Source organism: Oncorhynchus gorbuscha, linkage group LG14 (genome assembly GCF_021184085.1).
Source record: "Oncorhynchus gorbuscha isolate QuinsamMale2020 ecotype Even-year linkage group LG14, OgorEven_v1.0, whole genome shotgun sequence".
Lineage (NCBI taxonomy): Eukaryota > Metazoa > Chordata > Actinopteri > Salmoniformes > Salmonidae > Oncorhynchus > Oncorhynchus gorbuscha.
Window position 1 is genome coordinate 67,004,985 of NC_060186.1, and position 60,948 is coordinate 67,065,932.

The window sequence follows — 60,948 nt, forward strand, 5'->3', positions numbered from 1 at the left end:
ATAAAGGCACATGGTAACAATACACTTGACCAACAATAAATGGTAATCAATTACGCACGGGTGAAAACAGCACCTGTCGAAAACCAGCCATAACGTACCGAATGCACATAGAAACAATCACGCACAAAAACATGGGGGAAACAGAGGGTTAAATACATGAACCTGTAATTGGGGAATGAAACCAAGTGTGTAGAAAACAAAGACAAAACAAATGGAAAATGAAAAGTGGATCAGCGATGGCTAGATGACCGGTGACGTCGACCGCCCAAATGCCTCCTGAACAAGGAGAGTTAGCGACTTCGGCAGAAGTCATGACACCAAGCTTTAACTTCCTGACTGATGTCTTGAGATGTTGCTTCAATATATCCACATAATTTTCCTGCCTCATGATGGAATTTACCAAGCTGTTTGAAGGCATAGTCAACTTAGTGTATGTACACTTCTGACCCACTGGAATTGTGATATAGTGAATTATAAGTGAAATAATCTGTCTGTAAACAATTGTTGGAAAAATTACTTGTGTCATGCACAAAGTAGATGTCCTGACTGATTTGCCAAAACTATAGTTTGTTAACAAGAAATTTGTGGAGAGGTTGAAAAATGAGTTTTAATGACTTTAATGACATCCTAAGTGTATGTAAACTTCTGACTTCAACTGTAAGTGTGTCCACATTTTTGACTGGTACTGTACATTACAGAAGACTGAAATATAACACAATTGTTTGATGTAGAAACACCAGATTTTCTGTGTAAATTCTTTTTGTTGATTTATTATGACATTTTGGGAAATATAAATAACATTCCACCCATGAGGCCGCTAGAGGGGAATTTGGTCATTTGACTGCAGGAAAGGGATGATAACAGATTGAGAGGCTACACAGTATTGATCTTACATACAAAATGTAAAAAATGTAGGCCTGTTTGCACCCAGGAAAGCATGGCAATTTTGAAGAGAAGCCCGTGAAGACTGGCGGCCCAAAATACGCTCATTTAAACAGCACACACTGTATCCATTTATTCAGGACAGAAGGCTACAGCCAGTCAGCGCAATAAAAGGATTATGTTAGATGCACTCTCAATTTTAGCTTCACCTCAGAGCACAACCAATAGGCTAAGTTGGTCATTGTTCCTATACCCCTCAAATAACTCAAAGCGGTATATCTATCAATAACAATTAGACCTGCAAAAGCAAGGTATGACATTAAGAATCACAGATAAATCAAAAAACTGCATTGACCTAAAAAGCAAATTAATGAAGAAATAATATTGCACTGTATCCAATGAGTTTCCAAAACAAGGTACTGAAGACAGTTCCTAATGACATTGCACGGCTAGGTACCCAATCAGAATGCATTAAAAAAAGAAATTATTACATCCCCACCTGTCCTCAGATATAGTCCCTGTCCCAGTCTGCACAACTGGCAAAATTCATATACCGTTTGTTATATATATGGTGAAGCAAAACTGGGCCACAAATTCTATTTGGGGGTCCATACCCGGCTTTGCCAGCCCCTAAAGCCGGCCCCGGTGCTCATTCAGAGTCAAGAAGCATTTCTGTTTGTGTTTGGATTGGCCTGACCCTCGAGCGTCTGCATCCATCTTTTCTAATCAGGCTCCTGTGTTTTCCTCCAAAAGTGGCATTCTGTGGCAGAAAAATAGCATTCTGATCATTAGGTGTTAGATGGCCTTGACTCCAGGCTGGCTGACAATAGAGGCCCCATAATTCCTATGGAAGTGAGGGTCAGCACAGAGGAACTGGAGCACAGTGGCTTTCTAAGCATCTACTGTGTACATTCTCCACATACAAAACCCAGATAGGACATTCCAGCGAGTTAGTGAAACCAGAGGGCTGTCCAGTACAGAGCTATTGTGTGTGGAATAATAGAGCACAGCATGTCCAGTGCCATGACCTCCTTTCCCTTTGGTTTGGCGCATCCATCTCCTTAAAAAGAGTCTCAGTGATGGCAGGCGAGGACAGCAGCCCACCTGCCAGGGTTCATGTGACCTCACTTCGCCTCTTTCAAATAGAGACATCAAGCATCAAGTTATATTACACATGTGACTTCCCTTGCACTTGGGACACTACAATTCATTTAGAGTTGAGGTTCAAACTCTACATCTCTTTGTGCATTGTTACTATCTACAGGGGGTACCAGGACCTCTGGGGGTACTTGGCCTATCTACAGGGGGTACTAGGACCTCTGGGGGTACTTGGCCTATCTACAGGGGGTACTAGGACCTCTGGGGGTACTTGGCCTATCTACAGGGGGTATTTTATAAAACCCATGAGAACATAGGCCTACTAGTAAAATGTACATGAGGGGTACTTCAGGCAGAGTCAAATTCAGTTGGTGGTATAGTAACCGAAAAAGGTTGGGAACCACTGCAGTAGAGTACAGTATATGTCTAACCCCATACTGGTAAAAATAGATAAATAACAACTTTGGCAGATGTCCTAGCTACGCAGCTCTCTCTATGACACCCTAGCTACACAATACTCTCTATGACACCCTAGCTACACAGTACTCTTTATGACACCCTAGCTCCATGTAAAACGCTATGCAGTTTGAGCGTAGACAGACGATTCACTCTGAAGGCTCTCCGCTTACTACTAAAAATGTTCATCATGCCAGGCAGGAAATTAGATGTCATTCAGATATTTATGTCTTGCAGATATAACCGCTGTCCAGAGGTTTGAATTACAACCTTCATTCTACAAACCTATAAACATTCCTTTATAACCTCTACAAGTATATCCACTATTTTTGAAAAGAGAAAAATTCAGGCTCTTGGGGGACACTGTACTGTACTTGAAATGATCAGTACGGTGTCCTCTATCTCCATCTGAGCATCATGTCCTCTCTGCTGTTGGAACACACTGCCACTGTGACATTTTGTTTACAAGGACCTACTTTATAAACTTCCATTTTATCTAACTTTGCTGTTGAAGTATAAACACCTGAGTTGCCTGACCCGTTCACAGGATTGGTTAACTCGTTTCCATTTAACCCTTATTTTACCAGGTAAGTAGACTGAGAACACATTCCCATTTACAGCAACAACCCGGGGAATGGTTACAAGGGAAAGGAGGAGGTATAAATGAGACAATTGGAAGCTGGAAATGATTAGGTGGCCATGATGGCATGAGAGCCAGATTGGGAATTTAGCCAGGACACCAGGGTTAGCAACCCTACTTTTATTTTGTAATGCCTTTTTCGTGAAATCCAATTGGTACTTACAGTCTTGTCTTGTCCCATCACTGCAACTCCCCTTCGGACACAGGAGAGGCAAAGGTTGAGAGCCATGAGTCCTCCGAAACACGACCCTGCCAAGACACACTGCTTTTTGACACTCTTCTCGCTTAACCCAGAAGCCAGCAGTACCAATGTGTCGGAGGAAACACCTTCCAGCTGGCGACCGAAGTCAGCTTGCAGGCACCCGACCCGCCTAACCCAAACAACGCTGAGCCAATTGTGCGCCGCCTCATGGGACACAGCCTGGTGTCGAACAGCCTGAGGTAGCCTAGTGGTTAGAGTGTTGGGCCAGTAACCGAAAGGTTGCTAGATCAAATCCCCGAGTTGACGAGGTAAAAATCTGTCGTCCTACCCATGAACAATGCGGTTAACTCACTGTTCCTAGACTGTCATTGTAAATAAGAATTTGTTCTTAACTGACTTGCCTAGTTAAATAAATAAAAGCATTTAATTGAGCTTGCCTGGTGCAATGGAACCAATAAAATGGTGGCAAACCTGAAAACCTTGCCCATCTGACATTCCAGGCAGGCTAAAGGAAACACTCAAAGTATTTTAACAATTTCAAATTGTATTTGAACCCAGGTCTGCGGCAGAGAGGTGCACACCAAGCACAGTTCTCCACCCGGAACATACAGCCTCTAATGACAGAGGTTTGTTGTACGACTTGGAGGGGATCAAACAATGGGTCCCTTTCTATCATTATTAAATATTGCGGGGGAATTATTTTAGGAGGGCACACAAGCACAATGACGACAAAGCGGTAATGTTGTTTACGGTGTCTGTCTTGTGAAAGGGCTTTGACCAGCCAGTAGAAATGGGCACAAGGAAACAACTGGGGTAATACAGGACTGCAAAAATGTTGTTTTGGGATTTTCTTTGTAATGGTTTAATCAGCCATGATATTTCCGGTTGAAAATAGATGACCCTCCTAAACAATGATATAAGCAAAGGATTCCAAATGTGGCCATATAATCTACAGTGAAGAATAGTACATTTGAAATATATACTTTTATTCTGTAGCTCAGTTGGTAGAGCATGGCGCTTGTAACGCCAGGGTAGTGGGTTCGATTCCCGGGACCACCCATACATAGAATGTATGCACACATGACTGTAAGTCGCTTTGGATAAAAGCGTCTGCTAAATGGCATATTATTATTATTATTATTTATTATTTAGCATGTCCTTCAGAATCTCCTTCATGGTCTCCTTAAAATATGCCATGACGCGACTTCAGGTTGTGGCAGACGACTGAACTTGAAAATGCCTGAACCCCTGGTCAGAGAAGGCCCTCTCAACATTCTGCTGAGAACCTTTCTGTGCCATCGCATTGACATTATAAAAGGGAACATCTTGACACAAAGTGGCTTAGATGTGCAGTTCTAAATCTACAGTATGAAGGCTACCTTTCTCAATGACAAAATAGCATTTACTAACTAATATCAATTGTCAATGAAAAATGTTGTGTGTGTCAGTGTATGTCAGTGTGCATGAATGCATTCATTCATGCGTATGTGTTTAATTTGACACCACCCAAAACAATTCAAAGCTCCTTACTTCCCCCAAGGCTGCGCCCATGTCTTCCAAAAAGTTGTACTTTTGACTCATCTGTACATGGAACATTTTTCCAATAGTCTTGATGATAATCCAGGTGCTTCCAGGAGCTTTTTGGCAAACTTCAGTCAACTTTTTGTTTGAGATGGTTCCCATTATGTCTGGTGAAAACCTAACACTGCATTCCACAGTAAGAACCTCATGCCAACGGTCAAGCATGGTGGTGGTAATGAGAGGGTTTGGGGATGTTCTGCTGCCTCAGGACCTGGATGACTTGCCTTAAATAGAAGGAACCATGAATTCTGCTCTGTATCAGAGAATTCTACAGGAGAATGTCAGGCCATCCGTCTGTGAGCTGAAGCTGAAGTGCAGCTGGGTCATGCAGCAAGACAAAGATCCAAAACACACAATCAAGTCTACCTCGGGAGGCTGAAAAAATTGGACTTGTCACCTAAAACCCTCACTAACGTTTACAGGTGCACAATTGAGAGCATCGTGTTGGGCTGTATCACCGCCTGATACAGCAACTGCACTACCCACAACCGCAGGGCTCTCCAGAGGGTGGTGCGGTCTGCACAATGCATCACCGGGGGCAAACTACCTGCCCTCCAGGACAACTACAACACCTGATGTCACTGGAAGGCAAAAAAGATCATCAAGGACAATAATCACGCGAGTCACTACCTTTTCACCCTGCTTCCATCCAGAAAGCGAGACCAGTACAGGTGTATCAGAGCTGGGACAGAGAGATTGAAAAACAGCTTCTATCTCAAGGCCATCAGATTGTTAAACAGCCACCACTAGCAGAGAGGCGGCTGCCTACTTACAGACTTGATATCATTGGCCACTTTCATAAATGGAACACTAGTCACTTTAATAATGCCACTTTAAGAATGTTTACATATCTCAAATTACTCATCTCATGCAGTATGTATATATTGTATACTGTATCCTTCACTATCTATTCTTTACTATCTATACTACAAGACCATGGTGCTTGCCTACGGAGCTGTGAGGGGAACGGCACCTCAGTACCTCCAGGCTCTGATCAGGCCCTACACCCAAACAAGGGCACTGCGTTCATCCACCTCTGGCCTGCTCGCCTCCCTACCACTGAGGAAGTACAGTTCCCGCTCAGCCCAGTCAAAACTGTTCGCTGCTCTGGCCCCCCAATGGTGGAACAAACTCCCTCACGACGCCAGGACAGCGGAGTCAATCACCACCTTCCGGAGACACCTGAAACCCCACCTCTTTAAGGAATACCTAGGATAGGATAAAGTAATCCTTCTCACCCCCCCCTTTAAGATTTAGATGCACTATTGTAAAGTGACTGTTCCACTGGATGTCATAAGGTGAATGCACCAATTTGTAAGTCGCTCTGGATAAGAGCGTCTGCTAAATGACTTAAATGTAAATGTAATCTATTGCATCTTAGCCGCTCTGTCACTGCTCTTCCATATATTTTATACTTATATATTCTCATTCCATTCCTTTACTAGATTGTGTGTATTCGGTTTTGTTGTGGAATTTGTAAGATATTAGCTTTTGTTGTTGAATTGTTAGATATTACCTGTTAGATACTGCTGCACTGTTCGATTTAGAATCATAAGCATTTCGCTAAACTCGCAATAACATCTGCTAACCATGTGTATGTGATTTGATTTGACATGAAAATGGTTAAAAAGCAACAAATTTGATGTTTTGGAATGGCCTAGTCAAAGTCCAGACCTATTTCCAATTCTTTTTCACGGCACTGTATGCATGAACACAGGCACGCACACACACACACACACACACACACACGTGCACACACACACACACACACACACGCATTTCGTGAACTAATATAATTAATATGACTAATTTGACTTTTATATGAACTCTCTGGAATGTGCCTAAGTCTATCCAATCTGAGTAGTCTGGCGATGGGGAGACACATGAGAAAAACACGCAGAACTATACATGTTCGTGCACATTTCCCATTGACATCATTGTATAATTGTTATAGGAGAAATGGTAATGCTGTAATAAAATCTAACATGTTCTTGAACACACAGAACCATTGTGTGTGTGTGTGTGTGTGTGTGTGTGTGTGTGTGTGTGTGTGTGTGTGTGTGTGTGTGTGTGTGTGTGTGTGTGTGTGTGTGTGTGTGTGTGTGTGTGTGTGTGTGTGTGTGTGTGTGTGTGTGTGTGTGTGTGTGTGTGTGTGTGTGTGTGTGTGTGTGTGTGTGTGTGTGTGTGTGTGAGAGAGCCCCTGTGTGCGTCCGTGTATGTGTGTGCGTCCGTGTATGTGTGTGCGTCCGTGTATGTGTGTGCGTCCGTGTATGTGTGTGTGTTGATAGGTAAGTTTTAGTCTGTACCAGGCATACAGAGCCCTGGGCTCAATGGGTAAGGTTGATGCCGTGGTCCAAAAGGACACAAAGGTTCTCTGTCAACAAGCGCAGGGTCCTCAGTCCTGTAGTCCAGAACCGAGCAGGGCAGAGAACAACTTATTTTCCTCCAGGCATCCATATTTGACCAACATATGAAAAATATTTTGTAAGGTGAATCAGAATGGCTCTGTATACAGTATCCTATCCTTCTGCCTGGACTTTAAACGGCAACTGTAGTTAGTGTTTATCCTTGTTTGATTTTTGCTTATACAGTTAATTTATGATAGGATGGTGAGATGAAGATTGAATATAAATTTTTAACAAGACTTGTATTCTGTTTTGAAATGAAAAAGTGCACAGTGAAACATTTTCAATGAAGCTAGTGTGTGGGTGGGCACCGTTATTTGGCATCTTATAAAAGAACGAGAACATAATTCAGTGTAATAACAAATATTGAGATTGGTGGTGATATGCCTGGATACAAAGTTTAAGTTCTAGGCACACGATCCATAAGCCACAGCTTTGAAGGAAACAGCTCACTTACAGTGGGTGGCGTGGAAATAACATTTGTGTCCTAAACCAGCTTGTGCACTCAGTGTATAATGTCAAAGAGACTTGAGGTCTGTGGCTGAGGATAATTTGAGGAAGATACAAAACTAATTGATTGCCTTTTGTTGTTTTTCATTGTGTTATGCTGTGTTGTCCCCTCTTCAGGTACGTGTACCTACTTTGTTCACTTTGTTTCCCACATCTCCAAGTCTGTGTCCCAAAAGGTAACCTATTCCCTATGTACAGTAGTGGACTTCTTTTCACTAGAGCTTTTGTCAAAAGTGGTGCACTATATAGGGAATAGGGTGCGATTTGAGATGTCGACCAAATCCTCCTCTGTTTGAAGACTCTAAATAGCATTTTCAGCCACAACGAAGTTGAATACCAAATAATCTAATCCTGCCATCTGAAAGGTTAAACCAATTATTGGCAACCTCACTTCATATTTACTGTGCTCTGGATTGTCCAGGGATGTCTTGTGATCTCACAAAACACTGATCACAGATCAGTAGGATCAGTAGGATCTTCATTTGGTCACCCTGTTGCAGCAGATCTTTCCTGCAATGAAGGACATTGAACATGTGTAGTATGTTTGAGGTATGAAAAGGTTTATAAGTTGCACTTTTTAGTTTCAGACTTGATTTTCCCTTACGAAAAATGTATCAACCCCCCAAAAAATGTCCAATGATTATCATCCACATAATAATTCACATTTCCTGTTGCTGCTGTATAATTTTCCTTCTGTAGCAAACTGGCTCAAATTAGGATCTTACATCTGTATGGATTCCCCTGGTGATCTTTACATCTCTGTGGCCCAGTCTAAATTTATAATTTATATAGTGCCAAAAGTATTCACCCTTTGGTGTTTTTCCTATTTTGTTGCATTACAACCTGTAATTTAAATGAAGTTTTATTTGGATTTCATGTAATGGATAAACACAAAATAGTCAAAATTGGTGAAGTGAAATGATTTCTTTTTATTTTTATAAAAACTGGAAAAGTGGTGCGTGCATATGTATTCCCCCCCTTTGCTTTGAAGCCTCTAAATGAGATCTGGTGCGACCAATTACCTTCAGAAGTCACATAATTAGTTAAAGTCCACCTGTGTGCAATCTAAGTGTCACATGATCTGTCACATGATCTCAGTATATATATACCTGTTCTGAAAGGCTCCAGAGTCTGCAACACCACTAAGCAAGGGACACCACCAAGAAAGAGACACCACCAAGAAAGAGACACCACCAAGAAAGAGACACCACCAAGAAAGAGACACCATGAAGACCACGGAGCTCTCCAAACAGGTCAGGGACAAAGTTGTGGTGAAGTACAGATCAGGGTTGGGTTATAAAAAATATCTGAAACTTTGAACATCCCATGGAGCACAATGTAAATACATGATTAAAAAAATGAATAGAATATGGCACCACAACAAACCTGCCAAAAGAGGGCTGCCCACCAAAACTCACAGACCAGGCAAGGAGGGAATTAATCAGAGGCAACGAAGAGACCAAAGATAACCCTGAAGGAGCTGCAAAGCTCCACAGCGGAGACTGGAGTATATGTCCATAGGACCACTTTAAGCTGTACACTCCACAGAGCTCGGCTTTACGGAAGAGTGTCCAGAGAAAAGCCATTGCTTAAAGAAAAAAATAAGCAAACATGTTTGGGGTCGCCAATAGGCATGTGGGAGACTCCCCAAACATATTAAAGAAGGTACTCTGGTCAGATGAGACTAAAATTGAGCTTTTTGGCCATCAAGGAAAACTCTATGTCTGGTGCAAATCCAACATCTCATCACCCTGAGAATACCATCCCCCCAGTGAAGCATGGTGGTGGCAGCATCATGCTGTGGGAATGGTTTTCATCTGCAGGGACTGGGAAACTGGTCAGAATTGAAGGAATGATGGATGGCGCTAAATACATGGATATTCTTGAGGGAAGCCTGTTTCAGTTTTCCAGAGATTTGAGACTGGGACGGAGGTTCACCTTCGTGCAGGACAATGACCCTAAGCATAGTGCTAAAGCAACAACGAGTGGTTTAAGGGGACACATTTAAATGTCTTGGAATGGCCTAGTCAAAGCCCAGACCTCAATCCAATTGAGAATCTGTGGTATGACTTAAAGATTGCTGTACACCAGCAGGAATCCATCCAACTTGAAGGAGCTGGAGGAGTTTATTCTTGAAGAATGGGAAAAAATCCCAGCAGCTAGATGTGCCAAGCTTATAGTGACATATATCAAGAGACTTGCAGCTGTAATTGCTGCAAAAGGTGGCTCTACAAAGTATTGGCTTGGGGGGGGGGTGAATAGTTATGCACGCTCAAGTTTTCAGTTTTTTTGTCTTGTTTCTTATTTGTTTCACAATAAAACACATTTTGCATCTTCAAAGTGGTAGGCTTGTTGTGTAAATCAAATGATACAAACCCCCCCAAAATCAATTTTAATTCCAGGTTGTAAGGCAACAAAATAGGAAAAATGCCAAGGGAGGTGAATATTTTTGCAAGCCACTGCACCAAACAGAGAATATTGGGAAAAAAATGTTGTAACGCCAACGCTTGATGACTTGATTTTTCTTTTTATTAGGTCACATGACATGTATCGCCAGGGAGATAAGGAATTTGCGTGAGTTGACATTTTCCTCTTATGATTTGTTCTAGGCTAAAGATAACTGGGATAGGGAGAGATTGAATATGTCCGTAACCACTCCAGCAAGCTGGTCTGCGCCGGCAGCCTTGCGAGGCTTTACACATATAAATGTCTTACTCACGTCGGCCACGGAGAACGAGAGCCCACAGTCCTTGGGAGCGGGCCGCATCGATGGCATCCTCAAAGAGGGCGAAGAAGGTGTTTAGCTTGTCCGGGTGCAAGTTGTTGGTGTCTGCGATGTGGTTGGTTTTCCCTTTGTAATCATGATTGTCTGTAGACCCTGCCACCCACGTCTTATGTCTGCGGCATTGAATTGTGACTGAACTGACATTTTTCCTGTTTGATTGCCTTACGGAGGGAATAACTACACTGTTTGTATTCAACCATATTCCCAGTCACCTTGACATAGTTAAGTCACCTGCCATCTATCCATGGTTTCTAATTTTGCTAGGTTTTAATAGTCACGGTGGGAATAACATCCTGTCACGCCCTGGCCATAGAGAGGCTTTTATTCTCTATTTTGGTTAGGCCTGGGTGTGACTAGGTTGGGCATTCTATGTTCATTTTCTATGTTTTGGATTTCTTTGTTGTTTGGCCGGGTGTGGTTCTCAATCAAAGGCAGCTGTCTATCATTGTCTCTGATTGAGAACCATACTTAGGTAGCCTTTTCCCACCTGGGTTTTATGGGTAGTTGTTTTCTGTTTTTGTGTCTGCACCAAACAGAACTGTTTCGATTTCGTTCATTCTCTTTGTTTTTTTGTTATTCAGTGTTCAGTTCAAATAAAAAAGGATGAACACGTATCACGCTGCACCTTGGTCCTCACCTTCTTCCACCAATAGCCGTTACACATCCGCTATACACATCCAGTCACTGTGTCAGTGTATATGTCGATGTTATTCTCAGAGGCTACCCGGAACATATCCTAGTCAGCGTGATCAAAATAATCTTGAAGGTTTGATTCCGATTGGTCAGACCAGAGTTGAATAGACCATAGAACGGGTACTTCCTGTTTGAGTTTCTGCCTGTAGGAAGGAATGAGCAAAATAGAGTCATGATCTGATTTGCCTATGGAAGGGCAGGGGAGGGCCATCCCGGAAGTTGGAGTAGCAGTGGTTGAGTGTTCTAGCAGCGTGAGTACTACAGTCAATGAGTTGATATAACTTCAGTAGTGTTTTCCTCCAATTTAAAATTAAAATCCCCAGCTACAATGCATGTGGCAGGATACAGTGCCTTGCGAAAGTATTCGGCCCCCTTGAACTTTGCGACCTTTTGCCACATTTCAGGCTTCAAACATAAAGATATAAAACTGTATTTTTTTGTGAAGAATCAACAACAAGTGGGACACAATCATGAAGTGGAACGACATTTATTGGATATTTCAAACTTTTTTAACAAATCAAAAACTGAAAAATTGGGCATGCAAAATTATTCAGCCCCCTTAAGTTAATACTTTGTAGTGCCACCGTTTGCTGCGATTACAGCTGTAAGTCACTTGGGGTATGTCTCTATCAGTTTTGCACATCGAGAGACTGAATTTATTTCCCATTCCTCCTTGCAAAACAGCTCGAGCTCAGTGAGGTTGGATGGAGAGCATTTGTGAACAGCAGTTTTAAGTTCTTTCCACAGATTCTCGATTGGATTCAGGTCTGGACTTTGACTTGGCCATTCTAACACCTGCATATGTTTATTTTTGAACCATTCCATTGTAGATTTTGCTTCATGTTTTCGATCATTGTCTTGTTGGAAGACAAATCTCCGTCCCAGTCTCAGGTCTTTTGCAGACTCCATCAGGTTTTCTTCAAGAATGGTCCTGTATTTGGCTCATCCATCTTCCCATCAATTTTAACCATCTTCCCTGTCCCTGCTGAAGAAAAGCAGGCCCAAGCCATGATGCTGCCACCACCATGTTTGACAGTGGGGATGGTGTGTTCAGGGTGATGAGCTGTGTTGCTTTTACGCCAAACATAACATTTTGCATTGTTGCCAAAAAGTTCAATTTTGGTTTCATCTGACCAGAGCACCTTCTTCCACATGTTTGGTGTGTCTCCCAGGTGGCTTGTGGCAAACTTTAAACAACACTTTTTATAGATATCTTTAAGAAATAGCTTTCTTCTTGCCACTCTTCCATAAAGGCCAGATTTGTGCAATATACGACTGATTGTTGTCCTATGGACAGAGAGTCCCACCTCAGCTGTAGATCTCTGCAGTTCATCCAGAGTGATCATGGGCCTCTTGGCTGCATCTCTGATCAGTCTTGTCCTTGTATGAGCTGAAAGTTTAGAGGGACGGCCAGGTCTTGGTAGATTTGCAGTGGTCTGATACGCCTTCCAATTCAATATTATCGCTTGCACAGTGCTCCTTGGGATGTTTAAAGCTTGGGAAATCTTTTTGTATCCAAATCCTTCACAACAGTATCTCGGACCTGCCTGGTGTGTTCCTTGTTCTTCATGATGCTCTCTGCGCTTCTAACGGACCTCTGAGACTATCACAGTGCAGGTGCATTTATACAGAGACTTGATTACACACAGGTGGATTGTATTTATCATCATTAGTCATTTAGGTCAACATTGGATCATTCAGAGATCCTCACTGAACTTCTGGAGAGAGTTTGCTGCACTGAAAGTAAATAGGCTGAATAATTTTACACGCCCAATTTTTCCGTTTTTGATTTGTTAAAAAAGTTTGAAATATCCAATAAATGTCGTTCCACTTCATGATTGTGTCCCACTTGTTGTGGATTCTTCACAGAAAAATACAGTTTTATATCTTTATGTTTGAAGCCTGAAATGTGGCAAAAGGTCGCAAAGTTCAAGGGGGGCGAATACTTTCGCAAGGCACTGTACATCAGGAAATCAGATTTGAATGTGTCCATTTAAATCTTTCGTAAATCTACTCCACAACTATTTAGGCTCATCAAAGAGATTACCATGATGAACCATTTTAAGTTTGGAAAAGATATCTTAAAAAATAAGGAAACTATATTAAAATTTTACTTTTTGGAGTATGTAACGCTAATGCTTAAAATAATCCGAAAATATCTTCTTCTTCTTCTTCTTCTGATGGACTAAAAGTCACACACAATAAATTCAGTATTTAGACTCATCACAATAGTCCCTAAAGAGTTTGAGGTAATACATTTGATGCATTCAAAGATGGTCAAAAATACCAAAAGATGCATATTAGAATATACACTAATGTGCAAAAATATGCTACAAATACCTCTAAAATCTTCTTCTCATGAACAATAGGAACAAATTACACCAGTTTGGAATGTAGGTCCATGGTACATGTCTTAACTTAGTTTGAGAAAAACTCAAACTAAGGGATTGGTCAAAAGATGGCTGAGTTATTGACAAATCAAATCTGATTTTACGTGTACAATTAAACCATTATAAATCCACTCTACAGTAGCTTGAAACTTGCCATTGCTATCATATAAGTCCCTAAGATATACCACACTAAATCTGGTTTTGATATCTCAAAAAACAAGGAAGCTATTAACAACTAATTATTTACATACGTAACGCTAATGCTCAAAATCATCTGCAATCATCTTTTCCCCCTGAACCATACTTGAAATTCACTCCAGATTTGTTATTTAGACTCATTACATCAGTCTTTAATGGTTTAGAGAATAAATAGTTGTTGCGTTAAAACATGACCACACTGTACCCATAGATGCACTGCACCTATAGATGCACAAATCTTCTACTCATGGACCAAAAGTCAGATTGACTCCAGATTTGGTATATTGACTCAATGAATTAGCCTTTAATGAATTTGAGGATAATGAGTTGCCTTATTCAAAGTCGGCCACGCTAAGCCACTAGACGCCACCCTGTGACACCAGGGCTCTAAGAAATGAACCGATGGACAACCTCACGTGTAATACATTAGAAACGGTGTAAATATAAAGTCACCGCAACCTTAGATGGCTGCACCAGACCAGTTGGTGGCACTTTAGATGTCATTGGCACCAGTGGCACCATAGGATACTATGGTGCAATATCTATTGATCCTGTGGACTTTGTTTCATGCAAATTATTATTATGCAGATGAACAATGTCAAATATCATATATACTGTATGATAGAGTGCTTGCTTTGTTATCCTACTTATCTTGTGTCCTTTTTATCATCTTGTGCACCCTGTTCATTGCTGCTCAGGTGCTATATTTATTCATATTATTATTACTACTACCTGGCGATACAGAAGTACTGGCTATGCTTTCCACACAGGACACAGGGCAGGCCACCTCACATGTCCTGTATGCTGTATCTGACTGGAACAGTTGGAATAGTTTCCTAATGTGGGCTAGTCCTCAAACTGCCAATGGTTTATCCTATGGGAGGCTGTATGTGCACAGCCCAATGTTTGTTTTAAACTTTATAGAAGACCTGCTGCATCGTGATTTTGTTTTTCCAAACAAATTCCCAAATAAAACGTTCAACACATGTCTCAAACACTGTCCTCATGTCAATAACATATACTGTGTACAAGTAGACAGGGGGCACACACACACACACACACGCACGCACGCACGCACGCGCGCACGCACGCACACACACACACACACACACACACACACACACACACACACACACACACACACACACACACACACACACACACACACACACACACGCACACACACATACGTGCACACACACACACACACGATGGTTCTGTTTCAAGTTCAAGTCCGTGATTAAGTTCAAGAACATGTTCGATTTTATTACAGCATCATCACCATTTCTCCTACAACAATTATGTAATGATGTCAATGGGAAATGTGCACGAGAATGTATAGTTCTGCGTGTTTTTCTCATTAGAGCCCTCAGAACTTTTGTGCAAATGCTTTGGAGGAGAGAGGCCACAGACCCTTTTTTCCTCTGTAAAATTTGACCTTATAAGCCAATTTGTTTCAACAGTGACATGTTTTACAGTCAGCTTTTACAATTTGCAATTGTCTCCCAGAGGCTTATGGAGGTGGATAAAAGAAACTGCATCGTCGGGGGAGGAACAAAGTTATCCTTCAAAAGATTTGACCAACAGAAAATAAGACACTATCATGTCTTCTGAAGCACGAGTAGATCTTTCATTGCTCTCTGAAGATGTGTACACTTTTTTCCCCCCAGAGCACATCGATGAGTGACAGTGCATCATGTTTAAAGCCATGAACTCTAACCCTATAACATTCAACCCTATAAGACCTTTGAGAAAAAAAATGTAACGTTATGTTCCAATGTTACAATTTGCTCCAAATCCTGTGGTAATATGGACATGAAATTGTGCAAGGTGGAGCAGGGACAGTTGTTTCTCTTTAGTGCCTGTTAGAGTGTTGAGCCCAGGCAGCAGCCCAGGCAGCAGTTTGAGCCCAGGCAGCAGTTTGAGCCCAGGCAGCAGCCCAGGCAGCAGTTTGAGCCCAGGCAGCAGTTGAGCCCAGGCAGCAGCCCAGGCAGCAGTTGAGCCCAGGCAGCAGCCCAGGCAGCAGTTTGAGCCCAGGCAGCAGTTTGAGCCCAGGCAGCAGCCCAGGCAGCAGTTTGAGCCCAGGCAGCAGTTTGAGCCCAGGCAGCAGCCCAGGCAGCAGTTTGAGCCCAGGCAGCAGTTGAGCCCAGGCAGCAGCCCAGGCAGCAGTTTGAGCCCAGGCAGCAGTTGAGCCCAGGCAGCAGTTTGAGCCCAGGCAGAGTTTGAGAGGAAGTTGAGCCCAGGCAGCAGCCCAGGGCAGTTTTTGAGCCCAGGCAGCAGTTTGGAAAGATACAAAAAATTAACATAACGGAAATGACTTTTTTAGTAGCAGATTTGGAGAACTTAAGAGGCATTTTAGGAGAATTAACATAACATGTTATGATAATTAGGTTAAGGTTAGTTAGGAAAAGGTTTAGGGTTAGCGAAAATGCTCCCCTAACCTGCTATGGAAAAGTCACTTCCAGTCATAGATGTTTCTAAGTGCTGTGTTTTTAGGACGTCCCATTTGGAAAGACAATTTTTCCTGGTCAGGTCACATGGAAACAGGTTATTTTCCCGCTGGGTTCACCCATACGGAAATGTATGCACGTATGTATGCACGTATGTATGCACGTACTACTGAAAGTCACTTTGGATAAAAACATCTGCTAAATGGGATAATCATGATTCATTTATAATTTTAACTGTACCATTGAGGAAGTTTGATACAGAGCAGAGATGCTGTACTGCAGGCATGTGTATGCAGGTTCATATGGGTCCAGAAGTGGTGGTTAATATACCCTTGACGTCCTCTCCTCTCCCAAGTGCTGTCCTCGTTTGTCCCCTGCGTTGGAACAGTTGGAACAGCACCACGTGGAGTAGAGGGCAGAGCGGGTAGCGAGCTGTAACTTTGGGAAGGGAACATGTACACACAAACCCAACCTCAACCTTGACCTTTCACAGAGGGGGGAGTGGGTTACTTACCAGTTTTTTTTCTCCTCTCAGGCAATGCAAGGTGAACAACCTCTGCTACTTAAACACATGCACCACACACACACACCATCTCTGCCTCACAGATCTTGTATTTATTTACCTTCTTGTGAATGATTGACAGGTGTCATCCTCACATCATCAAAGCTGCTGGAGGTCAGGGAGTCACTACATGTCATACTAATGTAGAAATGTATAGAGAAGCAATGGTTTACAGGACAACCCCCCCCCCCCCATCCTGCTGTATGGTGAGTCAGTCATCATGTCCTCTTAATGATATAGCTGATTATCCAATATGGCGGTGGCCAAGAAATGTGCAACCCAGCTACGACAGCCTCCTAGAGTCTACTGTGGGAGACGAAACAGGGACAGAATGTGATGAACAACACAGAGATATCTAGAATAACAGAGGAAAGTATTGAACACATAAGAAAATATATGTTTAAAGGGTGCAGGGTTAAGCAACTTTTGGCTTGGCTCAATAGGGTGTGTATAAATCTATTTAACATATGGTTTATATATATTACACTTCCTCTACCCCTCCCCTCCTGTATGTGTGCAGATCCAGATTCATGCTATTCTGTGAGTACCTCTCCCCTCCTGTACATACACTGCTCAAAAAATAAAGGGAACACTTAAACAACACAATGTAACTCCAAGTCAATCACACTTCTGTGAAATCAAACTGTCCACTGAGGAAGCAACACTGATTGACAATACATTTCACATGCTGTTGTGCAAATGGAATAGACAACAGGTGGAAATTATAGGCAATTAGCAAGACACCACTAATAAAGGAGTGGTTCTGCAGATGATAACCACAGACCACTTCTCAGTTCCTATGCTTCCTGGCTGATGTTTTGGTCACTTTTGAATGCTGGCGGTGCTTTCACTCTAGTGGTAGCATGAGACGGAGTCTACAACCCACACAAGTGGCCCAGGTAGTGCAGCTCATCCAGGATGGCACATCAATGTGAGCTGTGGCAAGAAGGTTTGCTGTGTCTGTCAGCGTAGTGTCCAGAGCATGGAGGCGCAACCAGGAGACAGGCCAGTACATCAGGAGACGTGGAGGAGGCCGTAGGAGGGCAACAACCCAGCAGCAGGACCGCTACCTCCGCCTTTGTGCAAGGAGGAGTACTGCCAGAGCCCTGCAAAATGACCTCCAGCAGGCCACAAATGTGCATGTGTCAAAATGAGGCTCAGTAGTGTGTGTGGCCTCCCAAAGAAGGGGCTGTGCGGCCCCCCAAAGAAATGCCACACCACACCATGACCCACCGCCAAACCGGTCATGCTGGAGGATGTTTCAGGCAGCAGAACGTTCTCCACGGCGTCTCCAGACTGTCACGTCTGTCACATGTGCTCAGTGTGAACCTGCTTTCATCTGTGAAGAGCACAGGGCGCCAGTGGCGAATTTTCCAATCTTGGTGTTCTCTGGCAAATGCCAAACGTCCTGCACGGTGTTGGGCGTGCAGTGGACGTCGGGCCCTCATACCACCCTCATGGAGTCTGTTTCTGACCGTTTGAGCAGACACATTCACATTTGTGGCCTGCTATAGGTAATTTTGCAGGGCTCTGGCAGTGCTCCTCCTGCTCCTCCTTGCACAAAGGTGGAGGTAGCGGTCCTGCTGCTGGGTTGTTGCCCTCCTACGGCCTCCTCCACGTCTCCTGATGTACTGGCCTGTCTCCTGGTAGAACCTCCATGCTCTGGACACTACACTGACAGACACAGCAAACCTTCTTGCCACAGCTCGCATTGATGTGCCATCCTGGATGAGCTGCACTACCTGAGCCACTTGTGTGGGTTGTAGACTCCGTCTCATGCTACCACTAGAGTGAAAGCACCGCCAGCATTCAAAAGTGACCAAAACATCAGCCAAGAAGCATAGGAACTGGGAAGTGGTCTGTGGTTAATCACCTGCAGAACCACTCCTTTATTGGGGGTGTCTTGCTAATTGCCTATAATTTCCACCTGTTGTCTATTCCATTTGCACAACAGCATGTGAAATGTATTGTCAATCAGTGTTGCTTCCTAAGTGGACAGTTTGATTTCACAGAAGTGTGATTGACTTGGAGTTACATTGTGTTGTTTAAGTGTTCCCTTTATTTTTTTGAGCAGTGTATATATGTATGTGTGCAGATCCAGATTCATGCTCTCTGATCTGTGAGTAGCTGACCTAAGCTGAACCCTCGACCATAGTGCATCTCTCTCTCTCTCTCTCTCTCTCTCTCTCTCTCACTCGACCATAGTGCATCTCTCACCCACTCACTCTCTCTCGAGTGGGAAGGACTAACATCATCATGTCTGCCGAGGCATGAGACCCACTTGGCTCATGATCCACTCTGTCTTTGCTCAGCTCCCTCTCTTTTTTCCACTATTCTCTTTCTCTGAAACTCTTCAAACAGACACCAGATACATGATATGAAGCCCTACTGATTTACCTGCCTTGATATGGGTCTGATATGGTTGTCTGTACATCTAGCTCTCTTTTTATTGGCCCCATACGCTCAGCCCAGACTAGCATCTGTTAAACATTTATCATGTCTGTCGTGTGGAACCCTGCTAGCTGAGTGAACATACAGCTATATAAACTATGGGAAACTAAAAACACATCTTGTCCTCAGCAGAGCCATGGTCTCCCAATCAAGCAGACAACTGTTTCTTCTCCTCCCCATCCCTCTCTCCTGACTGTCATTCTCTCAGTGCCATCTGAGGTAACAGGCCCGGACCGTCGGAGCTGCAGATTTACTCAGCAGCACACGTCACCATCGGGGAAGCGCAGAATGCCCAAAATAGCCCAAATAGCACTGGGTGAATAGGGACCTAAGTGCTGCTTACCAAGGACTGATTCTGACAACAAAACTGAGCTTTTCAAACCGGATGTGAACAAGTGTCTGTCTCTCCACCCAGCCCCCTCAAATGATCTCATATATTCTATGGTGATGTTAGACAGCCTGCTACTGCACTGCAGAGGGAGGAGATGAGAGCTGGTGTTTGGAAGCAACTCTGAGCATATTTATTTCTCAGTTTACAGAAATGGCACACGTTGATTAAGAATGTTGGCAAAGTCATGCCAGTTGGGGTTGATATAAAGCCTCACTCTGGGGGGGGGGGGGGGGGGAGTATACAATATTGGCTTAGTGAAAGAGATCTCAACCTAGGGCCAGTATGCTGACTAGGCTGAGCTGCTTCATGTGATCAGCTTGTCCGTCAAAGATCTCAGTGGCATTTTCTTATCTCTTCTTTTGGCCTAACGTGATCTGAGAGGAGGCATTCATAATGACCTATCTTACTATCTAAATGACATTCACGGATCTTGGATGAGTTTGTGTATCTGTATATAAGCAAAGTGAGCTGACAGTCTTGTGGCACACAGGCGACCAGTGTTCAAAGCCATCCTGTTCAAGCAGCCACACAACACATAGACAGGCTGTGGCTGGAATGTTGTGGAGGGCATAATATTGAGCATGGTTACATGCACATAATAATGTGATTATTGTGGATAGTCAAGTTAATATTATTGTTTGTTTAAAATGTTTACATGCTTTGCAAGAAGAATTGATTTCCCTAATAATCCTGTTTACATGGACACATCTGAAATCAAGCTACTGATGGGACTTTTTATAAATGCAGAAAATCACCAATCAAAATAAACCTTCTACAAGTGACTGCTTTTTTTGAGTATTGACATAAAAGTGTGTATGTGAAAATTATTTGCAAGGTGCATACTTTCAGTTTTTCTGAACTCACTTCTCTCATGGATAAGAGGGAAGCTACCCGGTGCTGGTACATGTGCAGATCAAATACACCACTGGAACGCTGATTAAGCTGTTTACACGTCATAATATTTAGAAACATTGTTCAGAAAACCAGGTGTTTTAATCACCGTATGCTTACTTCAAGTAAGGCCTAAAGCCGATTAAGATAAACAGAGTAAGGGGTTTACATGACTAATGCCAATACTCAGCCTACTGCCATTATCAGTTTAATATTGAATCATTTTAGTGTGCATGTAAACGTACTCACTGACTGTCCACATGCAGACCAGACATGTAATCTCCAACATTCATTTTTCAACCCTCTTCAATCAGTCCAATCCACAATGAGCAGGTGACGTAGTGGTAAGAAAGGTCTGTATAGCTGCACCACAATGGCCTCTGATTAGGCCACTCTTCTATTCTGATGTGGCTTCATGCCTTTGGCCTTAGCAACAGGGAATGCAAGTGGAGACTTGAACATGAACACATTTTCAATAGGTTACAAATGAATAAATCTATCCCTGTCCAGAAGTAGTGTGGTGCGTTGTTAGCCAGCTTGTAACTTAGCTCAGTGAGATCTGTAGAAGCCTGCGTAATTGCACGCCGTTTTCGTTGCATAAGGGGAAAAGACATGCAGGGTTTAATTATGAGCAGAGAACAAAGGAAACATTGAGGGGTTTTCGTGTTTCACAACACACAGTCTGTAATACCTAGAATTTCATCAACTATGTCTTTGTTAGAGAGCCCAGTTTCCAGGAGAAGCCCTTATACCCAAATGTGCACAGATCTTTATGGTGATTGGCGTCTAGTTGGTTGTTAGTACAAATTAGCGACGCCCCCCCTGTGGTTTAATGTATAGCCCATTACACTGGCGGTACAGGCCTCTCTGGGGCTGTCCTCAGATGTCCTCCATTCACCTATTCTGTTTGTTTATTCATCCCATCATCCTTCCATCCCTCTTCTTTCATATTCCTGACAGTTCAGGCCAGGACTGGATAGAGGCTTCTCACGCTTTGACCCAAAGCCACATTACTACGATTATTCTAGGACTGTCCTTCAAGTTCAAAGCGCTCAGTGATGTGTGAGTTGTGTGTGTTTGCACGCATGCATACATGTCTTTGTGTGTGCATGTGCATGCCTTTGTGTGTGCATGTGATCATGTTTACTCAGCATGTTTGTGGGAAATAAGCAAGTCGAGAACCTTGATTTCAAAGGTTATCCCTCTCCACATCAGTTCTGGATAATGTGATTTTATTTGATTATTTTACTCAACAATAGATCTATCATCTCCCTGAAAGTTGCTAGAATTAAATGCTGCAGGATTTGAGGCATTGTTTGTGAATATTAAACAACAGTGTTGGTGGTTGGTGTTTGGCTCAATTCCATATGTGGCCAGTAGAGAGAGGTAGTGCACCACAGCAGAATATGCCCAGGAATCTGAGGTACTCAGTAGCAATCACCAACTGAGACTGTTCTATTGTAATCTAACGTTAGCCAACCTAAATATCAGCCTCATGCCCCAAGCTTCGACACTCTCCTATAGACCTCAGACAAACATGTGTTCAACCCTGGTTCATCTTTGCCACCTGGTTAAATGTCTTGTTGGATTTCACAAAGTCAAATGGCCCTTGGAAATATTTGGTTCACGCCTGATATGGGACTAATCACTCATGGTGGGGTAGTGTGAGGAGGGTGATGTTGTGTGTGTGTGTGTGTGTGTGTGTGTGTGTGTGTGTGTGTGTGTGTGTGTGTGTGTGTGTGTGTGTGTGTGTGTGTGTGTGTGTGTGTGTGTGTGTGTGTGTGTGTGTGTGTGTGTGTGTGTGTGTGTGTGTGTGTGTGTGTGTGTGTGAGAGAGAGAGAGAGAGTGACGCGTGTGCTATGGTAAAGGACCAGATCAGTCAAATCTAATGGGAAGACGTCTGTTCTGCATCAGCTCAGAACTGCCCCAGTTGAGTGATGAACCTCAGAACTGCCCCACTGGAGTGATGAACCTCAGAACTGCCCCACTGGAGTGATGAACCTCAGAACTGCCCCACTGGAGTGATGAACCTCAGAACTGCCCCACTGGAGTGATGAACCTCAGAACTGCCCCACTGGAGTGATGAACCTCAGAACTGCCCCACTGGAGTGATGAACCTCAGAACTGCCCCACTGGAGTGATGAACCTCAGAACTGCCCCACTGGAGTGATGAACCTCAGAACTGCCCCACTGGAGTGATGAACCTCAGAACTGCCCCACTGGAGTGATGAACCTCAGAACTGCCCCACTGGAGTGATGAACCTCAGAACTGCCCCACTGGAGTGATGAACCTCAGAACTGCCCCACTGGAGTGATGAACCTCAGAACTGCCCCACTGGAGTGATGAACCTCAGAACTGCCCCACTGGAGTGATGAACCTCAGAACTGCCCCAGTTGAGTGATGAACCTCAGAACTGCCCCAGTTGAGTGATGAACCTCAGAACTGCCCCAGTTGAGGGATGAACCTCAGAACTGCCCCACTGGAGTGATGAACCTCAGAACTGCCCCAGTTGAGGGATGAAACTCAGAACTGCCCCAGTGGAGTGACGAACCTCAGAACTGCCCCACTGGAGTGATGAACCTCAGAACTGCCCCAGTGGAGTGACGAACCTCAGAACTCCCCCAGTTGAGGGATGAACCTCAGAACTGCCCCAGTCGACTGATGAACCTCAGAACTGCCCCAGTCGAAAGTTAGCCTCGAGGTTAGAGCGTTGGGCCAGTAACTGAGAATCCTGGAGCAGATAAAGATAATGTCGCTGTGCAAGTAGACCTGGCCATGACCTCACTTCCCTGCGGGGGAGTTGGGATATGTAAAAAAGCCTTTCCATTACACACTTGTGTAACAGGACAAACATAGAGGGTCTGGCTGACAACTTCACGAAAACAATGTGAGATTCTGGATGGCCAGATTGCTAGCAAGAATAACAAGAAACACGGTTGTTTCTGTTGCTAAACAACCAACCTGTCTATAAGCAACCCCCCAAATTATTTATTATTAACTTTTGATGTCTCTTCTTTCCACTAGATGTCCATAGAGTTCTATTCTGAAACCATGGCTGGGTTAAACTGCAGTTGAAACCTTCAGGATACATAACACTGTTATAACAGTTATGACAGCTGATGTCCCGCATGTCATCAATGCGCTGCAAAGCACACAATGCTTTGCAGACATTTGATTAAATGCTAAATAAAACAAATACAATTGATTCAAAAAGGACACCTGTTCAGCTTGCTAGTATGCTGTGCTGTGTTCAATTCTGCAATTAACAGAGTAAGTGAGCACATCCACTCTTCAGTGGCTACTTTCACCAGACCATTTATTTGGTGCATTTCATACACATTCTGCCCAATGTCAAAAGTACAACTTTAAGTTTCAGAATAAATTACTTAAATAAATAACACACACATGTGACCAACACCCCCTTGAATGGCTTTAGAAGATAGAAGCTATTGCAATGCCTCAAAGTCAACCATATTTTTAGATCAGCAGCCATCACTCACCTCATAGCAGTATCCCACTAAAGAGGCATCATTGTAACAATATTCCATGAAGAGGGAGTACATTATTTATGTCACACACACAGAGAGACAGAGAGACAGATCTATGGTTACAGCATGGTCCATGAACATAAACTATTCATCACAGGATACCTGAGTAATACACAGAATACAACCCTCAAAATCAACAAAGAGATGAGTCATACTACTGACAGTACTATCATATTGCTCCTAGGAAGTGGCATGAGTTCTTTGTTTGTTATAAAATTGTAGGCGAGGCTTACTGTCAGCATGCAAAGTAGGCTGAACCTCGGCAGCAAGAGACAAAGGACACAGAGGCCAAGATTTTGCCACTGTTATTAGGTCATGAGCTGTAAGTAGTATGAACGTTCACATTTTGGCAGGCACAAAATACTATAACTGCCCTTATATTTTTTCAAAAACAATTTCTACTTTTCACACACTCTCTGTCCAGTCCCCGTAGTCATATCACTCTCTCACTAGTCCATGTAGCCATACCACTCACTCTCTTCAGTCCCTATTGTCATACCACTCTCTCACTAGTCCCTGTAGTCATACCACTCTCTCACTAGTCCCTGTAGTCATACCACTCTCTCAGTCCCTATTGTAGTCCCTTCAGTCCCTATTGTCATACCACTCTCTAGTCACTAGTCCCTGTAGTCATACCACTCTCTCACTAGTCTCTGTAGTCATACCACTCTCTCACTAGTAGTCCCTGTAGTCATACCACTCTCTCACTAGTCCCTGTAGTCATATCACTCTCCACTCTCTCTTCAGTCCCTATTGTCATACCACTCTCTCACTAGTCCCTGTAGTCATACCACTCTCTCACTAGTCCCTGTAGTCATATCACTCTCTCACTAGTCCATGTAGCCATACCACTCTCTCTCTTCAGTCCCTATTGTCATACCACTCTCTCACTAGTCCCTGTAGTCATACCACTCTCTCACTAGTCCCTGTAGTCATACCACTCTCTCACTAGTCCCTGTAGTCATACCACTCTCTCACTAGTCCCTGTAGTCATACCACTCTCTCACTAGTCTCTGTAGTCATACCACTCTCTCACTAGTCCCTGTAGTCATACCACTCTCTCACTAGTCCCTGTAGTCATACCACTCTCTCTCCAGTCCCTGTAGTCATACCACTCTCTCACTAGTCTCTGTAGTCATACCACTCTCTCACTAGTCATACCATCATTACTGCTTCTGCAGTCATTTTAGCCTCAATCAACAATCCCTTTAAAAATTGTGCACTTTGCAGCACATTGATAAAATGCTCAATTATCGCAAATAAAATTGATTCAAGTAGAGAAGTGCCTACAAAACAGACACGTACAGTTCAGCTTGCCTAATCGTATCTTTCTCTGCTTTGATGAAAAACATTTACATTTACGTCATTTCGCAGACGCTCTTATCCAGAGTGACATACATTTTCCATACTGGTCCCCCTTGGGAATCCAACACACAACCCTGGCGTTGCAAGATCCATGCTCTACCAACTAAGCTACAAGGGAGGAGAGGCAGGAGTTGCGAAGACCAGTGGTGGAAAAACTGCTGTCCTTCAGAGTCACAGCCAAGCTATTTGTCGTCTCTTCCTGGTACTCTCCCTGATATTGATAATTTCTCAGTACTTATTAACCATTATAAACTGGGTGGTTCGAGCCCTGAATGCTGATTGGCTGACAGCCGTGGTATATCAGACTGTATTCCACAGTTAAGACAAAACATTTATTTGAACTGCTCTAATTAAGTTGGTAACCGGTTTATAATAGCAATAAGGCACCTTGGGGTCTTGTGATTTATGACCAATATACCACGGCTAAGGGCTGTGTCCAGACACTCTGCGTTGTGTCTTGCTTAAGAGCAACCCTTAGCCGTAGTATATTGGCCATATACCACACCTCCTCAGGCCTTATTGCTTAAGTGTCCAACACACCTGGCTTCCCAGATTAAGGGGCAAGAATGAAAGTCAGTAGACAATGAGGCCTGAGGGGTACACTCTTTGAGTCCTTAGCCCAGAAAAGCAAGCCCAGAAAAGCATGTGCATATCATCTAACCAAGTGTTCACTAACCTTTTCTGGGTCAAGATCACTTCCGGAGTCGCTCAGATTTTTTTTTTGACATGACTGAAATAAACGTAATCCTATGCAACATTAAGATATTGAAAACAGTACTGTAGCAATGAGGTTTGTGCAGAAGGCTATAGGTCCAACACATTATCACTGCATATTGGCTTTACTTGAATTGCCCTGCCAAAGCATTTTTGTTTGGACCATTAAAATATATTTCATATTTCAAAATTTGAGGTAGGCTATGTCATCACATCGGTTATAGATCAATTGTTGTATTACTTGTGAGCATACATTTACAGCTGAGTGAGCATACATTAAAATATTTTTTTATTTTAATTTAGTTTACTGGGCTGATGGTGCCTGCATCTGATGGTCAGTCTCAGTGGAGGTAGAGAGAGAGCAGCAGACTGACGATCTGCCTTTCAACGTCACTCCGCTCTCCTTTTTCTCTGCTGACACTGACCAAAAAGGGACACCGTCTTCCAGCTGATGGCGAAACTGGAGTCACACTGCATTATTTAAATGTAAAGATGGCGCCGAAGAACATGGCAGACATTTTACATTCTCCCAACTAATTGTGCAATTTTGTAAGTTTTCTTGCTTAACTTATTTTGTAACTTGTTGTGTACATAATGTTGCTGCTACCATCTCTTATGACAAAAAATAACTTCTGGACATCAGAAAAGCGATAACTCACCGCGGACTGGAAGAAACTTTTTCCTTTAACGAGTCCGACGAGAAGGATATCCTGTTTTCACTGGAACAGGCCCAGATCCACGCCTTTTGCGTGAAGAAAAGACGCCGGAAAAGGGGAACCAGATTGGGGATCCTTCTGAGAAGCCGGAGGCGAATGAGTAAACTCCCAATGCCTTCCATTCTCCTTGCTAATGTGCAATCATTAGAAAATAAAATTGATGACCTACTATTAAGATTATCCTACCAACGGGACATTAAAAAAAATGTAACATTTTATGTTACACCGAGACGTGGCTGAACAAAGAAACGGACAATATAGAGCTGGCGGGATTTTTCATGCAGAACTGAGGCGCTACCTCTGGTGAGACGAGAGGTGGATCTGTGTGTCTTTTTTGACAATAACAGCTGGTGCGCGATGCATAATATTAAAGAAGTCTCAAGGTATTGCTCGCCTGAGGTAGAATACCTTATGATAAGCTGTAGACCACACTATCTGCCAAGAGAGGTCTCATCTATATTATTCGTAGCCGTCTATTTACCACCACAAAGTGAAGCTGCCACTAAGAAAGCTCTCAACCAACTCTATAAGGCCATAAAAAAAAAGAAAATGCTCACCCAGAAGCAGTGCTCCTAGTGGCCGGGGACTTTAATGCAGTCAAAATTAAATCAGTTTTACCATTTGTTTTACCAGCATCCAGAGGAAAAGAAATCCTAGACCACCTTTACTCCACACACAGAAATGCATACAAAGCTCTCCACTTGGAGAATCTGACCACAATTCTATCCTCCTGATTCCTGCTTACAAGCAAAAACTAAAGCAGGAAGTACCAGTGACTCACTCAATATGGAAGTGGTCAGATGGCGCAGATGCTATACTACAGGACAGTTTTGCTAGCACAGACTGGAATATGTTCCAGGATTCATCCAATGGCATTGAGGAATACACCACCTCAGTCATCGGCTTCATCAATAAGTGCATCGATGACGTCGTGCCCACAGTGACCTTACATACATCCCAACCAGAAGCCATGGATTACAGGCAACATCCACATCGAGCTAAAGGCAAGAGCTGTCACTTTCAAGGAGCGGGAAACTAATCCGGATGCTTATAAGAAATCCCGCTACACCCTCAGACAAACCATCAAACAAGCAAAGCGTCAATACAGTGTAAAAAAAATAATCACTCGTCAGATGTGGCAGGTCTTGAAAACTATTACGGACTACAAAGGGAAACCCAGATGTGAGCTGCCCAGTGACGTGAGCCTACCAGATGAGCTAAATGCCTTTTATGCTAGCTTCGAGGCAAGCAACACTGAAGCATGCATGAGAGCACCAGCTGATCTGGACCACTGTGTGATAACGCTCTCGGTAGCCGATGTGGACAAAACCTTTAAACCGGCTAGACGGATTACCAGGACATGTACTCAAAGCATGCGCGGACCAACTGTAAAGGGTTCACTGACATTTCCAACCTCTCCTGACTGAGTCTGTAATACCTACACATTTCAAACAGACCACCATAGTCTCTGTACACAAGGAAGCGAAGGTAACCTGCCTAAATGATTATCGACCCATGGCACTCACTTCGGTAGCCATGAAGTGCTTTGAAAGGCTGGTCATTGCTCAAATCAACAGCATCCGGACATCCTAGACCCACTCCAATTCGCATACCGCTCCAACAGTTCCACAGATAATGCAATCTCAATCGCACTCCACACCGCCCTTCTCACCTGGACAAAAGGAACACCTATGTGAGGATGCTGTAAGACGTGAGTAACTGGTGGCAGGGAAGTCAAACGCAGGAGAGCAGAACGTGGTGAATAGCCGGAGCAGTTTAAAATATAAAACTAACGGCAAATAAAACAACAAACACATGGGTACAAAAACCATAGCGCACCAGTAACACATAGCACGAATAACTTACAAATAAACAATTCCCGACAAGGACATGGGGGAAACAGAGGGAACATATACAACATGTACTGTAATTAGGGAATTGAAACCAGGTGAGTGTGAAAACAACACAAACCAAATGGAACATGAAAAATAGATTGGCGATGGCTAGAAGACGGGTGACATCGACCGCCCGAACAAGGAGAGGAACAGACTTCGGCAGAAGTCGTGACAGATGCTGTTCATCGACTACAGCTCAGCGTTCAACACTATAGTGTCCACGAAGCTCATCACTAAGCTAAGGACTCTGGGACTAAACACCTCCCTCTGCAACTGGATCCTGGACTTCCTTACGGGCCGCCCCAGGTGGTAAAAGTAGGCAACAAAATGTCTGCCACGCTGATCCTCAACACTGGGGCCCCTCAGGGGTGTGTACTTAGTCCCCTCCTGTATTACCTGTTCATCCATGACTGGGTGGCCAAACATGACTCCAACACCATCATTAAGTTTGCCGACAACACAATAGGCCTGATCACCGACAACAATGAGACAGCCTATAGTGAGGAGGTCAGAGAACTGGCTGTGTGGTGCCAGAACAACAACCTCTCCCTCAATGTGAGCAAGACCAGTAGCTGATCGTGGACTACAGGAAAAGGCGGGCCGAACAGGCCCCCATTAACATCAAAGGGACTGTAGTGGAGCGGGTCGAGAGTTTCAAGTTCCTTGGTGTCCACGTCACGTACGAAATATCATGCATGGTCCAAACATACCAAGACAGTCATGAAGAGGGCATGACAAAACCTTTTCCCCCTCAGGAGACAAAGATTTGAGAAAAGATTTGGCATGGGCCCCCAGATCCCCAGATGGCAACTGCTCAGCATCTGACCACAAGGCGCTACAGAGTGTAGTGCAAATGGCCCAGTACATCACTGGGGCCAAGCTTCCTGCCATCCAGGACCTATATAATAGGTGGTGTCAGAGGAAAGCCCATAAAATTGTCAGAGACTCCAGTCACCCAAGTTATAGACTGTTTTCTCTGCTACCGCACTGCAAGCGGTACCGGAGCGCCAAGTCTAGGACCAAAAGGCTCCCACAACATGATGCTGCCACCCCCGTGCTTCACGGTTGGGATGATGTTCTTCGGCTTGCAAGCATCCCACCTCATCCCAAAATGTTGGTCATTATGTTCATACGGTTCTATTTTTGTTTCATCAGACCAGAGGACATTTCTCCAAAAAGTAAGATCTTTGTCCCCATGTGCAGTTGCAAACTGTAGTCTGGCTTTTTTATGGCGGTTTGGAGCAGTGGCTTCTTCCTTGCTGAGCGGCTTTTCAGGTTATGTCGATATGGGACTCGTTTTTACTGTGGAAATAGATACTTTTGTACTTGTTTCCTCCAGCAACTTGACACGGTCTTTTGCTGTGGTTCTGGTATTGATTTGCACTTTTCGCACCAAAGTACGTTCATCTCTAGGAGATAGAACGCATCTCCTTCCTGAGCGATATGACGGCCGAGTGGTCCCATGGTGTTTATACTTGCGTACTATTGTTTGTATAGACGAACGTGGTACCTTCAGGCGTTTGGAAATTGCTCCCAAGGATGAACCAGACATGTGGAGGTCTACACTTGTTTTTCTGAGGTCTTGGCTGATTTCTTTTGATTTTCCCATAATGTCAAGCAAAGAGGCACCGAGTTTAAAGGTAGGCCTTGAAATACATCCACAGGTACACCTCCAATTGACTCAAATTATGTAGCCTATCAATTATGTAGCCAATTAGCCTATCAGAAGCTTCTAAAGCGATGAAATAATTTTCTGGAATTTTCCAAGCTGTTTAAAGTCAGTCAGTTTAGCGTATGTAAACTTCTGACCCACTGGAATTGTGATACAGTAAGTGAAATAATCTGTCTGTAAACAATTGTTGGAAGAATTACTTGTGTCATGCACGAAATAGATGTCCTAACCTACTTGCCAAAACTATAGTTTGTTAACAAGAAATGTGTGGAGTGGTTGAAAAATGAGTTTTATTAAATCCAAACTAAGTGTATGTAAACTTCTGACATCAACTGTATGTGCTGAGTAAGAACTTAAACATAAACTCACTCATAAAAACAGCATCTCTTTGCTGTATTTGTAGACAGTCTCTATCTAGTCATGGTTTTAAACGTTTTTAAATCTCATAACTTTGCTGTAGCTTCCTTTTATTCCTGCTACGTTACTGCAGACACGGTCATCTGAGCCATCCGATTGGTCAGCGGTAGGCCTATGGTGCACATGATTTGCTCTTGGGGCCCGTGGGGAAGTTTGTCCCTTCAGACACATGAAACGTTTCAAAATCTGAAAACTTTGGATTCCCGGCACGCAGGGCAGCTGAATCGGGTGCACCGAACGCAATGCTTTAGAGTTGGGTTTTTTACAGAAATATTTGGAGATGCCTTGGGGATCGATCAGTCGATTACGATTGACCGGTTGTTGACCACTGATCTAACCCCTCTACTGACCCGAGAGAGAGAGAGAGAGAGAGAGAGAGAGAGAGAGAGAGAGAGAGAGAGAGAGAGAGAGAGAGAGAGAGAGAGAGAGAGAGAGAGAGAGAGAGAGAGAGAGTAGAGAGAGAGATTTGAGAGAGTAGAGTAGAGAGAAGAGAGAGAAGAGAGAGTAGAGAGAGAGAAGAGAGAGAAGAGAGAGAGAGAGAGAAGAGAGAGAGAGAGAGAGAGAGAGAGAGAGAGAGAGAGAGAGAGAGAGAGAGAGAGAGAGAGAGACAGACAGAGAGAGTAGAGAGAGAGAGAGAGAAGAGAGAGTAGAGAGAGAGAAGAGAGAGTAGAGTAGAGAGAAGAGAGAGGGAGAGAAGAGAAAGAGAGAGTAGAGAGAGAGTAGAGAGAGAAAAAACAGAGAGAGAGAGAAAGGTCAGAGAGACGAACCGGGAGTGTGAGAGAATACAATCAAGGGAGAGAGGTACATTTGTCTAACAAGTCCAGTGTCTAGTGCCGAGCGATTTATGCTTTTTGAGGTCGGTTCGGTTTCCGTTAGATTATTACAAAATAATTAATTTTCAATTTTGATTATTTTTTAAACATTAATTAAATGCACTATGCATTATGTGGGTTGAATACTGTAACAGAATAAAACAATTAATAAAAGTCCCATGATGGTAGTGACTTCCCATTACTGCTTATCACTTATTAACCATAATTTATTCACATTACTTTAATAAAATATTTCAGTTGTTGTATATATTACATTTGTTTTATTTGATTAATGTATTATTTAATTCCAAGTCATCTGCGCAATGGATTTAGGTCATTGCAGTTAATTACAGCGTTTTATGCTCTAACCTATTGGAGATTTCAACTCCCCTACTACATTGCACAGTTCAGGCAGGACCGGATTTATCTCTAGAGACACTGTGCGATGTGCGCATTGAGCTAACAGAAAAAAACGAATGAAATGGAATTAAAATAATTGAACTAATTGGTCAATTAGTTGTTTAAAAAACAAAAAATAACCAACATTTTGGTTAATCACTCAGTGTCTACTCAAACTCTAGTTTGGGGGGTTCTATAGCATCAGGCTGTGTTCTGAGGAAGCCGACCAGGAGTTCATAGGTAGCGAACACAACCATGTTGACAGGGAAGGCACGTAGACAGTTGATACCCAAGCTCCTAAAGAACACCCCTGACCCCTCCATCCTGACTGTCTCTGTGATGCAGTGGACAAAGCCCTTGTATCTCTTGATATCCCTGGCTCCGTCCATCTGGAGGCGAGCCTTAATCACGTCCATGGGCGTACCCACTGTCCAGCCGGTCATACCAGCCACCCCGCCAGCTAGCATCACTCCTGTCCACTCTGAGAATCGCAAGAGATAGGGATTAGGGTTAAATGCTCTATCTATGAACTACAACAATAATTACTTTAACCATTTGTAGAGTAGAACACATTCATAAGAGGCCAACGTTGTATCCTGTTGAGGACAGAAGCCCACGCTTTGGACCAATAGAAAACCAACTGGAGGGTCAAAAGGTAAGCTATGGACCAAATAGAATCTCACCCACCTGGTCCCTTCTTTCCAGTCGGGGTGAACCACTCACAGAGTGTGCTGTAAGTCAGGAAGTAGGTGGCGTAGGACGGTCCGTCTCTCAGCATGAGAGGCAGAGCTCCCCTGTAGAGCCCCAGTACCCCCTCCTCTCTGACGATGGTCAGGAGACAGTGGACGGGGCCGCGGTACTTGGGTTTGGGCAAGTTGGCCCCTTTTCTGGCACGCATGGACTCTGTCTGACACTGCAGCCTGACTTTCACTATGTCGCCTGGTGACATCACTGTCACCTGAGAGACCAGAATAAGGAAACGAGACAGTCAGTGAATTCACATACAGGTTGGCAGTTACTCACTAATTACACTGTAACAGGACTACCATATTTTAAAACCAAATAATGTCAATAAATCAAATAAACTGATATTGGTCGAGTACACGTATTTTGCAGATATTATCGCAGGTGCAAAAAAATGCTTATGTTTCTAGCTCCAACAGTGCAGTAATACCTAACAGTACAAAACATTACACACAATTCCCTCAAGAAATTGAGAAATAAATTAACGAATATCAGAACAAGCAATGTCAGAGTCCAGAATATAAATAAATATGTATATGATGAGCCTTGACTAGAATACAGAGTATACATTTGAAGTGGATATAACCGTATGTAAACATTATTAAAGTGACCAGTGTTCAATGACTATGTACATAGGGCAGCAGTCTCTAAAGTGCAGGGTAGAGTACCGGGTGGTAGCCGGCTAGTAAAAGTGACTATGTTCAAGGCAGGGTAATGGGCGGAGGCCGGCTAGTGGTGACAATTTAACAGTCTGTTGGCCTAGAGATAGAAGCTGTTTTTCAGTCTCTCGGTCCCTGCTTTGATGCACCTGTGCTGTCGCCGCCTTCTAGATGGTAGCAGGGTGAACAATAAGGTCCAAGTCTGGATAACATGACATTGTCCTCCCTTAGAAAGTAAATACATTGGTCATACAATCACAAATCCTGTGAAAGTTCATTCTGGAAAACAACAACAAAAGAATATATATCCTCAGAAATAAAACTCCTCACCGTAGCCACACCCCCGGCCAGGCCGGAGAGGAAGATTTCTGGTTTGGTGTTTGGGGTTCCTGGTCCTCCCCTCAGCTGACTGAGACACTGACGGCAGTTCCTGTATATCCCAAACACCACAGAGGAAGTCATGGAAACCGTGGTAACAGGCAGGGACATCCCCTTGAAGAAGCCATGGACCTGGAGGTACAGGAGAGAGAGGAGGGTGGGTCAGTGTGCTTCTCAGTTTAGACATTAAGATAAGGTGACTGATGAACCAACTGATTAGGACTGCTTGATGGCGGAAAGGATTGACACTCACCCCTTCTTTAGATAACGTTGTTATGAAGCAATGCCAAATTCCAGTGAACTGCTTCTGAGTTTGTATCCTCACCTGTCAACGTCAGGAAGAGTTCAGCCTAGCAGGAGTTCTGTCATCACCAGAATAAGGCTCATGGCAACATCTTTAGGTATGTACAGTATCAGTCAAAAGTTTGGACACACCTACAAATTCAAGGGTTTTTCTTAATTTTTACTATTTTCTACATTTTAGAATAATAGTGAAGACATCAAAACGATTAAATAACACATATGGAATCACGTATTAACCAAAAAAGTGTTAAACAAATCAAAATATATTTTATATTTGAGATTTGAGATTCTTCAAAGTAGCCACCCTTTGCCTTGATGACAGCTTTGCAGACTCTTGCCATTCTCTCAATCAGGTTCATGAGGTAGTCACCTGGAATGCATTTCAATTAACAATTAACATTTCAATTACAGAAAATAGCCCCAATTTGGTAAAAAGATCAAGTACATATTATGGCAAGAACAGCTGAAATAAGCAAAGTGAAACAACAGCCCATCATTACCTTAAGACATGAAGGTCAGTCAATAAATAACATTTCAAGAACTTCTCAAGTTTCTTCAAGTGCAGTCGCAAAAACCATCAAGCGCTTTGATGAAACTGGCTCTCATGAGGACCATCACAGGAAAAGAAGACCCAGAGTTACCTCTGATGCAGAGGATACGTTCAATAGAGTTGACTGCACCTCGGATTGCAGCCCAAATAAATGCTTCACAGAGTTCAAGTAACAGACACATCTCAACATCAACTGTTCAGAGTAGACTGCGTAAATCAGGCCTTCATGGTCCAATTGCTGCAAAGAAACCACACTATTGAAGGACACCATTAATAAGAAGAGACTTGCTTGGGCCAAGAAACACGAGCAATGGACATAAGACAGGAGGAAATCTGTCCTTTGGTCTGACTGAAGGAAAAGCAGCCAACAAGTGCTCAGCATATGTGGGAACTCTTTCAAGAATGTTGGAAAATCATTCTTCAGAAAGCTAGTTGAGAGAATACCAAGAGTGTGCAAAGCTGTCATCAAGGCAAAGGGTGGCTACTTTGAAGAATCTAAAATATATTTTGATTTGTTTAACACTTTTTGGTTACTACATGATTCTCTATGTGTAATTTCATAGTTTTGATGTCTTCACTATTATTCTACAATGTAGAAAATAGTACAAATAAAGAAAAATCCTTGAATGAGTAGGTGTGTCCAAACTTTTGACTGGTATGGTTTTTCTCCACTTCAATAAAACACATTAACATCAAAACACTTACCTTTACTGTATCAAGCGGATATCCCACAGCAACACCACATGCCCCTGTGTTTAGACAGAGGAATGGAAATGATAAAGACCACACACATAGCAGACTAGGTGACATTGTTATTACAATGTTATTATAGCTAGCTTGATTGGTGAATGATGACATCTGTGTTAGCTAACCATCTTAATTAAGCAAACTCCAGGTGTTACTGTGGTAACATGACCACATTTCTATCACCAAATGTAAATTAAGGAGTTGCTAAGACGACTAGATACATGTATGAGAGTACATATCAGTCTGCCATGATGGTCCTTGTTTACAACATCCTAACATTGTGATGGCATATCAATTTTGACTGCCACATATTAAAATGATACTTTGTAATACTGTAAAAAACGTATTTGACACAAAGTAACATACAGTAGGTGCATGAGGTGGCCTGGTTAATCAAGGAGGATAGACTGCCAAAGATGTTACTATGTTTAGAAAAGGATTAGGATTTGGGTTTTGAGGCCTTCTGGACATTCCTGAATTGAACTGTATTGAATTCAATGTTGGACAAAAAAACTGGGTTTGAATCAGGCAATGTTTCTCTCACGAACTCTACAAGCCAGAATGTTGAATACAATTTGTTGTCTATGCAGTTCGTTCTTTTGGCGGTAGGAATGTAAGACAATATATGCACAGGAAAGTATAAATACAACAACTTTTCAAAGCGCTGGTAGTGTGTTCAGATTTCTATCATCATTCACAGAACAATGTAATCACGCGCACGAGCCTGCAAGTATGCATGCATCTCATTGTATACATGTATTTTCATATTGTGCGCATGCTTCAGGTCATATAAATCTGAAGGCACTACCAGTGCTTTGAAAAGTGCATGTAATTATACTTCTCTGTGTAGATATCGTCTTACATCCATACCGCCAAAAGAACCAACAGCATGAACATGGACAAAAGGTAAAGTACCTTCAAATATAATTTTATTCAACATTCTGGGATATTGAGGTCGTGAAAGGAAACGTTCCTGATTCAAATGCAGATTTCTGCCCGACAGAGATTTCAATGCAATTCTAAATCGGGTTTCCAGGTAACATTCTCCTGTACAATTATATAGACTATTATATATATAGACTCTCTATATACGCAGAGGCCTAGGCTGTTACGGTATAACCTCAAAAGCCCCCAAAAGGAGTGGGGTCACAAACTTCTATAACGAACGAACCTCCAAATATTATTGACGACGCACACATAATTCCTATGAATGATATTTTCCATGAGCTTGTTATTCAGGGCTCGGACAACCGACATTAATATTAGGCGACGTTGTTTTTAAATAACGCTATACAGCCTCGAGATCGCAATAGGTTACGTACCTCCTATGGATCCTGCCGCGAAATCGGCGATATGCATTCTTCAATCATAAGATAACTTGTGTGAAAACGATATCACTGCATGTTTCTCATGCTCCCACTGATTGTCGTTGTGTAAACTGTTTTCCCTGTTATAGAAGGACTATTCGAGTCAGTTATGTGAAGCTTCTGCGTCCTTCATACCAAAATACCACGTGTATGTTCGGTTGAGGGTTACGAAACAGAGGAGCCGAGTGTAGCCGAATAATGCCGAAGTTGCCATTGATAAGTTCGTGCGCTTCAAAACAGCCATCGTGTCTAAGCAATGACAGTATAATAAAGTGTCAAAGACACACTGAAACAGACATTGAATGGCCTTATCAAAGCTTTTGAAAAAATAATTACAAATGTAATAGGACTATAACAACATATTCAACATAAAAATGAACTATCCTGGTCGCAGTTGCAAATGAGAACCTGTTCTCAACTAGCCTACCTGGTTAAATAAAGGTGAAATAAATAAAAATCCTTACAAATGCCCTCTAAGCAAATGTTATTCTAGCACAAAACCAGTAATTGTTTAATGCTAAATATCTCAAGATACTCATTGAAGTAATGCCACGTTGAGAAACAATTCAGCTTTTTCTCTTAGAAAGAGGCATAAAGGCATATTGTGTCTAAAACTAGTGTCTAAAACGGAGAACTGTTCTGAAATACATAATGTCATTGATAAGGTTAAAACGAGAAGTTTGAAAGGTGGTAGCTATTCCATGATATGCTCGTCCATACGTGACCTTGAATGTCGGTAGTTAAGCCATAACATATGGAATAGTTCCTATTTTGTCCAGGTTTGGCATATGTATGATATGGTAATCGCAATTTTCAGCAGCCAAATGTTTTTCAGCCCGTTTGCTTATTCGTAGAAACATCTATTTCCCTATGTACAATCGATATTATTTCAAACCTGCCATAATGATTCAAACGAGAGTTGGTTGTGTTTTTTTTCTTCATCAATGACTAAAAGCGTCACACCGTATTGCTGACGCAACCTTGAAAGTGCGATTATTTTCATACACAACCAATAAACGTTGGGGGTAAGATTGAAAAGAGGGGTGGTGCCTTCCACACTGTAATGCGATTGGATACGATGTTTACCCGAAGCAGGTAGTAAACACCTCCAATGCCAACTGTCAAAACGTTGGTCAAACAGACACAGAGTCAAGGTTACTACAGAGAGGGGATCGTAAGTCACTTAGCTCGGACAGTTCATGGAGGTCGTGTAGCTACTCTATTCATACCTCAGTGATTCTAACGGCCGCAACAAGGAAACATTAGCTAGCATGTTAATAGCACATTAGCCTAGCTACGAGACGAAGACTGTTGCCAACTAGCGCAGCTGTGTTTCATCAAACTGTGTAAGTGGCAAACGAATCGGCATCAAAAAGTATTAATTAACCGACATTTGACACTTAATCGCAAATTTGTACTGAAGAGTGGTGATGGACTTTCTCGCTGGCTGCATTGGCGGTAAGTCTGATTTGAAGCACATCAACCCAGGAGGCAGCTTTAGCTAACTACTGGCTGCACTAAGCCAATCAGGGAAGGCAAGCGCACCCATCCATCGTCATATGCTACCTATCGTCACACCACACACAGAGATAATTGTCTTTAAACCAATTTGAGAAATTCATTCTTACATTGTGTAAATTTGTGTGAGCTATGTATGTCATTGCGATTGTTCAACTCTAGCCTTGTTCACATGATCACCCGGCTAACTACTGTAGGTAGTTAAATCGATAGTGTGTGATAATGCAATCCCATTCCGCGATTTAAACCGCATTTTTGTACTTGGCGCAAGTGGGTCGACAGGGCACGCAAGGTTAATTTTCCAAATTATATCTATATAAATGGGAAAACGTGTGACATAATGTAGATGTCTAGAACTTTTCAGACAATGCATTAAACCAGTAACTGTGTGATTGTAACTGTAACAGAATACCTTTACGTCCGTCCCCTCGCCCATACTCGGGCGCGAACCAGGGACCCTCTGCACACATCGACAACAGTCACCCTCGAAGCATCGTTACACATCGCTCCACAAAAGCCGCGGCCCTTGCAGAGCAAGGGGAACTACTGCTTCAAGGTCTCAGAGCAAGTGACGTAACCGATTGAAACGCTATTTAGCGCGCACCGCTAACTAAGCTAGCCGTTTCACATCCGTCACATGACCATAGCAGCAGGGAAGTAGAGGTGCTGAACTCCCTGAAAATAAAAAATATGAATACATTTTTTATTATAATTATTATTCTATATTTTTTTTATTAAGGTAGTGCACTGCGGTAAAAATCACAGCATCACAACAGATAACCTAAGATGGCTCTACTGTAAAAAGGATGTTATCTAGACATACCCCTTAACAGACCAATCACACTCTCCCTCCTGCTGTCACTGGTCTGCTATGGAAGGGTCTGGTGTACATGTAAACCCATAGGGGAGGGATTCGCATGCTCAATGTTAGTGGAATGGTGTGAAAAGCCCGACTCGACTCAGAAGGCAACTTTAGTATTATGTGGGAATGTAAAGCCTATTAGATCCACTATTTGGAGGTGAGCCATAAACATACATGAGTGTAAACTATCCTCCATGTTGGCACCAGGTGTTCCATAACAATACTATTCTAATTGCTATTCTGACTAGAATGTGGTTGTTGGAACTTTTGCTGCCAACATGGCACGCTGCAAAAGTGGGCGGCAGGTAGCTTAGTGTTTAAGAGCGTTGGGCCAGTAACTGAAAGGTTGCTGGTTCAAATCCCTGAGCTGATTAGGTGAAAAATGTGCCTGTGCCCTTGAGCAAGGCACTTAACCTTAATTGCTCCAGTAAGTCGCTCTGGATAAGAGTGCCTGCTAAATGACTCAAATGCATTAGGCTTTCAAAGCAATCATTCCAAGCTGACCTTAGGGGAATGAAAAACATGCATAGTTACTTTGTACCATAATATAAATGCAACATGTAAAGTGTTGGTCCCATGTTTCATGAGCTGAAATAAAAGATCCCAGAAATGTTCCATACGCACCCAAACTTATTTCTCTCAAATGTTGTGCACAAATATATTTACATCCCTATTGGTGAGCATGTTTCTCCTTTGCCAAGACAATCCATCCACCTGACAGGTGTGGCATATCAAGAAGCTGATTAAACATCATGATCATTACACAGGTGCACCTTGTGCTGGGGAAAGTAAAAGGCCACTCTAAAATGTGCAATTTTGTCACACAACACAATGCCATGTGTCTCAAGTTTTGAGTGTGCAATTGGCATGCTGACTGCAGGAATGTCCACCAGAGTTGTTGCCAGATAATTTACTGTTAATTTCTCTACCATAAGCTGCCTCCAACGTTGTTTTGGAGAATTTGGCAGAACGTCCAACCCGCCTCACAACCGCAGACCTCATGTAACCACGCCAGCCCAGGACCTCCACATCCGGCTTCCTCAACTGCGGGATCATCTGAGACCAGCCACCTGAACAGTTGATGAAACTGAGGAGCATTTCTGTCTGTTATAAAGCTCTTTTGTGGGAAAAAACTCTTTCTGATTGGGTGGGTCTGGTTGCCCAGTGGGTGGGCCTATGCATTTCCAGGCCCACCCATGGCTGCACCCCTGCCCAGTCATGTAAAATCCATAGATTATGACCAAATTAACTTATTTCATTTTACGATTTCCTTATATAAACTGTAACTCAGTAAAATCGTTGACATTTTCTCATTTTTATATATTTTTGTTAGGTATAGATACAAAAAGTGAAAGAAAATTTTAAATAACTCAACTTACAAATTACCCAGGGTACTGTTAGTTTGCTGGTAGTTTTTTCTGCTGTAGCTACAGAATGTATTGTAAAATATGACCAAAATGGCCCTTTGCCTGCCGGTTGCCAAGGGCACAAGTAATCGTGTCAGTTTCTCTTTTAAGGTAAGGATTTATGGTAGGGACATCCCAAGGATCACATGCCTACTGCTGTTCTTTTCCTGGCTTACAAAAGGAGGCCGGCTCTGATTGGCTGGCTGTGGCACAGCAGGCGCTTAGTAAGGATTATCCTTGCTCTTTTAGCCAGTCCCAGAGAGGCACAGACAGACCAAAGACTGAAAGATGGCCTACAGCCACAGAGTTCTGCAAGCTCTGTTTGGGTTGTAGCATTCTGTTGGTGCACTACACATTCCAACCTTCAATAATGTTGTTTGTTTTGGAACGATTGATGCCAGTTTGGAGTATAGTCCGCCAATATCAAGGCCTATAGCAGGACAGTTGCTGCCAGGGCCCAGGGCTAAGGTTTCACCCTGTATTCAGAGCCATTGGGAGTGGATGAGAGGGCTTGTACACATGTTATGTACAGTACCTTCCAGAGCAGTCGCTTGGACAAAGCTATTCCTGAAGGAGACTCAGTCTCTCCCCAGTGGCCTTGCCATATATGAGGCAGAGGTCTGTCATACCTAGATTCAAATACTATTTTAAATACTTTGCTGGTGCTTGATTGAGCCAGCCTGGCTAATGGACTAATATAATAGTTTCAACTATGAACCCTGCCCGTCTGGCACGCAAGGCAGGCGGGAGCAAATGCTTCAACTATTTGAAAGATTCTAAAATGGTATTTGAACCCAGGTCTGCTGTCGGTCTACAGTTAGGCTACAGGTTGTTGTTGATGGCTACAGGGTTTCCATTTCCTGATGTGATGTCCTCTGTGGGTTGAGAGCCAACATTAAAAGGCTTATGTTTACAATTTCTGTCGTTGAGATCTGAATAGCGGACATGGCTATTTATTTAGTTTACAGAAACAATGTTTTGGTTGCTATAAATAACTTATTTTTTTCCTACCAGAATACAACTTCTCAAACGATCTGTGTATCACAATCTGCTCTCGGTTAAGTATAGCGTAGTCTATCCTGTCTGACTGCTGTCTCGTTCTTCTCTTCAGGTGCTGCCGGAGTCTTAGTAGGGCACCCTTTTGACACGGTTAAGGTGAGTCTGGTTGTTCTCCTTTTGGGCTTTTCTTTCCATTATATGAAAATAAAGCTTGCAGTCACTAAGTTCAATAGTTGCTGCTTGTCTCAAACAACCATAAATAGCAGCAATACAGTATAGTAAGGGGAAATTTATGACCGTATTCTCCACACTATAACAGATGCTATTTTGTTTGTATGTATGCTACTGATTTCATATACATCCTGCTTGGGTAGGTCTAATGATTGTGGAAGATTTCCTTGTTAATGTATCAAGGACTTTCTTCGTTTCACAGAAAAGGTCTTACTTCTACACAACTGTACACTGTAGTAAGTACAGTGTACAGCGGCAGCGTAGCCTAGTGGTTAGAGCGTTGGACTAGTAACCGGAAGGTTGCGAGTTCAAACCCCCGAGCTGACAAGGTACAAATCTGTCGTTCTGCCCCTGAACAGGCAGTTAACCCACTGTTCCCAGGCCGTCATTGAAAATAAGAATATGTTCTTAACTGACTTGCCTCTTTAAATAAAGGTAAAAATAAAAAAAAATAAAACAGCAAAGGTCAACCCATCTCTCTGTCACTTTGACTCTTATTTTTGTTGAACCACAACAAGAATAGGACTCGTCCCCATCCCCTATCAACATTTTGATGTCTGAGTTTACCAAGTTGTGTCAGAAAAATCTTGTTTATATACTTCATGGCAGTACATACACTATATATACAAAAGTATGGGGACACCACTTCAAATTAGTGGATTTGGCTATTTCAGCCACACCCATTGCTGACCGGTGTATAAAATCGAGCACACAGCCATGCAATCTCCATAGACAAACATTGGCAGTAGAATGGCCTTACTAAGAGCTTAGTGGCTTTCATCTTGGCACTGTCATAGCATGCCACATTTCCAACAAATCAGTTAGTCAAATTTCTGCCCAGCTAGAGCTGCCCCGGGCAACTGTAAGTACTGTTATTGTGAAGTGGAAACGTCTACAACGCCTCAGCCGTGAAGTGGTAGGCCACATAATTTGTAAGTCGCTCTGGATAAGAGCGTCTGCTAAATGACTTAAATGTAAATGTAAATCTCAGAGAACGGGACCGCTGAAGCCCCTGAAGCCCCTGGTCATGTAGTGTATAATTGTGTGTATTGGTAAGCTACTCTGTATTCCCTCATTTTTGTTCCTATGTTGTGATACTGTTGTCAGGAAGTGTTGGTTTGTTCAATAGGGATGCTGTTTGGCCATCCAGGTTCTCTTTGACCTTGACCTGTGTGTGTGTTGCAGGTGAGACTCCAGGTTCAGAATGTGGACAAGCCTCTCTACCGTGGGACCTACCACTGTTTCCAGTCCATCGTTCGGCAGGAGTCGGTAAGTCCTACCTAGATCTTTATCATTAAGTGGAAACTGCGTCTCCAATTTAACTTTAAACAGGCGATGAGCTCATGTTAAGTTGTCATGTTTGGTATATTATAGTCCTATAGGCTTCAGATTTGTTTGAGACTTTGGCCACTCTCTCATCAACACAACCACATTGAAGTCTGCTCTGCTTGAGGTCAGTTTGTCCTAAGCGCTGATCCTAGACCTGTCTCTTTCAGACGACCTCACCTGTGTTGTCTTGTGACTGATTGTTATGGGCCTGATAGAATACTCACAGAGCTGATGGGTGTGGGAGAGGCAGTAGCACAGAGCTAGCTCTACAGTGCAACCATTTTACTCGCAAATGCGCAAACATATTTAGCTGTGCGACCTGGAATTTTTATTCAAGAGCACTTTTTATTTAAGAGCGCTAGTGTCCCTTGAAAAATGAAGGATTCTACCCTTATTACCACAAATATTTTTCATTGTGCTGCTAAATTTCTTGGTGTGTGCCTACGTTTTCCACACATGCTCCTAGTTTTAAAAAAGGTAAGCGTAGCGCCCTGTAGCAAAATATGGGCATTGGGAAAAGATATTATGGTTTGTGTTCTGTTCACTTTATAAGGGTTTTAACTAGTTTATAAATGAATCTACAATATCCATTGAGTTAGAATTATGTGTCCCACTCTTTTCATGCTCCACATGAGTCCATAGCCTGAAATATAAAATGTTTTTAATTTCTCCCTTTCTCCCTCTCTTTGCCTGACCCATCTCTCCCTCCTTCACCCCCCACCCCAGATGTTTGGGCTGTACAAAGGCATCGGCTCCCCCATGATGGGCCTAACCTTCATCAATGCCATAGTGTTTGGAGTGCAGGGAAACGCTATGCGTTACCTGGGCCACGACACCCCTATGAACCAGTTCCTGGCCGGGGCCGCAGCCGGAACCATCCAGTGTGTCATCTGCTGCCCCATGGAGCTGGCCAAGACACGCATGCAGATGCAAGGTAGGGATTATCAAAAAGATGGGCTTTTAATGTCTCGTTCAAAACAGCTGGGAACTCAAAAATCTCAGACTTCAGTGCATTCAATACAACCGGCAACTCAGGGAAAAAATAGACCTCTGACTGGGAAAAATAGGCCTCTGACTGGGAAAAATAGGCCTCTGACTGGGAAAAATAGTTTTGAACGCTCATCCAAATCGGAATTCCAAGCTGGAAACTCCGGCATCTTTCAAGAGCTCCGACCTGGAGGTCAACATCATAATTTAATAATTCATTAATAATAATTTAATCATAATTTTTCTGCTTTCCCAGTTGTCTTGAAAGCACCATTTTAATACGAGGAAAATAGGGGAGATAACTACTATTCTCCAACTGCTTAAAATGGTCTGAATTAGAAAATGGTGCTTTTCTTTACACGTGTGTCATGGTGAGGTATACACCAGGTCATCTGACCACTAGATGTCCTTGTATACCCATGCATGTAATAGATGCACACGTATTTCAATTGAAGTTGCTATAAAAAAGTCATGAACAAGTATTGGACATTATTTTGACAACCTTGGGGACCATTGTTGATAATTCGATATCATATTGATTTGAGTGAAGTATGTTGTGATGACCATACCATTGTTGCAAGCATGCAACACTGCCTTAGGAGAGTGCAATATCATGATTTCATGAGGTATTTGTTACTTTAAGATAACAAAAACTGTTGTCAACACTTTCATGAATACTTTACTGGGCAAAAGTGTTCCATGTTTCATTCATTGGTTTCCCCAGTATTTGGTGGTGGAGCAACTTCGCTAACTAGCCAGCAAGTTGAACAATTTGTGGATTGTACTCTGCCTTTTCAAGCTAGCGACTTAGCTACCTCCTTAGCGAACAATCATTTCTAAGAAGCACATTCTGTGTAGTTGATGTTTGTGCAGATGTTTTTGTTCTAGTTAGCAAACGTTTCTAGCTAGTTGTCAAATGTTTGTCATTTTAGCTTATCTGAGCTAGCTAGCATAATGTACTCTGTGCACTGCCCCTACACTGTTGGAAAGCGTGTGTACCATAGACGGATGGGTTGTTTAGCAACAAAGCCGATGCATACTCAACTTTGGGGCAAAACAAAGTGGGTTGCCTTAGTATCAAAGGATTATTGACAACATGTTAACTATATTGTAAACTGTAAAACATTTTTTTTTTCTCTAATACATAGTTACAGTTGTTGGTTAGCTAGCTAGCAATTTTTTTGCTATATTAGCATTGACGTGACATAAGTGAAAACACCTAAAAACAAGACACCCATACGTAGAATGTATGCACACATGACTGTAAGTCGCTTTGGATAAAAGCGTCTGCTAAATGGCATTTATTATTATTATTATTATAAGAACAACATACAACTAGCTGAAACAAGCCACCTACGATACTCCACATGGCTGCTTCTAGTCATTGCTTCTAGAGATCTGACCATTCAGAATCATAACACACTGCCTTTTTCCTCTGCAATGCGCATGCATAATTCTGGTGACATTGTCAACCCACCCGTCTATAGTATCAGTTTTTAAAGGGTTCACTAATGGCACTAACTATTAAAATGTTTTCAAAACATGTATGGCCACGTATTTCATGTTTCTCCTAGCGTCAACCTTTCCATATTGGTACCCATCACTAGTATTTATAATTATACTGTGTTACTAAGGCACTGGGGAGAAGAAGTCCAAGAGGAAGCTGTACAAGAACTCCCTGGACTGTCTGGCCCGTATCTACAAGCGGGAGGGGCTGTCGGGGGTGAACCGTGGCATGGTTACCACGCTGATCCGAGAAACCCCCGGTTTTGGGGTCTACTTCCTGGCCTATGACGTCCTGACTCGCTCCATTGGCTGTGAACCTGACGACCCCTACATGATCCCCAAACTGCTATTCGCCGGTGGGATGTCCGGGATTGCCTCTTGGCTCTCCACCTATCCAGTGGACGTGATTAAGTCCCGCCTCCAGGCGGATGGGGTGGGTGGGGTCTACCAGTACACCAGCATCGCTGACTGCGTGCGGCAGAGTGTGAGGAGGGAGGGGCTCAGGGTGTTCACGCGAGGTCTTACCTCCACCCTGCTCAGGGCGTTTCCCGTCAATGCTGCCACCTTCGCCACCGTCACGCTGGTGCTGCTGTACGCACGGGGAGTGGAAGAGGGGCCCAAAGACTGTGAGCTGGGGCTCCCCAACACAGCTCACCACACACCGCTACCGCAGCAGACCCAGGCTTCCAGCTTGTGATCTGAGTCTGGAGGTGTTACTCCCACCAAAGCTGCTCTACTGTGGGGTGGGGGAGGCGACTCCAGGCCTTCTAGGCAGCGTTCTTTTGTCCAGTGTCTGTGTTCTTTTGCCCATCTTAATCTTTTATTTTTATTGACCATTCTGAGGTATGGCTTTTTCTTTGCAACTCTGCCTAGAAAGCCAGCCTCCAAGAGTCACCTCTTCACTGTTGACGTTGAGACTGGTGTTTTGATGGTACTACGCTGTATTTCTAATCAATTTGATGTTATTTAAATAGACTAAAAATTTGCTTTTCTTTCAAAAACAAGGGCATTTCTAAGTGACCTCAAACTTTTGAACAGTAGTGTAAATCTATAGATTTGCAGGCTAAGACTGCACTTGACTTGTATATATAATTTACTTTGGGGGGGGGTTATTTTGTATCATGTTTAAAGTAACCGTTATTTCCTGCCTTATTACATTTTAACAGTTTTACTGAAATGGAGAAGTCGAAGCACTGATATCTTTGGAAGATGTGACAAAAAAGACTGAGATTGAACCCAAAGTTTAATATGCCACTTTCTCTCTCAGACCATAGTATTGCTCAAATGGTTAAGTTCTGGTTAAATTGCTGGTACTAACTGGTACAACCACATGTATACTAACAAGCACTGTAATGGTATGGTTATGCAGTTTATCCTTTTATAGCTCTGTCTTTGCACAGTAAAGTCCTAACTGAAAAGCAACCTATAATGCACCTGAGCGATATCTGAAAGCTGACTGAAAGCCCCGAATGTGACGTTTTGTGCTTGAAGCACAAGTGTGAATCCCTATTAGAGTTGGCAATAATGTAATGTGCCTTGTGTTTTGTTTTGGGACAAGGCTTGAGTTTTACTGAGTAATGGGAAGTTTTGTCTTTGGTGTTTTACTTGTGTATAAATGTGAGATTCAATGTATTTTGTTTTTAAAGATACGATTGGCAAAATTTCTAAATATTGCAAATTCTAGAGGATTTTTGTGTGTGTTCTTATTATTTGAGCCGGAATGTTAACTAATCTATCTGTGTCGCTTGTTCCTCATAATGTAGACTTTGGTATATCTGTTATTGTTAACTCCTGTCATTTTAGAAGATTTGTAATGGGTCAACATTTTGGACACACCTACTCATTCGACATTGTAGAATAATAGTGAAGACATCAAAACTAACACATGGAATCATGTAGTAATCAAAAAAGTGTTAAACAAATCAAAATATATTTGAGATTCTTCAAAGTAGCCACCCTTTGCCTTGATGACAGCTTTGCACACTCTTGGCATTCTCTCAACTAGCTTCACCTGGAATGCTTTTCCAACAGTCTTGAAGGAGTTTCCACATGCTGAGCTCTTGTTGGCTGCTTTTCCTTCACTCTGCAGTCTAACTCATCCCAAACCATATCAATTGGGTTGAGGTCAGGTTATTGTGGAGGTCAGGTCATCTAATGCTGCACTCCATCACTCTCCTTAGTCAAATAGCCCTTACACAGCCCGGCGGTGTGTTTTGGGTCATTGTCCAGTTGAAACATCCATATGGGATGGTGTATTGCTGCAGAATGCTGTGGTAGCCTTGCTGGTTAAGTGTGCCTTGAATTCTAAATAAATCATTGACAGTTTCACCAGCAAAACACCATCACACCACCTCCTCCATGCTTCATGGTGGATGCCACACATGCAGAGATCATCCGTTCACCTACTCTGCGTCTCACAAAGACAGCGGTTGGAACCAAAAATCTCAAATTTGACTCATCAGACTAGAGGACAAATTTCCACCGGTCTAATGTCCATTGCTTGTGTTTCATTGCCCAAGCAAGTCTCTTCTCATTATTGGTGTCCTTTAGTAGTGGTTTCTTTGCAGCAATTCGACCATGAAGGCATGATTCACGCAGTCTCCTCTGAACAGTTGATGTTGATGTGTCTGTTACTTGAACTCTGTGAAGCATTTATTTGGGCTGCAAATTCTGAGGCTGGTAAACTCTAATGAACTGCGGTCCTCATGAGAGGCAGTTTCATCATAGAGCTTGATGGTTTTTACGACTGCATTTGAAGAAACTTAAAAAGTTGTTGAAATTTTCCAGATTGACTGACCTTCATGTTGTAAAGTAATAATGGACTGTCGTTTCACTTTGCTTATTTGAGCTGTTCTTGCCATAATATGGACTTGGTCTTTTACCAATTAGGGCTATCTTCTGTATACCGCCCCTACTTTGTCACAACACAGCTGATTCGCTTAAATGCATTAAGATGGAAAGAAATTCCACAAATGAACTTTTAAGCAGACACACCTGTTAATCGAAATGCATTCCAGGTGACACCCTCATGATGCTGGTTGAGAGAATGCAAAGCTGTCAGGTTGGCTCCAGTTAAGGCTCTCTACAATAAGATTCATTTTGATTTGTTTAACACCTTTTTTTGTTTATTACATGATTCCATATGTGTTATTTCATAGTTTTGATGTCTTCACTATTATTCTACAATGTAGAAAATAGTTTAAAAAATAAAGAAACTCTGGAAAGATTAGGTGTGTCCAAACTTTTGACTGGTACTGTATGTTTTTACTGGTTTGTGAGATACTTAGTCGTATTAGCAGAGATTGGCAGATCTCTCTGCGATATGTATTATGGGGACATTTTGCATGCTGTTCCTGTATGAGTGTATTAATATAGTAGGCAATACACATCAGTGGACCTACAGTGTGGTAGCTTTGACACAGTATTCATGTGTTATTAATGACTCTGTTCTCTCTTATTCCTTCACTGTGGAGGGGAGGGAAGAACACACACACACACACACACACACACACACACACACACACACTGAATTGTCTCTAGTGTGTTGCTGCAGTAAATAACTATCATTGTCATAACCTTCTGAAACAAAGGATTCAGGAAAATCTACGATGACACCACAGTAATGTTCTTTAAAAGAGCTATGACATCATAATGGCGTTCTGTAAAACAGCCACAGTGACTTCTTAATGACAGTCTCTAACATATCCACAAACATATCCACATGTACTGAATTGTTGAATGTAACAAGATGTTACCCCCACAAAATGGTCTCTGACTTTTACCAGGAGGAGAAGAAACATGTACCCAGAGACCTGTAACAATCAGCTTCTCTTCTAAATATTTTGGTTGGTTCAAGGTAGTTGGCTGCTTGGATAGCACAATCCTTGAAATACTGGTGTCCTGCAGTCTGCTGAATTGGTGAATTGTGGTTGTGGGGTAATTGTTAAGAGTTGCGTAAATTCGAATCTGGTATCAGGATAAATATAACAATGAGTCACCGATTTGTATACTATGTATTTTTTATTAGCTAAGCAATAAATGGCAAATGCAACTTTCGAATATACGGGCTCACTGTAATACCATGCAGGGCAGAACAGGGAACTGACAGGATGTATGTAAACAGTTGTTCTTATACTGTGATAGGCCAACAGACGGGTTGGAACAATGTCTATCACAGTAGAGGCTGAGCGTGGTTTAGACTTGCTCAGCCTATCACTGGCACTCAGGCAGGTCCCCGCCTCTTGGCGCCTCTTGGAGTCCTCCCTCCATCGATGTATAGATTCTTACTGTTCTGGTATCGCAGCCTAGTTAGAACAGTTGCTCAATTCCTGCTATTGTGTTGTTCAGTATTTTTCCATCTCAGTTAAACCTCGTGATGACCACCCCTCCCTACACCTAATTGACCACAACTTTGTAAGATACAGCAAGTCACACCATGTGCTCAATGTTATTACATACAAACACAAGGACAAAGCATCTGCTGGGATGTTATCTACAGTTTTGCAACATGCAGGTCACACCATGTTACTCAGTTCTTGTCACACACACAAACAGGCAAGTAGATGTAGCAAGCAGATGTTTAATCTCATGGTGATGCTCAAGTGCACAAATGCAGATACTTCACACAGCCAACATCCAGATAATATTTAATCATATATATATATATATATATATATATATGGTAACCCAGAATCCCATAAATAATAAAATAATATATGTTGCTGATTGACATTCAGTATGCCAATCAGTTTTTGGCATTGCAAATTGTTCATTTTAATATTTTTTTATATATTGTATCACATTGTGTTTGTCACCATAATGTTTTATTGGGCTTTGTTGTGATCATTTTAATGGTCTCATACTCCTCCAGTCCTGGACACGAGGCTAAAGTAAAAAACTGGCATGTGAAAATGATTTGGACTTTGGACTGGGAAGATGCGAACAAAGTATGTGATTTTGTGTGATGATAATCTGTTAGATCCTTTGAAAGGGGGAATGAAAATGTAAATATATAAAACCTATATTTTACGATCTGTTAGTTGTGATGTTCTCAATGTTTGACTTTGACCAGAATATTTTTATTTTGTCCTTCTCTTAACTTGTGGGTTTTGCTGTTACAAAGATGAGCTTGGAAAAGGTAGATTCAAAACATTGAGACACTGACATATTTTTGTAACAAACTAACAACGCTGAGCCCAGTCAGTGTATCTCATGCTTTGGTTCATCAAGGTTGACTTGTAGAACATTTAAAAATCCATAAACGACTGACTCGGATTAAGATCTTTCTCTGTGTCATTATTCCTGTGCCTTGAAAACAATAGTTTCATTGTTGTAATACATTTTATAATGTTACATAGTAAAATACACATCCCAACAAAATAGATGTCTGCTGCGTTGATATGAATGTGTTATTCACTCACTTCGTCAGTAGGCGTTAGTGTAATTCTACATTTTCAGAAAAGTACCTGCTAAATATTGTTTGCTTCAAGTTATTGTATCGCAGAGGCAGTTTCCACCATGAAGTAGATATTTTTAACACGTACTCACAGGCACTATCCCACTGCTGGACAGCATGTGGGCTTTGACCTGCTTAGTTTCCAACCTGGGCTAGTACACCCCTCTATAGCCGACCTGGTGGTACCAGACTCCCCCAGGAGCACCATATCGATCTTAGTAAGGACACCTGTTCAACATAACGCGATCCACCAACCTCAGCCTCCCAGTGACTTGGATTACAGGCAGTATTTTGGATGAAGCAGATGTTAGCTAGAATGTGTGACCACCATTTGCCTCATGCAGCACGACACATCTCTGCAGACAAGTTCCTGCCCCTGGGGAGGATGGCGGGAGTCCAATCCCTTAGGTTGTGTGGCCTTGCTGTCTGGATCTGCACCGTTGTGTTCATTGGAACAGTTTGTTTCCCTCCACTGGGTGACTGTTCAGGTGAAGATGAAAGTCCTGAGCCAAAGGGACCACCACAGACCCGGAGTAGTGGTCCAGAACGAGAAGTGAGTCGAAGGAAAAGAGAAGTATAAGGTCAAGATTAGGGAGGGAATCTGTTCCTCTCTCTAGCTGAAATGGTGGCAAATGTCACCTCATATAAGACTTCTTGTTGGGTATGTGGGTGGGGTCATGTGGGAGTAGGTAAGGGTCTCCATATGTAGGAGTTTCCTTTGGGGTAAACTTAACACACTGTCCCCCAATACTGTCTTTGGCTACTCCGCCCCCCCACCCCCTGAGAAAAATGGGAAATGCTACTAGAGATGCCTTGTTTTCTCTGAATGAGGAAGTAAAAGCACTCACCGAGGTGGCCCTGCAAAACAGGGAGGCACTTGACTACTCATTGGCTGGTCAAGGGGGTATTTGTGCACTCATTGGTGACGAATGCTGCACTTTTGTCCAAGATGTGTCATCAAATGTGACTGGTTTTGCTAACTACATTGCCACTGTTACAAAGTCTTATTCCCGGGAATCAGAGTGGGTGTTTACTGGTTGGCTGAAGGGCCTCTTTGGAGCTTCGGGACCTCAGATAGCTCAATGGTTGATAGCTGGAATCTTTTGTTTAATGTGTATGATTATTTCTACTTCCCTGGCAACTTGAGTCTCAGCAACTAGCATGTTCGAAATAAGGTGCTACTGATAACTTTCTGTCTCTCCAGGAACTTTACCCCTATAATGGATGATAATATACAACAATGAGTTAGTATCCATGTTTGATGAAGTACCTGAAGGTTTTAAGTTAGGTTGTTATTAAGTCCAAAACACAAGTTCAGCACTGTGTTCAACAAAAGATGCCCAAATCATTATTCTTTTTTAAATTGGAGACCTATTCTGCCTATCCAGGTGTCAGACACTCTCTCTGTGTTCTCCAGAGCCATGTAACAATGTGGTTTATCCAGACTGCTCCTCAACTACATGGATCTATAACAGAGATGCATCTACTGGTACTATTGAAGAGGTCAATGGGGGGAGGTCAGAAAAGGAAAACAAACTAACAGACAGACAGATTCAGTGTTGGGTCTAACTTTTCTCTACATGTTAGTGATATCAAAGCTGAGTATGCTGGAGTCTACATTTTTAAAGAGAACCTTAAGAATGGGACAAAATGTGTAGTGGGTGAAGCTTTTTATTTGTCGCTTCTAAATAGTGAGTATTACTGTTTGAATACATTAAGTTTGGTATATTAGATGTATTTGTGACAGTAAACTATCTCCTTTTCTTTCACAGTCTCCCAGTCCACGTTAATGAGAGATACAATGCCTGATGGAACAGTGAAATGAACATGCCCCTGCTCAGCTATTATGGAAACTGTAACCCACTCATCATTAGTGGTGTTACTCTGAGCTGGGTGGATGAGACCAGCTAACACAATGCTCTCCCTGTGACATCTCTCTTGACTGTGACACTCCAGAGGGAGGACAACAACAGGAAGCTGACGTGTCAGCTGACTGAAAGGGGATAAGTGAAGACCTCCATTGACTTCACCTCCACATTCTCAGGTATGTGTTCCTGTTATGCTCCTATAATCTGAATAAAATCTGTAATGATATTAAAGTTGAATATCAAACCTGATACTTTCTCCTGATATCAGTGATTGGTGAACAAGCATACAGCTCTTTACTGTATTTGTCTGTTGAAGAGTTATATAAAAGAGGATGTTCTTCTACTGATCTAGATATTAAAGACAAGGGCACTGAAGATGGTGATGTCATCACCACATTCCCAGGTTTTTTTTAAACTCCATCAGTATGATGTGTGCTGTAGTACACCTTCCATGTGCCATCTCGATATGTAGAAGTTTGCAACGTTTCTTAAATGTTGGGTCAGGGTTGGTACCTTTAACGGCTTGAGACTGAGAATAGAAAATAGATGTATAGAATCAATCTTCAGGATGTTTTTAACATAAATCTTCAATCATGTTCCAACCGGAAAATTCCTTTGTCTTCAGAAATGCAATGGAATGCAGGTCGCTCTCACGTGAACGCGCGAGACTGAGCTCGTGGCTGCTGGCAGACCTCTGACTCAATCCCCTCTCATTCACCCCCACATCACAGTAGAAGCATCAAACAAGGTTTTAAAGACTGTTGACATCTAGTGGAAGCCGTTGGAAGTGCAAGATGACCCCATAGACACTGTGTATTCATTCAATAGGGTAAGAGTCGAACCTCAGATTTCCCACTTCCTGGTTGGATTTTGTCTCAGGTTTTTGCCTGCCATATGAGTTCTGTTATACTCACAGACATCATTCAGACAGTTTTTAGAAACTTCAGAGTGTTTTCTATCCAAATCTACTAATTATATGCATATTCAGCTGCAGCTGTACATAATCTATTGGTAAATAGCACACCCATTTTCACCTACCTCATCCCCACAGTTTTTATTTATTTACTTTTCTGCTCTTTTGCACACCAATATCTCTACCTGTACATGATCATCTGATAATTTATCACTCCAGTGTTAATCTGCAATATTGTAATTATTCGCCTACCTCCTCATGCCTTTTGCACACATTGTATATAGACTCCCCTTTTTTTCTCTGTGTTATTGACTTGTTAATTGTTTACTCCATGTGTAACTCTGTGTTGTCTGTTCACACTGCTATGCTTTATCTTGGCCAGGTCGCAGTTGCAAATGAGAACCTGTTCTCAACTAGCCTACCTGGTTAAATAAAGGTGAAATAAAAAATATAAAAAATTCTAGCTTTTATGGCAGAGTAGCAGGCAGTTTAATTTGGGCACTCTTTTCATCCAAAATTCCCAATGCTACCCCCTATCCTAGAGAAGTTAATTGCTAGGCTACCTTCCTAGACTACCTACCTACTGCTAAACTAACTTACAAGTTCAGGTTTTTTACTTTGCTGTGGTGCAATTCACACTCTCATCCTGTGGACATGTATGCTTGTCTGTGATGCCTAATACCACTACTCCATGTTTAAGATGTTATATCACACAATTAATCTTCTCCTTTCCCCCTTCTGATGACCAGGTGGCGAATCGCATCTCTGCATGTCTGGCAGACATATCAGTGTGGATGACGGATCACCACCTCAAGCTGAACTTCGGCAAGACGGAGCTGCTCTTCCTCCCGGGGAAGGACTGCCCGTTCCATGATCTCGCCATCACGGTTGACAACTCCATTGTGTCCTCCTCCCAGAGCGCTAAGAACCTTGGCGTGATCCTGGACAACACCCTGTCGTTCTCAACTAACATCAAGGCGGTGGCCCGTTCCTGTAGGTTCATGCTCTACAACATCCGCAGAGTACGACCCTGCCTCACACAGGAAGCGGCGCAGGTCCTAATCCAGGCACTTGTCATCTCCCGTCTGGATTACTGCAACTCGCTGTTGGCTGGGCTCCCTGCCTGTGCCATTAAACCCCTACAACTCATCCAGAACGCAGCAGCCCGTCTAGTGTTCAACCTTCCCAAGTTATCTCACGTCACCCCGCTCCTCCGCTCTCTCCACTGGCTTCCAGTTGAAGCTCGCATCCGCTACAAGACCATGGTGCTTGCCTACGGAGCTGTGAGGGGAACGGCACCTCAGTACCTCCAGGCTCTGATCAGGCCCTACACCCAAATAAGGGCACTGCGTTCATCCACCTCTGGCCTGCTCGCCTCCCTACCACTGAGGAAGTACAGTTCCCGCTCAGCCCAGTCAAAACTGTTCGCTGCTCTGGCTCCCCAATGGTGGAACAAACTCCCTCATGACGCCAGAACAGCGGAGTCAATCACCACCTTCCGGAGACACCTGAAACCCCACCTCTTTAAGGAATACCTAGGATAGGATAAAGTAATCCTTCTCACCCCCCCCCCCCTTAAAAGATTTAGATGCACTATTGTAAAGTGGCTGTTCCACTGGATGTCATAAGGTGAATGCACCAATTTGTAAGTCGCTCTGGATAAGAGCGTCTGCTAAATGACTTAAATGTTAAATGTTATATAACTCTAAAGTTTTTTAGTGGATGGTCTGAACAATCAAAGTAATCTATTAGACATGAATTAAAACACTCAGCTAGATCATTGGTGTTCAGACAGAGGAGAAGTTGTAGAGGTGTTTGGCTGATGGATATTGGTCCTCAGCATTCTCTATTGACCGGTGTGTGATACAAACTCTACTTTCATTTAAATCAATCTAAATGATTGACTGTGTTTAATCCCTGTCTGTCTCATTGTCCAGGTACCAGTAATGCTGTTAAGTTGCCCATCAGTCACATCATGCTCTTTGTGACACTGACCATCATGGCTGCCATAGTCACTATTCACACATGGAGGATCCGCCCACCCAAGGCTCTGCCCCCACAAGCAGGTGAGAGTCACAGGCATTGGTCCAGTTCCATTTAGGTTCCTAACTCCTCCCACAACATCAGAGTTCACAGATCTGAAAGGACTGTATAGACCTAAACATTATGAATGGTTCCATCAATCCATAGAACACATGGAGCAAACAACACATTACATTCACATATTCTGATCTTCAGACGTGTGAACTGAAATGGAATCAGGTCATAAATAGTCCTTTGACGTAGTCATCTTGTCCATCTAATTCCCTATTAACTAGTTCATCTTTATGATCTGCTATAGAATGAATGGTGAGACATGTTGTCTGATGTATTGTTTTGTTCTCTGTATAGAAGAAGCCTCTGGTATTGAGATTCATGTCCTGGAGGAATGACCCCTTGTTCCTCACTCTTCTCCCTGTGCTGGATGTATATACTGTACTCGATACCATCTACTGTATGCTGCTCTGTACCATCACTCATTCATATATCCTTATGTACATATTCCTTATCCCCGTACACTGTGTATAAGACAGTAGTTTTGGAATTGTTAGTTAGATTACTTGTTGGTTATCACTGCATTGTCGGAACTAGAAGCACAAGCATTTCGCTACACTCGCATTAACATCTGCTAACCATGTGTATGTGACAAATAAAATTTGATTTGATTTGACTAAGACTTTCAAACTGTCTGTGGTTTTATTGATTAAGAGGGCATTATACATGTTTTTTAAAGCTGATGTTCATATATGATAGAGTAGAGTGTGTTGGAAGATGTATTTATAGTTGTATTTTCAACGTTTAGTATCTTTAGTATCTATTTAACATATTTGTTGTTGCATGCAGTAGGGGTGATGACATCACTGAAGCAACACATGGTCTATGTGAATGATAAGTTCGTTTTTTCCCCCTGTCCATTATGAAGGAAGTCAGCAAAGAGACATTCAGATTTTGTTTATACATATGTTTTTTTCCTAACCTATTTATTTTTATAAACACAATGCTTTTCTAACGTTTAAATTAATTCATGAAACAGTTTTTAAATAAACGATTATGTCTAACTCTTTGTCAGTACAGTACAGAGGTGTTTTTTTTACTATACACTTCCACAATACAGTAGCCTACACAGTTTTGAGTTTTTTCACATTTACCTGCTGCTGAATTTCATGTCGGCCTGGTGGAGCATTCCTGGCCACTAGGGGCCCCCCGAAACCAATTTAAAAAGTAAACCCAGTGTCTCAACATACTGTTGAGAGTTAGAATAGTAGAATACACAAGGTGAAAGTTTGACATTTTAGTTGTGCATCAGCAGTTTTTCTCTTGTTATGTTAGTCAATGACAGTCACTAAATTTGCCATGTCAGCTAACAATTTTTAGATTTGTAAATGAGTCTAGCCAGCTTTCTAATCTTGTAGTAATCATGTCCAAATACTGACTGGGCACGCAGGGCACATGCCAGGGGGCCCTGACCTCCAGGGGCCCTGACCTCCAGGGGGCTTGTATTGACTTTGTTAGTCATTCTTACTCAGATATCATTAACATGTCATGAGTCATGGCAAAATGTGCAGAATTGTCTTTAAAAATGCAAAAATGAATCTCTGCCCCATGGAAAAATTTGTAGAATTGCATGACATTTTTTATAAAATAGCAACATCTTGTCTCTGCCCCATGACAAAATGTATGCAACGGCCAAAATCTTGTTTAAAAACTGGAACATTTACTCTACACACATGGCAAAATGTGTAGAATTGCAGGAAATAACTTTAATAAGTTAATGTTTCTATTCACCTTCAAGAGGGTGACAATAGGCTAGACATATATATAAGTATTTAGTCAGCCACCAATTGTGCAAGTTCTCCCACTTAAAAAGATGAGAGGCCTGTAATTTTAATTATAGGTACACTTCAACTATGACAGACAAAATGAGGGAAACACATCCAGAAAATCACATTGTAGGATTTTTAATTAATTAATTAGCTAATTTATTTCTGTTTTTAGAGGGAGAGAAACCAAAAGCCCACCGTGCGGATTTTTGGGACAAGGACATCATGGCCGGCCAAACCCCCCTCTATTCCACTGTCAACTAACATCAGGCAGCCAAGACATAAGGAGAGACAGAGAACCCTGCTGACCCCAGCTCCATATACTACACAGTCAACTAACCTCAGGCAGCCAAGACATAGAGACAGAGAACCCTGCTGACCCCAGCTCCATCTACTACACAGTCAACTAACCTCAGACAGCCAAGACATAAAGAGAGACAGAGAACCCTGCTGACCCTAGCTCCCTCTACTCCACTGTCAAGTAACCTCATGGAGACAAGACATAAGGAGAGACAGAGAACCCTGCTGACCCCAGCTCAATCTACTACACTGTCAACTAACCTCAGGGAGCCAAGACATAAGGAGAGACAGAGAACCCTGCTGACCCCAGCTCCATCTACTACACTGTCAACTAACCTCAGGGAGCCAAGACATAAGGAGAGACAGAGAACCCTGCTGACCCCAGCTCCCTCTACAACACTGTCACCTAACCTCTGTTGTTTAACCTTTATTTAACTAGGCAAGTCAGTTAAAAACAAATTCTTACTTACAATGACGGCCAACCCAGGCCAAACCCTAACCCAGACACCTCTTGGCCAATGGTGCGCTGCCCTATGGGACTCTATGGGTCTGTAGTGATGCCTCTAGCACTGAGATGCAGTGCCTTAGACCACTCAGCGCAGCGGTTAAATGTATCATTTAACTTGTTAACTTGACTGAGAACACATTATCATTTACAGCAACAACCTGGGAAATAGTTACAGGAGAGCTGAATGAGCCAATTGGAAGCTGGGGATGATCAGGTGGCTACAGTATGATGGTCAGATTAGGAGTGTAGCCAGGATACCAGAGTTAACACCCCTACTCTTACAGTATCTTTAGTGACCACAGAGAGTCAGGACACTTGTTTAAACATCCCGATTGAAAGGCAGCACTCTACACAGGGCAATGTCCCCAATCACTGACCTGGGATATTTTAGGACATGTGAGGTGTCTGTTTCTCAAACTAGACACTCTAATGTACTTGTCCTCTTGCTCAGTTGTGCACCGGGGGCCTCCCACTCCTCTTTCTATTCTGGTTAGAGCCACTTTGCGCTACTCTGTGAAGGGAGTAGTACACAGCGTTGCATGAGATCTTCAGTTTCTTGGCAATTTCTTGCATGGAATAGCCTTCCTACAATAATAGACTGACGAGTTTCAGAAAGTTATTTGTTTCTGACCATTTTGAGCCTGTAATCGAACCCACAATTGCTGATGCTCCAGATACTCAACTAGCCTAAAGAAGGCCAGATATATTGCTTCGTTAATCAGCAAAACAGCTTTCAGCTGTGCTAACATAATAGCAAAAGGGTTTTCTAATGATCAATTAGCCTTTTAAAATTATAAACTTGAATTAGCTAACACAACGTGCCATTGGAACACAGGAGTGATGGTTGCTGATAATGGGCCTCTGTACACCTATGTAGATATTCCATTTAAAAAATCTGCCTTTTCTTGCTACAATAGTCATTTACAACATTAACAACGTCTACACTGTATTTCTGATCAATTTGATGTTATTTTAATGGACCAAAAATGTGCTTTTCTTTCAAAAACAAGGACATTTCTAAGTGACCCCAAACTTTTGAATGGTAGTGTATATATACCCTAGAAAGCTGATGCTATGTGTTCGCCAATGAGATGCTTTGAAGCCACTGGTCGGCCATATTGGCACTCCCTAGTAGGAGCAGTCCTCCATAGAAATGAATGGAATTCTACAGTATTTTCAATTAAAAGTTTCAAGGACGAAATGACATGTATTTAAGTTTTTTGTTGTTGTAGTAAGGACAGTAACATTAGTACAAAAAATAAATACTTTAAGTAAAATATTTTAGCTCACATAATATACATTAAAAGTATGCATAAAGGTGCCTGTAATAGAATAAATGGGTAAAAAAAACAAATGAAGACATTAATAAATGCATTTCTATAGCTTCCAAAATATTTTACAATTGAGGAGTGCCAAGATTGCTGCAAATCAAATCAAATAAAATTGTATTTGTCACATAGACATGGTTAGCAGATGTTAATGCGAGTGTAGCGAAATGCTTGTGCTTCTAGTTCCGACAATGCAGTGATAACCAACAAGTAATCTAACTAACAATTCCAAAACTACTGTCTTATACACAGTGTAAGGGGATAAAGAATATGTACATAAGGATATATGAATGAGTGATGGTACAGGGCAGCATACAGTAGATGGTATCGAGTACAGTATATACATATGAGGTGAGTATGTAGACAAAGTAAACAAAGTGGCATAGTTAAAGTGGCTAGTGATACATGTATTACATAAGGATGCAGTCGATGATATAGAGTACAGTATATACGTATGCATATGAGATGAATAATGTAGGGTAAGTAACATTATATAAGGTAGCATTGTTTAAAGTGGCTAGTGATATATTTACATCATTTCCCATCAACTCCCATTATTAAAGTGGCTGGAGTTGGGTCAGTGTCAATGACAGTGTGTTGGCAGCAGCCACTCAATGTTAGTGGTGGCTGTTTAACAGTCTGATGGCCTTGAGATAGAAGCTGTTTTTCAGTCTATCGGTCCCAGCTTTGATGCACCTGTACTGACCTCGCCTTCTGGATGATAGCGGGGTGAACAGGCAGTGGCTCGGGTGGTTGATGTCCTTGATGATCTTTATGGCCTTCCTGTAACATCGGGTGGTGTAGTTGTCCTGGAGGGCAGGTAGTTTGCCCCCGGTGATGCGTTGTGCAGACCTCACTACCCTCTGGAGAGCCTTACGGTTGAGGGCGGAGCAGTTGCCGTACCAGTCGGTGATACAGCCCGCCAGGATGCTCTCGATTGTGCATCTGTAGAAGTTTGTGAGTGCTTTTGGTGACAAGCCGAATTTCTTCAGCCTCCTGAGGTTGA

The 60,948-nt window shown here is 42.5% G+C and overlaps 2 protein-coding genes across 5 annotated transcripts; one reads left to right on the forward strand and one right to left on the reverse strand.

Moving 5' to 3' along the window:
* Positions 1-31,580: 31,580 nt before the first annotated feature.
* Positions 31,581-37,796, reverse strand: slc25a47a (solute carrier family 25 member 47a). Of its 2 annotated transcripts, XM_046298842.1 has the most exons (6): positions 36,828-37,796; positions 35,464-35,507; positions 34,159-34,230; positions 33,858-34,037; positions 32,812-33,082; positions 31,589-32,605 (listed from the first exon to the last, which is right to left on the reverse strand). In XM_046298842.1, exons 1-6 carry the CDS (start codon positions 36,862-36,864, stop codon positions 32,292-32,294), a joined length of 918 nt encoding a protein of 305 aa, XP_046154798.1. In that variant the 5' UTR covers positions 36,865-37,796; the 3' UTR covers positions 31,589-32,291. The 2 variants fall into 2 exon arrangements, with proteins under 2 accessions (XP_046154799.1, XP_046154798.1); XM_046298843.1 differs by lacking the exons at positions 34,159-34,230; positions 35,464-35,507; positions 36,828-37,796 and adding an exon at positions 33,677-33,753 and having other exon boundaries at positions 31,581-32,605; positions 33,858-33,912.
* On the forward strand, positions 36,293-46,614 carry slc25a29 (solute carrier family 25 member 29). Of its 3 annotated transcripts, none has more exons than XM_046298841.1 (5): positions 36,293-36,411; positions 41,770-41,813; positions 43,074-43,157; positions 43,944-44,151; positions 45,839-46,614. In XM_046298841.1, the coding sequence occupies exons 4-5, from the start codon at positions 43,944-43,946 to the stop codon at positions 46,405-46,407; spliced, it is 777 nt and encodes a 258-aa protein (XP_046154797.1). In that variant the 5' UTR covers positions 36,293-36,411; positions 41,770-41,813; positions 43,074-43,157; the 3' UTR covers positions 46,408-46,614. The 3 variants fall into 3 exon arrangements, with proteins under 3 accessions (XP_046154797.1, XP_046154796.1, XP_046154795.1); XM_046298840.1 differs by lacking the exon at positions 36,293-36,411 and adding an exon at positions 37,907-38,218; XM_046298839.1 differs by lacking the exon at positions 36,293-36,411 and adding an exon at positions 37,911-38,330.
* The last annotated feature ends 14,334 nt before the right edge of the window (positions 46,615-60,948 follow it).

What these genes read in the sequence shown, in the direction of transcription:
- slc25a47a (XM_046298842.1), bottom strand. Translation starts at nt 36,864, where the DNA reads ATGCATATCGCCGATTTCGCGGCAGGATCCATAGGAG. An exon ending in ATCCGCTTGATACAGTAAAG is followed by an intron (nt 34,231 to 35,463) that starts GTAAGTGTTTTG and finishes TGACGTTGACAG; the next exon opens with GTGAGGATACAAACTCAGAA. An exon ending in TGGCCGGGGGTGTGGCTACG is followed by an intron (nt 33,083 to 33,857) that starts GTGAGGAGTTTT and finishes CTGGTCTCTCAG; the next exon opens with GTGACAGTGATGTCACCAGG.
- slc25a29 (XM_046298839.1), top strand. Translation starts at nt 38,303, where the DNA reads ATGGACTTTCTCGCTGGCTGCATTGGCG. An exon ending in TCTCGCTGGCTGCATTGGCG is followed by an intron (nt 38,331 to 41,769) that starts GTAAGTCTGATT and finishes TCTTCTCTTCAG; the next exon opens with GTGCTGCCGGAGTCTTAGTA. An exon ending in GACACGCATGCAGATGCAAG is followed by an intron (nt 44,152 to 45,838) that starts GTAGGGATTATC and finishes TGTGTTACTAAG; the next exon opens with GCACTGGGGAGAAGAAGTCC.